The 72,089-nt window shown below is 36.5% G+C and overlaps 8 protein-coding genes across 8 annotated transcripts; 4 read left to right on the top strand and 4 right to left on the bottom strand.

Annotated features, from left to right (window-relative positions):
* Positions 1-428: 428 nt before the first annotated feature.
* LOC144451251 (cytochrome P450 2U1-like) lies at positions 429-5,251 on the bottom strand. The gene is made up of 3 exons (XM_078142052.1): positions 4,903-5,251; positions 3,407-4,384; positions 429-613 (listed from the first exon to the last, which is right to left on the bottom strand). The coding sequence occupies exons 1-3, from the start codon at positions 5,249-5,251 to the stop codon at positions 429-431; spliced, it is 1,512 nt and encodes a 503-aa protein (XP_077998178.1).
* A 3,025-nt stretch (positions 5,252-8,276) lies between these two features.
* LOC144451250 (cytochrome P450 2U1-like) lies at positions 8,277-9,714 on the bottom strand. The gene is made up of 2 exons (XM_078142051.1): positions 8,808-9,714; positions 8,277-8,461 (listed from the first exon to the last, which is right to left on the bottom strand). The coding sequence occupies exons 1-2, from the start codon at positions 9,712-9,714 to the stop codon at positions 8,277-8,279; spliced, it is 1,092 nt and encodes a 363-aa protein (XP_077998177.1).
* Positions 9,715-13,826: 4,112 nt separating this feature from the next.
* On the bottom strand, positions 13,827-18,664 carry LOC144451249 (cytochrome P450 2U1-like). The gene is made up of 3 exons (XM_078142050.1): positions 18,316-18,664; positions 16,806-17,786; positions 13,827-14,011 (listed from the first exon to the last, which is right to left on the bottom strand). Exons 1-3 carry the CDS (start codon positions 18,662-18,664, stop codon positions 13,827-13,829), a joined length of 1,515 nt encoding a protein of 504 aa, XP_077998176.1.
* A 7,268-nt stretch (positions 18,665-25,932) lies between these two features.
* Positions 25,933-28,340, bottom strand: LOC144451248 (cytochrome P450 2U1-like). The gene is made up of 3 exons (XM_078142049.1): positions 28,026-28,340; positions 26,472-27,453; positions 25,933-26,117 (listed from the first exon to the last, which is right to left on the bottom strand). The coding sequence occupies exons 1-3, from the start codon at positions 28,338-28,340 to the stop codon at positions 25,933-25,935; spliced, it is 1,482 nt and encodes a 493-aa protein (XP_077998175.1).
* A 3,073-nt stretch (positions 28,341-31,413) lies between these two features.
* LOC144451247 (cytochrome P450 2U1-like) lies at positions 31,414-36,110 on the top strand. Its single transcript, XM_078142047.1, has 3 exons — positions 31,414-31,762; positions 33,513-34,490; positions 35,926-36,110. Exons 1-3 carry the CDS (start codon positions 31,414-31,416, stop codon positions 36,108-36,110), a joined length of 1,512 nt encoding a protein of 503 aa, XP_077998173.1.
* Positions 36,111-41,693: 5,583 nt separating this feature from the next.
* LOC144451246 (cytochrome P450 2F3-like) lies at positions 41,694-46,199 on the top strand. The gene is made up of 3 exons (XM_078142046.1): positions 41,694-42,042; positions 45,429-45,625; positions 46,068-46,199. Exons 1-3 carry the CDS (start codon positions 41,694-41,696, stop codon positions 46,197-46,199), a joined length of 678 nt encoding a protein of 225 aa, XP_077998172.1.
* On the top strand, positions 46,149-47,618 carry LOC144451105 (vitamin D 25-hydroxylase-like). The gene is made up of 2 exons (XM_078141878.1): positions 46,149-46,406; positions 47,287-47,618. The coding sequence occupies exons 1-2, from the start codon at positions 46,220-46,222 to the stop codon at positions 47,463-47,465; spliced, it is 366 nt and encodes a 121-aa protein (XP_077998004.1). The 5' UTR covers positions 46,149-46,219; the 3' UTR covers positions 47,466-47,618.
* Positions 47,619-49,736: 2,118 nt separating this feature from the next.
* On the top strand, positions 49,737-56,514 carry LOC144451245 (cytochrome P450 2U1-like). Its single transcript, XM_078142045.1, has 3 exons — positions 49,737-50,085; positions 53,481-54,455; positions 56,336-56,514. The coding sequence occupies exons 1-3, from the start codon at positions 49,737-49,739 to the stop codon at positions 56,512-56,514; spliced, it is 1,503 nt and encodes a 500-aa protein (XP_077998171.1).
* The last annotated feature ends 15,575 nt before the right edge of the window (positions 56,515-72,089 follow it).

The raw sequence follows: 72,089 nt of genomic DNA, 5'->3' as shown, positions 1-72,089 counted from the left end.
TTGATCAATGATCTTCAGTCTCATGTCAAATATAAACAAAGGACAAAAACAAATTATTGAATAAGACTGCTTAACGCTATAGGTAAAAAATAAAAGTACAGATTTAGATCTTGTGTATATTATATATAAGTATAGAAAACACTCTTAATTAATTAATTTCAAAACTATTCATTTTTACCAGTTCAAATTAAAATCATGCATTGGAATTACTAGCTACAGCAATACTATGGTGTCATCCACACACACACACACACACACACACACACACACACACACACACACACACACACACACACATACACTTCCTAACTAAACAGCGAATAATTGGATTCGATTGGATAAATCAGTAAAGCACAAGTCTAGTCATAGTAACAAAATAAGATTGATATACTATGCTACTGACAATTACAAACACACATAGTGGTATTCTATGGTTTGTCACGGTTCTGGATAATCACGTTGAATGGTTGTGGCATATTAACGAGTCCAAGGGTTCCTTCCGTAGATGGGTTATCCCCTTCTGGTAGCTTGAACTCGAATCGTTGGAGTAATGACGTCAGAAATAAGAAGATCTCAACTTTAGCAAGTTGTATTCCTGCACACTCACGATTACCTGAGGATGACAAAAATAGGGCACATTGTTAAGCGCTTTGAGTACAGAGTGGAAAAGCGCTATATAAAAACGAATTTTAATATTGTTATAAATAGAATTAGAAACTGAATAATTTTTATTGTAGATACGATTTAACACACAAAGTGATGAAATGTTGTATCTTTATTTCAATTGAGTCATAGACATAGACCCAAGCAACACTTTTTCATGACTATTTTAGCTCCGCTGTCAGCGAAAGCTGAAAGCGTAGCTTTAGGTATAGGTGGGTATTGAGGTATAGAGAGTAGAGGGAATCATAGGTGTCCGTCAAACTTTTATATTTTCATTATTTTCTCCGGAAGTGACAGTCAGTATTCTTAGGTATTTGGTGTGCATGTTCCCTGGGGGGAGGCTATTCAGATTTGTTCATGCCAAGTTGATCTGTGCCATTTTTTTATGATTTTTTTTCATAAAATGTCATTTTCATCAACTCCTTGAAAACCTCTTATTAGATTGCTTTGATATCTGGCGTGTTGATGCGCAGGGGGTAGCTTACTCAGATTTGTTAATTTCAAGTCAGCACATCCTCATTTTTATTTTTTATGATTTTTTTTTTTGTAATTTGAAAAAAAAATGAATATGTTAATGAGCATAATGACCGACGCCATATTGGAAATCAGTCGACGAGACTTTAAGTACACTGCCACTTTTCAAAAGACACTATTGACGTCAAACAAGCAATGTAATATGTGCTAAAGTCATAATTCTACGCATTGGGCGCCCAAATGACAAGCGTTTGTTCGAAACAGGGTTGTAAACTTCAAATCCAATTCTGCACCCTTCTACATAATCAGCCAGTCCGCAACATCCTCATTTGCATACTCTATCCTGATTCGACCAGAAGCTGAAGGTGACCTCATTCGACCGAGCGATTTTCCACAGCAAGTATCTTGAGTATCAACACAGGACGTTCTTGGTACTCAGTAAAATCACACTTCAGACCCACTATAAAAGTGTGATGTTTTCAGATAACATGTAACTTGTGGTTAATTCTATATTGTCGTGCAATTTGGAATGACAGTGAACCAGAATTCAGACAACTTGCGTAAGGAAGGGCATGCCAGGCATGCGGTTGAAGTTATGGCCGACAGTTCACATGTAAAGTTAAACGACATGAACGTGTCTTGCCTTTCCAAAATGCAAATATTTGGCAAGTAAAATAATTAAAATAATTACAACTTTAATTTGGCTTCAGACTTTGCATTATGTTTTGCGTATCTTTCCCCGTTTTACATGTAAATCCGAAAAGGTTCTCTCTCATCATGTCATCAGTGTCAGTGATCATACCGCGCGGGGTAGTCCTCGGGTGCACGAGTCTGTATTACTGACTTGACTCTAAACACCGGAGGGGAGGGACAATTGTCAGAATTGAGTCCCGAATTCCTCCGTATGCAAGCAGGACTACGCGCGGGGCTGCTTTGAGTACGAGCGAAGTGAGGCATGTTGAGGTATTTTGTTGAGAATTATAAATATTGCGAAATGTCAAGTACAAGGTTTAAATACAATGGAATGATGAAAAAAATGGCAGAGTCTGCTGACAGGCGCCGGTCACAAGAAACACTGTGAATTAAAATATCAGACGATGTGTGTATTAATCGCCGACAATCCACCCGTATGCACGAGGGACTAACCCGGAAGCAAGTCGTTGTCAGCCATACGTTACAGTGGTAACATCGTCCGAGAAATCGCTGCGTTCAGAGTGTCATTATTCACAGAATTGTTGTTTTCTAGTGAAAACCCGTCTTGAATTGTACAACTCTAACAAATGAAGACATGTCAAGTTATATTTTGAAAGTTATATCGCTAGTTTGAGACGATTTTCTCACGTACTATAGTACTATCGAGGCTTACTTGGAAGTAGTAGGACCTTACTCCAGTTCATCGGGAAGTTTAGCCAGTCCGATAATTCTTTCTGGTTTAGTTTACAACACTTTTGATCACGCAGATTTTGTTGTTGTGATGAAAAGAAATAAAAAAAAGATCATTTCAACCATTTCGTTGTGTTTTCTTTGTGAAAGGTAACCGAACATGAACAAGTGTTACCACTGTAACGTATGGCTGGGAATGACTCTCTTCCGGGTACTTGAGATTGTCGCCGTACGGAAACTAAGATGGCGATTAATACATTTCTTCCCTATATATATCTACCACAACTAGTACAAGTTGAATGTTGTTGACTTTGTAAATTTGTTAGAAAATTGAAATTCAAATTGCCTCAAAATTATTTTAGATCCCTAGTTTATTTCATTCATCATTAAAATTTTCCAGGGTTACAGCTGTAAGACACTGGAATTATTTATAGCCAACCTCAAAATCCTCTTTTTTTCTTTTTCTTGTGTGCATTTCCCAGTCATTTTTTTCTGAGATTTTGTGCAATTTTTCATAACAGTAGATTTTTGTTATAAAATGGTGACTATGGTATAAAAGTACAATACATTACCAACTTCTGTGTAAAATGTGTTTTATAGTGAGACATCATATGAAACCACTAACCACTTTATTGCATCGCTAAAACAAAACTGCATAGTGAAGAGCTGAAGACCTGAACCACTTCTACATGTCACCAAAATAAAAAATTAAATTAAAAAAAAAACAGCGGAGCTATTCTGACCGATAGGTCGCTTGTTTTAAAGATCACTTCAATTTACTGGGCCACTGTGCAAAGCTGTACACGTTATGTTTGAACTTTGAATATGTCCAGCTTTACAAATGAACATACTCGCTAACATTAGAAAATCGTTACAACATGCTTACCGATAGCAAATGGTATGACATTATGCGCCTTCGCCTTCACAATACTACCATTTTCATCAAGGAAGCGTCCGGGATCATACACCTCAGGATTTTCCCACTCTGTTGCATCCATATGCACACCCCAAAGATTAAGCAGAACTGTTGTATTCTTTGGAATAGAGTAGCCGTGAAGTGTGACAGATTCTGAAGTCATGTGTGACACAGGTATCGGCACGATCGTTGCAATCCGCAGAATTTCGAGGGTAGTAGCTTCAATGAATGGAAGTTTATATTTATCAACACATCTCGGTGCCTTTTCCATACCAATTCCATTTTTGATGTCCCGAATGCACTTCTCCTGGATTTCTGGATACTTTGCTAGATAGAGAATTGTCCACAATAACACATTTGTAGATGTATCAGTTCCACCGATGAACAACGTATACAACGTGACACGCATATGATCCAAATCAGTGAGGCAAGAAAGGGTTGGGTCTTGTTTCAATCTCTTTTGAATCTCTTTGGCTTTCAAAAGATAGTAATCTATTATACACTCGCCATCGGTTTGGTTTTGGATAATCATTTTTCGTTCCTCTATTTTCTCATCAAAATAGTCACGAGCTTTATGCCAATTCTTGATAAGACTGCGTTTAACCGGTAAAGGGAAATTCCAGAGAATGGGGATGAATGTTAATAAGTTCGACAGTACATCTTTCAGCACGGCGTCGTTCAGTTTAAGCAGTTCTTTGAAGCTATCATCATCATAATCAAATCTACGGCCAAACAACATAGCACATGTTACATTTGAGATGGCATTCGAGAACAAGTGACAAAGATCAACAGGCGTGTTTAGGTGGTTATTGAGTGTACCACCGAGAAAATCACATTCAGAGAGAATACGTTCTTCTGATATGGATTTTCCCATTCCAAATTCATGAAGACTTCTTATCATGAATTTACGGAGAACTTGCCAAATAGGTGATGGTGCATCCACGATACCTACAAGAGAAGAACAAAAGGAGAGTTTACATTTATTTCACACAAGAATGCGTTATTGTGAAGATTTATACCCCAACATGCAACTCTAACTAATTTGCAATCTAACGTCGATTTAAATGTTTTATTTTATCATACAAGGTGTAGCTCATTTACACTTTCAAGTGAGAACTGTCGACTCAAGGGAAATAAAGTGACGAATACGTTGAAAGCTGGTGGGTGGAAATACCGCTAAAGGGTTGGCATATAAAAACACCTCAGGGACATATATACATATGTAGGGTTGAAGCCAGAAGCCAGAATTCAACGACATAATTGGTGGCATTAGGTCATGTGTCTAATTATCATTTCCTTAAATTATCTCGGCAAATCAGATACAATTCTAATGACAAAATGGTGTATACTGTTATAGTAGACAGTGATGTGCCAGGTTAGGATGTGAAAAACATATACAGACATATAGAGTGGTACACACTGGAAGGGAAAAGACAAAGTTATCTTATTGTGGTTGTTATCCATACCTTTCTGTTTATATAGTTGTGCAAAAGTCGAATTCGTTGGTCTTTCTGAAAATTTGGAAGCCTGTTTGATAAGAGCATCTTTAATGGCCTCGTGACTGTTCAGCACCACCACCAATTCAGTCCCCAAACGAACGCTCATCACGTCTCCATAAACATGGCCCCATTTCAGAAACGTCTTGTGCGGTTGTCTACCCACAGAAAACAAAGATCCAATTATCGGCAGGCCAATTGGACCAGGGGGTAGATTGCTTGGGCGACGAAAAATCCACACGAATGTGACAAATGTCACTACGAAAACCAGAATGAACTCTATACTATTCAACAACGGAATGGATTCGACAGACGCCATGATTCCTTTGCACTAACGTACTCGTTCTGGCTTGATTTGTATATCCATCATTACTAAATGCACATGCGCATATAATCAATTCTACGAGGACATGCCAAAGGTCATTGTTTCTAATGACATGGTTGACAGTTCGGGCTGCTCTTAGCTGAACCTTGCCTTCAGGTACATAACTTACCTTCAGTTGGCATCCGATATTGGTTCATTGAACTTATTCATGTCTGATTATTATGTGGTGGTCGAAAGTTACCTGGATATCAGGAATACAAACAATATCACTATATTTTTAAATGGAAAGTATGCTGTGTATACTTTAAGTCATTGTTAAACAAAACCAGATTTAGAGAACATTAATTTGGCCTGGACTGATCAGTGAGTTGAGTCTGATATTTAACATATTGAGTTGATAACAATTGTCTGTATTTGTGATAATTACGTGTTACTTGGGGATATGGTCATACGAGTTTATAAACTTCTTGATATTGGGAATCATGAGGTCGTCCAGATGAAAATTAACATAACAGTCATGAATGAGATCAATTTTAAAAAGAAATTGGTGTCTGATAATGCAGGAAACTGCTGAAGTTCGATTAAACCTGAAGATCAGAGTCAATCAAAATGTAAATGTCTCAAAAGGAAGTTTAAACCTGGCAATATGGTGGTTGACATTTGAATGTAGTCTCTATGTATTAATGTTTTTGAGTTATTGGTAAATGGTGATTGTTTACTGCAATTATACTGCCACTGAGTGAAAACAGATATAAACTCAGAGAATAATGCATGTGGATATTTATTCGATTCTGCATTATCTATGCACATGATCTAAAAGACATTAGCCACATATGATTGCTATAAAGTGTGTGCAATATGTATTAAAGTAATAGCTTAATTTGATGTTCTACCTTGTAAGACAAGGTAAAGGTCACTCATGCAAGAAAGCTTGCATGTGATTATATGGGGTTAGACACTTGAATAGAGTCTATGTATTAAAATCTCTGAGTTATACAAATATGGCTGTCATTCATTTAAAATACACGTGCTTGTGTATAGGTAATGTGTAAAAACTACAATGTGTTTGTGATAGGCAGGAATTGGCTTGAATTTGATAATTGACCCTGATGGTCAAGATTATGATCAAGCTAACGAGAGATAGCTTGCATCTGCTAATATGGGGGTAGACATGTGAATGGAGTCTCTATGTATTAATTTTAGAGTTATACAGTAAATATTGATTTTTAACGACAAATGTGGCCGCCATTCAGTCAAATTTTCATATCTATGAAAAAAATAAATTGGTGTGAATATGTCACATATGATCTGTTACCTTTGTGTCAGGTTTGAAGGGAAAATTTTGCATGTCTGGGATATGACGTGTATTACAGACGGATGGGCAGATGCATATGCATGCACGAATGTATGAATGGAGCCCCATTGCCATATCACCTCCTTCATGGGGAATGACAATGGTATTTCATAGTTAAATATTACCCTAGTCTTGGCTCCATCACTTTTGCTGTTGCTTTTCTTTCAGTCTATATCTTGTCTCGGCACTAAAATGTGGCTGGGCACATTAGAAGGGAGGGTTGTTGTGAGGAAGAGTGTGGGGAACGGTGGATAGAGAGAAAGTGAGGAGTCACTCCAGTTGTGGCTAAATTCAGAATACTTTATTTCACAGGATAAGTAATGTTAAAAGCTCAGAGTAAAGGAAGCTTAGTGGGTTGTAACTAATATTGGTACATGGGATATATGATCGTGTTGATAGATATATACAACATCAGTTTATGTAAGCGATGATATTACTGACATTTATTAGATTCACGAGAATATTCTTGGTTGAAATGACCTCTGATGTCTCCGACACATGCGCATAGTTAAATAAAAGATATCACATACTTTAAAGATCAAGGATACCCTTGACTGACCTTTTACGGATAGAGGTGCTCTTAATTGACCTTTAACCCAAGTGATATACATTACCTTCAGTCGATTTTGTCATGTGTTGCTTCAATGTACAGTACGTAACACTGATTACTAGTACAATACGATGGCCTCAAGGTGACCTTATTCCTGTGTCAAGACATAAAAAGGGCTGTAGACAAAGGTGTGGTAATAACACACGGCAATTGCAATTGAGACGAAAATGTTTTAAGCATAATATTAAGTTACTCAATACGTGTCTTTGTATGCACAGGTACATACTAAGGTAGTATTGTGTATTGAAGGAGCCAGTACCATATAGATGGCACTCAGACGTACGAACATTTTGTAACCAAATGACGATAGGTTATTGACTGGGTCTCTAGTTTCATTTTAACATTTAATGCAAATGGTTTATTGTATCTAAGTAGCTACGTGTTATATGTGAGGCTATAAAGTCAACAAAGCTTTGTAAAGACACGCTATTGTATGAAAATGAAATATTGTTATAGCATTAGAAGTCGCCATCTCTCATATCGTTCATAATGATATTACACAAATTCTATGTTATGTACTTATAGTCTCTATGTTTGATACATATTAACTGTTGAAATGAAAATATCATTTTAAAGTAAGCAAATGGATATGTAAGATGTCTTCACATTACTTGTAAATACCACCATATCATTGATCAATGATCTTCAGTCTCATGTCAAATATAAACAAAGGACAAAAACAAATTATTGAATAAGACTGCTTAACGCTATAGGTAAAAAATAAAAGTACAGATTTAGATCTTGTGTATATTATATATAAGTATAGAAAACACTCTTAATTAATTAATTTCAAAACTATTCATTTTTACCAGTTCAAATTAAAATCATGCATTGGAATTACTAGCTACAGCAATACTATGGTGTCATCCACACACACACACACACACACACACACACACACACACACACACACACACACACACACACACTTCCTAACTAAACAGCGAATAATTGGATTCGATTGGATAAATCAGTAAAGCACAAGTCTAGTCATAGTAACAAAATAAGATTGATATACTATGCTACTGACAATTACAAACACACATAGTGGTATTCTATGGTTTGTCACGGTTCTGGATAATCACGTTGAATGGTTGTGGCATATTAACGAGTCCAAGGGTTCCTTCCATAGATGGGTTATCCCCTTCTGGTAGCTTGAACTCGAATCGTTGGAGTAATGACGTCAGAAATAAGAAGATCTCAACTTTAGCAAGTTGTATTCCTGCACACTCACGATTACCTGAGGATGACAAAAATAGGGCACATTGTTAAGCGCTTTGAGTACAGAGTGGAAAAGCGCTATATAAAAACGAATTTTAATATTGTTATAAATAGAATTAGAAACTGAATAATTTTTATTGTAGATACGATTTAACACACAAAGTGATGAAATGTTGTATCTTTATTTCAATTGAGTCATAGACATAGACCCAAAGCAACACTTTTTCATGACTTTTTTTTAAAGATCACTTCAATTTACTGGGCCACTGTGCAAAGCTGTACACGTTATGTTTGAACTTTGAATATGTCCAGCTTTACAAATGAACATACTCGCTAACATTAGAAAATCGTTACAACATGCTTACCGATAGCAAATGGTATGACATTATGCGCCTTCGCCTTCACAATACTACCATTTTCATCAAGGAAGCGTCCGGGATCATACACCTCAGGATTTTCCCACTCTGCTGCATCCATATGCACACCCCAAAGATTAAGCAGAACTCTTGTATTCTTTGGAATAGAGTAGCCGTGAAGTGTGACAGATTCTGAAGTCATGTGTGACACAGGTATCGGCACGATCGTTGCAATCCGCAGAATTTCGAGGGTAGTAGCTTCAATGAATGGAAGTTTATATTTATCAACATATCTCGGTGCCTTTTCCATACCAATTCCATTTTTGATGTCCCGAATGCACTTCTCCTGGATTTCTGGATACTTTGCTAGATAGAGAATTGTCCACAATAACACATTTGTAGATGTATCAGTTCCACCGATGAACAACGTATACAACGTGACACGCATATGATCCAAATCAGTGAGGCAAGAAAGGGTTGGGTCTTGTTTCAATCTCTTTTGAATCTCTTTGGCTTTCAAAAGATAGTAATCTATTATACACTCGCCATCGGTTTGGTTTTGGATAATCATTTTTCGTTCCTCTATTTTCTCATCAAAATAGTCACGAGCTTTATGCCAATTCTTGATAAGACTGCGTTTAACCGGTAAAGGGAAATTCCAGAGAATGGGGATGAATGTTAATAAGTTCGATGACAGTACATCTTTCAGCACGGCGTCGTTCAGTTTAAGCAGTTCTTTGAAGCTATCATCATCATAATCAAATCTACGGCCAAACAACATAGCACATGTTACATTTGAGATGGCATTCGAGAACAAGTGACAAAGATCAACAGGCGTGTTTAGGTGGTTATTGAGTGTACCACCGAGAAAATCACATTCATCGAGAATACGTTCTTCTGATATGGATTTTCCCATTCCAAATTCATGAAGACTTCTTATCATGAATTTACGGAGAACTTGCCAAATAGGTGATGGTGCATCCACGATACCTACAAGAGAAGAACAAAAGGAGAGTTTACATTTATTTCACACAAGAATGCGTTATTGTGAAGATTTATACCCCAACATGCAACTCTAACTAATTTACAATCTAACGTCGATTTAAATGTTTTATTTTATCATACAAGGTGTAGCTCATTTACACTTTCAAGTGAGAACTGTCGACTCAAGGGAAATAAAGTGACGAATACGTTGAAAGCTGGTGGGTGGAAATACCGCTAAAGGGTTGGCATATAAAAACACCTCAGGGACATATATACATATGTAGGGTTGATAAAAGTCTAACTAAGCCAGAATTCAACGACATAATTGGTGGCATTAGGTCATGTGTCTAATTATCATTTCCTTAAATTATCTCGGCAAATCAGATACAATTCTAATGACAAAATGGTGTATACTGTTATAGTAGACAGTGATGTGCCAGGTTAGGATGTGAAAAACATATACAGACATATAGAGTGGTACACACTGGAAGGGAAAAGACAAAGTTATCTTATTGTGGTTGTTATCCATACCTTTCTGTTTATATAGTTGCGCAAAAGTCGAATTCGTTGGTCTTTCTGAAAATTTGGAAGCCTGTTTGACAAGAGCATCTTTAATGGCCTCGTGACTGTTCAGCACCACCACCAATTCTGTCCCCAATCGAACACTCATCACGTCTCCATAAACATGGCCCCATTTCAGAAACGTCTTGTGCGGTTGTCTACCCACAGAAAACAAAGATCCAATTATCGGCAGGCCAATTGGACCAGGGGGTAGATTGCTTGGGCGACGAAAAATCCACACGAATGTGACAAATGTCACTAAGAAAACCAGAATGAACTCTATACTATTCAACAACGGAATGGATTCGACAGACGCCATGATTCCTTTGCACTAACGTACTCGTTCTGGCTTGATTTGTATATCCATCATTACTAAATGCACATGCGCATATAATCAATTCTACGAGGACATTCCAAAGGTCATTGTTTCTAATGACATGGTTGACAGTTCGGGCTGCTCTTAGCTGAACCTTGCCTTCAGGTTCATAACTTACCTTCAGTTGGCATCCGATATTGGTTCATTGAACTTATTCATGTCTGATTATTATGTGGTGGTCGAAAGCTACCTGGATATCAGGAATACAAACAATATCACTATATTTTTAAATGGAAAGTATGCTGTGTATACTTTAAGTCATTGTTAAACAAAACCAGATTTAGAGAACATTAATTTGGCCTGGACTGATCAGTGAGTTGAGTCTGATATTTAACATATTGAGTTGATAACAATTGTCTGTATTTGTGATAATTACGTGTTACTTGGGGATATGGTCATACGAGTTTATAAACTTCTTGATATTGGGAATCATGAGGTCGTCCAGATGAAAATTAACATAACAGTCATGAATGAGATCAATTTTAAAAAGAAATTGGTGTCTGATAATGCAGGAAACTGCTGAAGTTCGATTAAACCTGAAGATCAGAGTCAATCAAAATTTAAATGTCTCAAAAGGAAGTTTAAACCTGGCAATATGGTGGTTGACATTTGAATGTAGTCTCTATGTATTAATGTTTTTGAGTTATTGGTAAATGGTGATTGTTTACTGCAATTATACTGCCACTGAGTGAAAACAGATATAAACACAGAGAATAATGCATGTGGATATTTATTTAATTCTGCATTATCTATGCACATGATCTAAAAGACATTAGCCACATATGATTGCTATAAAGTGTGTGCAATATGTATTAAAGTAATAGCTTAATTTGATGTTCTACCTTGTAAGACAAGGTAAAGGTCACTCATGCAAGAAAGCTTGCATGTGAATATATGGGGTTAGACACTTGAATAGAGTCTATGTATTAAAATCTTTGAGTTATACAAATATGGCTGTCATTCAGTAAAAATACACGTGCTTGTGTATAGGTAATGTGTAAAAACTACAATGTGTTTGTGATAGGCAGGAATTGGCTTGAATTTGATAATTGACCCTGATGGTCAAGATTAATGATCAAGCTAACGATAGATAGCTTGCATCTGCTAATATGGGGGTAGACACGTGAATGGAGTCTCTATGTATTAATTTTGGAGTTATACAGTAAATACTGATTTTAACTACAAATATGGCCGCCATTCAGTCAAAATTTCATATATATCAAAAAATAAATTGTGTGAATATGTCGCATATGATCTGTTACCTCTGTGTCAGGTTTGAAAGAAATATGTTGCATGTCTTGGATATGACGTGTATTACAGACGGATGGGCACATGCATATGCATGCACGAATGTATGTATGGAGCCCCATTGCCATATCACCTCCTTCATGGGGAATGACAATGGTATTTCATAGTTAAATATTACCCTAGTCTTGGCTCCATCACTTTTGCTGTTGCTTTTCTTTCAGTCTATATCTTGTTATTCCGGATTACACGTAATATACATCTATGCATACATATGCATGTGCCTAATAGCTTTTTGAGTGTGGTTTTAGTCAGTCCGATTAATCTTTCCCAAATCCGCCAACCATGGGTTCGTTTGGGATGAACATCCATTCTACACGATGATTAATCATGTAGTCTTCAATTTCGCGGGATTTCAACCTGGTCTCGGCACTAAAATGTGGCTAGGCACATTAGAAGGGCAGGTTGTTCTGAGGCAGAGTGTGGGGAACGGTGGATAGAGAGAAAGTGAGGAGTCACTCCAGTTGTGGCTAAATTCAGAATACTTTATTTCACAAGATAAGTAGTGTTAAAAGCTCAGAGTGAAAGAAGTGGGTTGTAACTGATATTGGTACATGGGATATATGATCGTGTTGATAGATATATACAACATCTATTTATGTAAGCGATGATATTACTGACATTTATTAGATTCACGAGAATATTCTTGGTTGAAATGACCTCTGATGTCTCCGACACATGCGCATAGTTAAATAAAAGATATCACATACTTTAAAGATCAAGGATACCCTTGACTGACCTTTTACGGATAGAGGTGCTCTTAATTGACCTTTAACCCAAGTGATATACATTACCTTCAGTCGATTTTGCCATGTGTTGCTTCAATGCACAGTACGTACCACTGATTACTAGTACAATACGATGGCCTCAAGGTGACCTTATTCCTGTGTCAAGACATAAAAAGGGCTGTAGACAAAGGTATGGTAGTAACACACGACAATTGCAATTGAGACGAAAATGTTTTAAGCATAATATTAAGTTACTCAATACGTGTCTTTGTACGCACAGGTACATACTAAGGTTGTATTGTGTATTGAAGGAGCAAGTACCATATAGATGGCACTTAGACGTACGGACATTTTGTAACCAAATGACGATAGGTTTATTGACTGGGTCTCTAGTTCCATTTTAACATTTAATGCAAATGGTTTATTGTATCTAAGTAGCTACGTGTTATATATGAGGCTATAAAGTCAACAAAGCTTTGTAAAGACACGCTATTGTATGAAAATGAAATATTGTTATAGCATTAGAAGTCGCCATCTCTCATATCGTTCATAAGGATATTACACAAATTCTATGTTATGTCCTTATAGTTTCTATTTCTGATGCACATTAACTGTTGAAATGAAAATATCATTTTAGAGTAAGCAAATGGATAAGTAAGATGTCTTTACATTACTTGTAAATACCGCCATATCATTGATCAATGATCTTCAGTCTCATGTCAAATATAAACAAAGGACAAAAACAAATTATTGAATAAGACTGCTTAACGCTATAGGTAAAAAATAAAAGTACAGATTTAGATCTTGTGTCTATTATATATAAGTATAGAAAACACTCTTAATTAATTAATTTCAAAACTATTCATTTTTACCAGTTCAAATTAAAATCATGCATTGGAATTACTAGCTACAGCAATACTATGGTGTCATCCACACACACACACACACTTCCTAACTAAACAGCGAATAATTGGATTCGATTGGATAAATCAGTAAAGCACAAGTCTAGTCATAGTAACAAAATAAGATTGATATACTATGCTACTGACAATTACAAACACACATAGTGGTATTCTATGGTTTGTCACGGTTCTGGATAATCACGTTGAATGGTTGTGGCATATTAACGAGTCCAAGGGTTCCTTCCGTAGATGGGTTATCCCCTTCTGGTAGCTTAAACTCGAATCGTTGGAGTAATGACGTCAGAAATAAGAAGATCTCAACTTTAGCAAGTTGTATTCCTGCACACTCACGATTACCTGAGGATGACAAAAATAGGGCACATTGTTAAGCGCTTTGAGTACAGAGTGGAAAAGCGCTATATAAAAACGAATTTTAATATTGTTATAAATAGAATTAGAAACTGAATAATTTTTATTGTAGATACGATTTAACACACAAAGTGATGAAATGTTGTATCTTTATTTCAATTGAGTCATAGACATAGACCCAAGCAACACTTTTTCATGACTTTTTTAGCTCCGCTGTCAGCGAAAGCTGAAAGCGTAGCTTTAGGTATAGGTGGGTATTGAGGTATAGAGAGTAGAGGGAATCATAGGTGTCCGTCAAACTTTTATATTTTCATTATTTTCTCCGGAAGTGACAGTCAGTATTCTTAGGTATTTGGTGTGCATGTTCCCTGGGGGGAGGCTATTCAGATTTGTTCATGCCAAGTTGATCTGTGCCATTTTTTTATGATTTTTTTTCATAAAATGTCATTTTCATCAACTCCTTGAAAACCTCTTATTAGATTGCTTTGATATCTGGCGTGTTGATGCGCAGGGGGTAGCTTACTCAGATTTGTTAATTTCAAGTCAGCACATCCTCATTTTTATTTTTTATGATTTTTTTTTTGTAATTTGAAAAAAAAATGAATATGTTAATGAGCATAATGACCGACGCCATATTGGAAATCAGTCGACGAGACTTTAAGTACACTGCCACTTTTCAAAAGACACTATTGACGTCAAACAAGCAATGTAATATGTGCTAAAGTCATAATTCTACGCATTGGGCGCCCAAATGACAAGCGTTTGTTCGAAACAGGGTTGTAAACTTCAAATCCAATTCTGCACCCTTCTACATAATCAGCCAGTCCGCAACATCCTCATTTGCATACTCTATCCTGATTCGACCAGAAGCTGAAGGTGACCTCATTCGACCGAGCGATTTTCCACAGCAAGTATCTTGAGTATCAACACAGGACGTTCTTGGTACTCAGTAAAATCACACTTCAGACCCACTATAAAAGTGTGATGTTTTCAGATAACATGTAACTTGTGGTTAATTCTATATTGTCGTGCAATTTGGAATGACAGTGAACCAGAATTCAGACAACTTGCGTAAGGAAGGGCATGCCAGGCATGCGGTTGAAGTTATGGCCGACAGTTCACATGTAAAGTTAAACGACATGAACGTGTCTTGCCTTTCCAAAATGCAAATATTTGGCAAGTAAAAATAATTAAAATAATTACAACTTTAATTTGGCTTCAGACTTTGCATTATGTTTTGCGTATCTTTCCCCGTTTTACATGTAAATCCGAAAAGGTTCTCTCTCATCATGTCATCAGTGTCAGTGATCATACCGCGCGGGGTAGTCCTCGGGTGCACGAGTCTGTATTACTGACTTGACTCTAAACACCGGAGGGGAGGGACAATTGTCAGAATCGAGTCCCGAATTCCTCCGTATGCAAGCAGGACTACGCGCGGGGCTGCTTTGAGTACGAGCGAAGTGAGGCATGTTGAGGTATTTTGTTGAGAATTATAAATATTGCGAAATGTCAAGTACAAGGTTTAAATACAATGGAATGATGAAAAAAATGGCAGAGTCTGCTGACAGGCGCCGGTCACAAGAAACACTGTGAATTAAAATATCAGACGATGTGTGTATTAATAGCCGACAATCCACCCGTATGCACGAGGGACTAACCCGGAAGCAAGTCGTTGTCAGCCATACGTTACAGTGGTAACATCGTCCGAGAAATCGCTGCGTTCAGAGTGTCATTATTCACAGAATTGTTGTTTTCTAGTGAAAACCCGTCTTGAATTGTACAACTCTAACAAATGAAGACATGTCAAGTTATATTTTGAAAGTTATATCGCTAGTTTGAGACGATTTTCTCACGTACTATAGTACTATCGAGGCTTACTTGGAAGTAGTAGGACCTTACTCCAGTTCATCGGGAAGTTTAGCCAGTCCGATAATTCTTTCTGGTTTAGTTTACAACACTTTTGATCACGCAGATTTTGTTGTTGTGATGAAAAGAAATAAAAAAAAGATCATTTCAACCATTTCGTTGTGTTTTCTTTGTGAAAGGTAACCGAACATGAACAAGTGTTACCACTGTAACGTATGGCTGGGAATGACTCTCTTCCGGGTACTTGAGATTGTCGCCGTACGGAAACTAAGATGGCGATTAATACATTTCTTCCCTATATATATCTACCACAACTAGTACAAGTTGAATGTTGTTGACTTTGTAAATTTGTTAGAAAATTGAAATTCAAATTGCCTCAAAATTATTTTAGATCCCTAGTTTATTTCATTCATCATTAAAATTTTCCAGGGTTACAGCTGTAAGACACTGGAATTATTTATAGCCAACCTCAAAATCCTCTTTTTTTCTTTTTCTTGTGTGCATTTCCCAGTCATTTTTTTCTGAGATTTTGTGCAATTTTTCATAACAGTAGATTTTTGTTATAAAATGGTGACTATGGTATAAAAGTACAATACATTACCAACTTCTGTGTAAAATGTGTTTTATAGTGAGACATCATATGAAACCACTAACCACTTTATTGCATCGCTAAAACAAAACTGCATAGTGAAGAGCTGAAGACCTGAACCACTTCTACATGTCACCAAAATAAAAAAATAAATTAAAAAAAAAAACAGCGGAGCTATTCTGACCGATAGGTCGCTTGTTTTAAAGATCACTTCAATTTACTGGGCCACTGTGCAAAGCTGTACACGTTATGTTTGAACTTTGAATATGTCCAGCTTTACAAATGAACATACTCGCTAACATTAGAAAATCGTTACAACATGCTTACCGATAGCAAATGGTATGACATTATGCGCCTTCGCCTTCACAATACTACCATTTTCATCAAGGAAGCGTCCGGGATCATACACCTCAGGATTTTCCCACTTTGTTGCATCCATATGCACACCCCAAAGATTAAGCAGAACTGTTGTATTCTTTGGAATAGAGTAGCCGTGAAGTGTGACAGATTCTGAAGTCATGTGTGACACAGGTATCGGCACGATCGTTGCAATCCGCAGAATTTCGAGGGTAGTAGCTTCAATGAATGGAAGTTTATATTTATCAACATATCTCGGTGCCTTTTCCATACCAATTCCATTTTTGATGTCCCGAATGCACTTCTCCTGGATTTCTGGATACTTTGCTAGATAGAGAATTGTCCACAATAACACATTTGTAGATGTATCAGTTCCACCGATGAACAACGTATACAACGTGACACGCATATGATCCAAATCAGTGAGGCAAGAAAGGGTTGGGTCTTGTTTCAATCTCTTTTGAATCTCTTTGGCTTTCAAAAGATAGTAATCTATTATACACTCGCCATCGGTTTGGTTTTGGATAATCATTTTTCGTTCCTCTATTTTCTCATCAAAATAGTCACGAGCTTTATGCCAATTCTTGATAAGACTGCGTTTAACCGGTAAAGGGAAATTCCAGAGAATGGGGATGAATGTTAATAAGTTCGATGACAGTACATCTTTCAGCACGGCGTCGTTCAGTTTAAGCAGTTCTTTGAAGCTATCATCATCATCATCAAATCTACGGCCAAACAACATAGCACATGTTACATTTGAGATGGCATTCGAGAACAAGTGACAAAGATCAACAGGCGTGTTTAGGTGGTTATTGAGTGTACCACCGAGAAAATCACATTCATCGAGAATACGTTCTTCTGATATGGATTTTCCCATTCCAAATTCATGAAGACTTCTTATCATGAATTTACGGAGAACTTGCCAAGTAGGTGATGGTGCATCCACGATACCTACAAGAGAAGAACAAAAGGAGAGTTTACATTAATTATTTCACACAAGAATGCGTTATTGTGAAGATTTATACCCCAACATGCAACTCTAACTAATTTGCAATCTAACGTCGATATAAATGTTTTATTTTATCATACAAGGTGTAGCTCATTTACACTTTCAAGTGAGAACTGTCGACTCAAGGGAAATAAAGTGACGAATACGTTGAAAGCTGGTGGGTGGAAATACCGCTAAAGGGTTGGCATATAAAAACACCTCAGGGACATATATACATATGTAGGGTTAATAAAAGTCTAACTAAGCCAGGAATTCAACGACATAATTGGTGGCATTAGGTCATGTGTCTAATTATCATTTCCTTAAATTATCTCGGCAAATCAGATACAATTCTAATGACAAAATGGTGTATACTGTTATAGTAGACAGTGATGTGCCAGGTTAGGATGTGAAAAACATATACAGACATATAGAGTGGTACACACTGGAAGGGAAAAGACAAAGTTATCTTATTGTGGTTGTTATCCATACCTTTCTGTTTATATAGTTGTGCAAAAGTCGAATTCGTTGGTCTTTCTGAAAATTTGGAAGCCTGTTTGACAAGAGCATCTTTAATGGCCTCGTGACTGTTCAGCACCACCACCAATTCTGTCCCCAATCGAACACTCATCACGTCTCCATAAACATGGCCCCATTTCAGAAACGTCTTGTGCGGTTGTCTACCCACAGAAAACAAAGATCCAATTATCGGCAGGCCAATTGGACCAGGGGGTAGATTGCTTGGGCGACGAAAAATCCACACGAATGTGACAAATGTCACTAAGAAAACCAGAATGAACTGTATACTATTCAACAACGGAATGGATTCGACAGACGCCATGATTCCTTTGCACTAACGTACTCGTTCTGGCTTGATTTGTATATCCATCATTACTAAATGCACATGCGCATATAATCAATTCTACGAGGACATTCCAAAGGTCATTGTTTCTAATGACATAGTTGACAGTTCGGGCTGCTCTTAGCTGAACCTTGCCTTCAGGTTCATAACTTACCTTCAGTTGGCATCCGATATTGGTTCATTGAACTTATTCATGTCTGATTATTATGTGGTGGTCGAAAGTTACCTGGATATCAGGAATACAAACAATATCACTATATTTTTAAATGGAAAGTATGCTGTGTATACTTTAAGTCATTGTTAAACAAAACCAGATTTAGAGAACATTAATTTGGCCTGGACTGATCAGTGAGTTGAGTCTGATATTTAACATATTGAGTTGATAACAATTGTCTGTATTTGTGATAATTACGTGTTACTTGGGGATATGGTCATACGAGTTTATAAACTTCTTGATATTGGGAATCATGAGGTCGTCCAGATGAAAATTAACATAACAGTCATGAATGAGATCAATTTAAAAAAGAAATTGGTGTCTGATAATGCAGGAAACTGCTGAAGTTCGAATAAACCTGAAGATCAGAGTCAATCAAAATGTAAATGTCTCAAAAGGAAGTTTAAACCTGGCAATATGGTGGTTGACATTTGAATGTAGTCTCTATGTATTAATGTTTTTGAGTTATTGGTAAATGGTGATTGTTTACTGCAATTATGACTGCCACTGAGTGAAAACAGATATAAGCACAGAGAATAATGCATGTGGATATTTATTTAATTCTGCATTATCTATGCACATGATCTAAAAGACATTAGCCACATATGATTGCTATAAAGTGTGTGCAATATGTATTAAAGTAATAGCTTAATTTGATGTTCTACCTTGTAGGTCAAGGTAAAGGTCAATGCTCACTTATGCAAGAAAGCTTGCATGTGAATATATGGGGTTAGACACTTGAATAGAGTCTATGTATTAAAATCTCTGAGTTATACAAATATGGCTGTCATTCATTTAAAATACACGTGCTTGTGTATAGGTAATGTGTAAAAACTACAATGTGTTTGTGATAGGCAGGAATTGGCTTGAATTTGATAATTGACCCTGATGGTCAAGATTATGATCAAGCTAACGAGAGATAGCTTGCATCTGCTAATATGGGGGTAGACATGTGAATGGAGTCTCTATGTATTAATTTTGGAGTTATACAGTAAATACTGATTTTAACTATAAATGTGGCCGCCATTCAGTCAAAATTTCATATATATCAAAAAATAAATTGGTGTGAATATGTCGCATATGATCTGTTACCTTTGTGTCAGGTTTGAAAGTAATATGTTGCATGTCTGGGAAATGACGTGTATTACAGAGGATGGGCACATGCATATGCATGCACGAATGTATGGATGGAGCCCCATTGCCATATCACCTCCTTCACGGTGAATGACAATGGTATTTCATAGTTAAATATTACCCTAGTCTTGGGTCCATCACTTTTGCTGTTGCTTTTCTTTCAGCCTCTTTCTTGTTATTCCGGATTACACGTAATATACATCTGTGCATGCATATGCATGTGCCTAACACCTTTTTGAGTGTGGTGTTAGTCAGTCCGATTAATCTTTTCCAAATCCGCCCAACCACGGGGCTCATTTGGGATGAACATCCATTTTAAACAATGATTCATTCAGGTCTGGACACTAAAATGTGGCTAGGCACATTAGAAGGGCAGGTTGTTGTGAGGCAGAGTGTGGGGAACAGTGGATAGAGAGAGAGAGGAGTCACTCCAGTTGTGGCTAAAATCAGAATATTTTATTTCACAGGATAAGTAGTGTTAAAAGCTCAGAGTAAAGGAAGTGGGTTGTAACTCATACTGATACAAGGGATATATGATCGTGTTGATAGATATATACAAGATCTGTTTATGTAAGCGATGATATTACTGACATTTATGATATTTACGAGAATATTCTTGGTTGAAATGACCTCTGATGTCTCCGACACATGCGCATAGTTAAATAAAAGATATCACATACTTTAAAGATCAAGGATACCCTTGACTGACCTTTTATGGATAGAGGTACTCTTAGTTGACCTTTAACCCAAGTGATATACATTACCTTCAGTCGATTTTGTCATGTGTTTCTTCACTGCACCAGTACATGCCAGTGATTACAAGTACGATACGATGGCATCAAGTTGACCTTTATTCCTGTGTCAAGACAGAACCAGATTTAAACTGAATGACTTCCGTAAGGATTTCTGCAAGAAATTTAGCTCTATATCTGTTGCGGCATTGTTGACCATTGATTGTGATACCGAAAAGATGATTGTCGGTCAGAAGTGAAAGGAGTTTCGTTTCTTTTTCCAATAAAGATTTTCAAAGGTGTAAAACTTTTTCAGCTTCGGAATCCTGGAATGCATTGACAGCAGACACTCTCCGTAATGCATGACACAAACTCAAGTTGAACATCCCTGATGAAGCAGTTACAGAACCGATCGTAACAACTAGTGGTGAAACGGTATCAGATGACGTCGACAACGAAATCATGCTGGTGTGATTGACCAGATTGCTCCCACTGACAGACAGGAAATTTCAGACTGGCTTATACTACGAATTAAGCAGACCCCGGATACCAAACTTTTGATGATGAAGAGATATTACACGATGCTAAGATTGACACTGAAATTGATAGTGAAATTGAAGATAAAGAAAACGATGTCCCGTGTGAACCGGTATCATCGCATGGCGAAGCGGCAGCTATGCTATTTCTCGGTGTTTGTTATGGCTAGAGTCGCAGCCTGATTGTGAACCTACCCAGTTGTTTGCTCCGTAGTTTACACAGAAAAGCAGCAGACAGCCGTGCAATGAAACAGAAACCCCTTACTTCGTTTTTCTGAACTTTATTTTTTTCTCATCGCGTGGCTAAATTGCGGACACATCGTTTGTACACATTGATACAATTTGATTACATTTACATGTCAGTGAACACTATTTATAGATTTATATTATAAATGAAGAGAAAACTAATTTCATGCTAATAAGTACGCCTCAACGTCAAATAACTTTGCAAGGTAGTATCTCTGTCAATAACACACAAATAGAGCGAGTTTCCTCAACCAGTTATCTTGGTGTAAGTATTGATTCTTCACTTTCTTGGAATTGTCATATTAACAACATACTAAAAGTTGTAACCCCAAAGATCGGAATCATTTCAAAAATTAGACATTTTGTTCCCAAGTCAATACTAATTACCATTTACAACACATTCATTTTACCACACTTAACATATTGCATAGAAATCTGGGGCAACACTTACTTAACTATTCTGGATCCACTTTTCCGTCTTCAAAAGAAACTCGTTCGTCTTATAACTTTCTCTGACTTCCATGCTCACTCCGCACCACTATTCCGAAAACTTGACATTCTTAACATCTTTCAACTATGTGAATTCTACTCCTGTATATTTGCATTTGACCTGATGAATAACCACTACCCCCACGATATAGAGACATACTTCCAGTATCCCGTAACAACATATTCAACACGTCAAGCATATCAGGGTAATTTCCGCATACCACTAACCCGTTTAAGAATTACTCAACACAACTTCCAATACGCCATAACTAAGCACTGGACTCATTACCACCATCCCTCAAATGTATAAATTCAAGAAAATCATTCAAAGAGGAACTAAGAAATCACATCGTATCTAAGACCTAAGGGCTTGTTTGTTTTGTATGTAACTTAGTGTATATATTTCTTACAGAAAACTTGTTTTCAGATGTTTTTATTTTATTTTATTTTCTGTTTTGTAGTTTATATGTTGTGTGTCTGGGCCACTGGATTAAGACTAGTTCCACTGAACTATTTCAATGGCCCTCACCAGGGAGGGTGACCATGCAATACTAAATTATATTTTTTGTCATGTACACTTTCCCAGTCTAAGTTCTGTCATCCTTTTTTGGTGAAAAATAAAATGAATAACAATCTGTGAACCCAATGTAAGAGTATATAAACTATGAAACCAATGTTTATTTGTTTTCGTACACCTGTATGTAATTGTATTATCGTATTGTAGAGTTTGAGTTAGACTTATTGAATCAATTGTACTTCTTTGATTTCACTATTTAGCTAGGAAGCGTGTTGGGAGGAGTTGTGGGGGTGTTGAGACTGTAATGCTACTTTTTTGCAATTCCAATTTGTGCAGTGTGGTTAGATTCTAGATTTTACACCTAAAGACATTTTGATTGTGTAATTCACGAACTAAATATAAACATTGCATTGTCATAACTAAGCTGGTACATAATCGACACATGATCAAAATCTGTACCTCCTTTATTACTAATAACGTTAAGTAGACTTATTCAATCATTTATTCCTCGTTTTTGTCTATTTTCACAATTTCATTTTAAATGAAACTGGATATCCTTTGAACATATGGTAGTATAAAATAAAGGTAATATAAAGACCGAAATAATTACGTATATTAACCAGTGGCATACATGTACTGGTGCAGTGAAGCAACACAGGACAAAATCGACTCAAGGCAATGTATATCACAAGGTTAAAGGTCAACCAAGTGTACCCTCGATTTACAGAAGGTCAACTAAGAGTATCATTGATCTATAATCTATGCCATGACTTCCTGTTTTAAATTTTTGACTGCGCATCACTAGTACCACAGACATGTAAAAATGGCCTCTTTGTGGGTTAGTACGAGGAAACATGGTGTCTGTCTAATCCATTCGGCTGCTGACTAGTACACACTTTATTCTGGTCTTCGTGGCGACATTTTTTACGTTCGTGTGGATATTTCGTCATATCTACTCGCCTGTCCACGTTGGATCTTTGTTTATGTGAAACAGACAAGTCTCCATAGAAGACACGGATCCCTCAAATACTTTATTTCTGTGTGCCTAACATGAAATGTATAAAGAGATATTTTGGAATAATCATTCCTACACATCATAAACCTACACAATCCAGATTATTCCAGATAATAGGTCTCCAATACCTTTAGTGACCTGAGGGCTATTACAGTGTGTTCTGTCCGCCCATCCCTACTTCCACCAATATGTGCATCTGTCCATTCGTCCCACATTGCTGGATTAAAAATCAGCATGTATTACCACATGTAAGCAGTAGAGACCGAGATATACAAATCATAACTGTTAATATTGAAGTAACAGCTGATTTCATCTTTGGTGTCAGACTTATCTACGTTTATCAGTCTACTCCTTGAAAAGAAGAATTAATGAACCCTCAGTAATTATAAGGAGGCACTTTAGAAAAAGACTTAATATCAAGAGGTCATTTTACAAAACAATAAGATCAGTGACATTGTCATGTTGATGCCATGAATAACTCCGGAAAATCTATAGTTTCTCGAATAGTTTCTCGAATTTTCTACTAACATAACGAGAAGGTGTCCCCCCTCCCTCTATCCACATTTCTATATATACATGTGTCACGTGAAAGTCGACCATGTAGTGTTTGATGCATGGTAGTAAAGAATAACTAGTTGTGTATCGGGTTAGGGTTAAGATAGGGTTAGGATTATCTTCAATTGCCGTTACATTTTCTCTATGACCCATTAAATACACACATGCAATTTCCATTTCTTAAGAGTATTTCCTGCAACAACGTACATATACATTTTCTATAACTTTGAAAGATTCCAGATTAACATTGATGCTGAAGTTGAAGTTGGTAACATTTCAATCATTCAACCAACAAATGAGCAGCTCTTTACGAGTCACAGATCGAGCAATGTAGACAGGCTAACGGCTACAGGAAAAGGCTACAAGTGTATATTACATTTAAATATAAATAAAAGTATTAAAATAGAAAAGTGAAAATTTATTGACCGACGCTCGCGCGAACGTGCACACGTACGTACAGACAGACACACACACACACAGTACACACACACACACACACACACACACACACACACACCTATATATGTTGTGTACTGGAATATCAGGGTCGTCAAACTTTTTCATACAAATAGTATTTGATAAGCCTTCTACTTTACTCATGTTAAATCAGTCTAATAATATGAATATTTATTTCGCATTTATATACATATACGAACAAATAAAGCAAGACAAAACGTATAATAATGATTACATGGATCCGTGTATGGAATAAAAAAAATACAACCGAAAACGTGTCAAGAATAAACATATCTTAGGAAATGGAAAAGTTTTCTGTTAATCTAAATGCCTTATAAAATATATGCAAGTTGTCTTAGATGATGAGGATTTTTACTTGCCATTAATTGATAAAAATTGTCTAGCGACGGTTGAGACCAAATAGTGCATGGGGATATTGCTGAGGAGTATACAAATCACAAATAAACAGAAAATGATACTCGTATGAAACTGCTTAATGACAAATGTGAGATTATTTGAAAATGTTTATTATATTCTATATACGCTTTATTTTGAACGCTAAGTTCTAGATCTGGAATAGGTACTTGATTTACAGAGAGGTCAGAGGTCAAAGATCTCTTCAGACTAGGTATATTACGCGAATTCTGTTTTCCAAAAAGTCAAGTCAAAAACTTAGATCACTCAGTCCCTGCTGGTTACACGTGATGCTATATTGTTAATACAACAAGGTTTTGTAGGTTATCCCATGTTAATAACATGAGACGATCCTTTGATATAATTTAGTACTAAATATCAGAACTCTATATGTACATAACGTTATCAAAAAAGTACAAATGTTAATAGTGTGTCAACCAGAAATCAGCAGAATGATTTACTTTTTAACAGCCAATTTCAAAAACTGTTCATGAAATCCAAAGGTTTTCCGTTTAAAAAACCAGTATTGCAAACTAAAACAAACTATATTAAATAGGGTTACCACCCCGCCAACATATTCCCAATAAACAGCATGTAATATAACTTCCTTGTATAGATCAAATAAGTATATTTCAATGAGCATGTCCTTGGGATACAATGTCTCCAATACATCTTTGCATCGAAAACCCTACTACAACAACAACAACAACAACAACAACAACAACAACAACAACAACAACAACAACAAAATAAAATGGTTATATATTGATATATGTATACATATCAACACTGAGTTCAAAGTTGTGCATTCTTACATTGGGTTGGGTGAAGAACCCTTTTAACATAGTCTTGTGGTAGTCTATTTTTAAAGCACCTCTTCGATAGTTGTTTTAATATTCCATGCTTAGATCTGACAATTATACACCCACATAGTTGTATCTTATGATTTTCCACGTGTCTGGATAATTACATTGAATGGCTGTGGCATATGAACGATTCCAAGGGTTCCTTCCATAGATGGGTTATCTCCTTCAGGTAGCTTGAACTCGAATCGTTGGAGTAATGACGTCAGAAATAAAAAGATCTCAACGTTAGCAAGTTGCATCCCTACACACTCACGAGGACCTGATGATGATAACAGGTGGTGAAACGGAATTAGGAACGCTACTTGAGCTATTCAAATACACTAACTTGAATGATTCAGCAACGAATGCTATGTTTTTAAAAGTTTTAAATTTCAGTACAATAAAGTCATTTTGGATAAATTGGAAAACAAAAAGCGTACGTTTCGATCCGCCTACTACGGACCTTTATCACGCAAAGTCTACTTAGCAATGATTCCTTTCATTGTTGAAATCTGCTTTGTTTAAAGCCTCACTGTATTCATAATACTGTCTAGAAATGAAATAAAAAAAAAAAATTTAAATCATTAAAAGCATAAGTAATTCTACCATTAGAAATATATTAGAACATACTTACCAATCGAAAATGGCATTATTCTGTTCCTCTTAATCTTCACAATGTTGCCACTTTCGTCAAGAAAGCGTTCAGGATCAAATATCTCTGGATTTTCCCATTCCATTTTATCCATATGTACGGCCCAAAGATTAGCAAAGATCATTGTATTCTTTGGGATAGAGTAGCCATGAAGTGTGACAGATTCTGATGTCATGTGTGGAGCCCCTAAAGGCACTATCGATGCAACACGCTGTATTTCCAATGTAGTTGCTTCAATGAATGGAAGTTTTGATTTATCAGCATAGGTTGGTGTCTTATCCATACCGATTCCATTCTCAATGTCCTTCATGCACTTCGCCTGAATGTCTGGATACTTAGACAGATAGAGAATAGACCATAGTAACGCATTTGATGATGTGTCAGTTCCGGCAATGAACAATTGGAACAACGTGTGACGTAGATGGTCAGGATCACTTAAGCAAGAAAGGGATGGATCTAGAGTCTTTCTCTCCTCATACTCTTTGGCTTTCAAAAGATAATAATCTATCATACACTTTCCATCGGTTTGGTTATGGATAATGTTTTTTCGTTCCTTTATTTTCAGGTCAAAGTAGTCACAACCCTTTTGCCGATTCTTGATGAGACTGCGCTTAATTGGTAGAGGGAAATGCCAGAGAATGGGGATGAATGTTAATAATGCTGAAGAAAGTATATCATTCAGCAGGGTTCTGTTTAGTTCAAGCAGTACTTTGAAGTTTTCGTCGTCATAATCAAATCTATGACCAAACAACATTGCACACAGTACGTTCGATATTGCATTCGTGAACAAGTGGCGAAGATCAATCGATTTGTTTAGGTGGTTATTTAGTCGTTTGCCAAGAAAGTTGAACTCATCAAGAATACGCTCTTCTAGTAAGGCTTTTCCCATTCCAAACTCGTGAAGACTTCTTATCGTGTTTTTTTCGGAGAGCTTGCCAAATAGGTGATGGTGCAGAATCGAGACCTACAAGGGATAAAGTATGGATGTGTTCCATGAAATCTTGACATGAAAATTGTCAATCTTGCACTTAGTGTTTAAGGAAATAGTGTGAAGTTTCAATGACTGTTTGATAAAATACTAAAGGAATGACTTTTACCAACATAGAGGGAAATGTTGAGTTTAACTTGATTTTGCCTATCTATATAAGAGGGTTTATAATCTACGAAGTCGAAAGGAAAGACCAGTCAGACCTTGCATCTAGTTAATTTCCAATAAAAAGAAATATTCATTAGATATATGTCAGATTGGGAGACAAATATAAGTCAAAGCCAGACATCTTAGGTATATTTATTGCATTAGGTACCATTTGACTACCTACACAGCTCTGGTACTACTCTGGTGATTAGGTGATATATGTTAGCCCTACTCTATATTTAGACTGACAGGAATGTGTTAAAGACAAGATTTCCAAATCGCAGCTGGTTTTTTAGAGGCAAAATATTTATACACCTAAAGTGGAAAGGAACATTGATCATGTAGTGTTTGTTGTATATACCTTTTTGCTTAAATAATAAAGAAGGCGTCGAATTCTTTGCTTTGGAAGAGAACGCGGCAGCCTGTTTAACAAAAGCATCTTTAATGGCCTCATGACTATTCAGCACCACGACCAATTCTGTGCCCAGTCGAACACTCATCACGTCTCCATACACCTGACTCCATTCCAGAAACGTCTTGTATGGTTTTCTGCCAAGAGTAAACAAAGATCCAATGATAGGCAGGCCAATTGGACCAGGGGGTAGATTTCTTGGACGACGAAATATCCACACGAATATTAGCGTAGAAAATGTTACCGAAAAGACCAGAATAAACTGTGTACTATTCAACAACAGCATTGGTTCGACAGACGCCATGTTTGACTTCTCAGTAACCCCAAAGAATTGTGTCACTTACCACCAATCCATCATATAAGCTATAAGTTAAGACATGCGCATAAGCACACACATCACAATACCTGTTACAATGAAACCATCCAAAGTACATGGTGACTGTCTTTGGTACATGTTAGGTCAGCTATAGTCAGCTATGTTTGACATTTCACTAAGCCATAACGATTGTGTCACTAGTTGAATATAATTACATTAAGACATTATATTATACAAGCCGCCATACATACATACATACATACATAAATACATACATACATACATACATACATACATACATACATACATACATACATACATACATTACATTACATACATACATACATACATACATACATACATACATACATACATACGTCATACATACATACATACATACATACATACATACATACATACATACATACATACATACATACATACCTGCCAGCCTGCCTGCCTGCACGCACGCACGCACGCAGGCAGGCAGGCAGGCAGGCAGACCGACCGACCGACAGACAGACAGACAGACAGACAGACAGACAGACAGACAGGCAGGCGTACATGCACACACACACATACATACATACATATACATACATATACATACATACATACATACATACATACATACATACATACATACACATACATACATACATACATACATACATACATACATACATACATACACATACATACACATACATACATACATACATACATACATACATACATACATACATACATACATACATACATACAATGCCTGTTACAATGAGACCATCTAAAATACTTGGTAACTATCTCAAACGGAAATAAAACCTGGTTATTGATATAATTATCTTCATTTTGTAGATGTTAAGAGTTAATTACTATATATTCGTCTCTATTCCACTATCACCTACAAAATGGAACCTCACTTAATACTCTTTGTACAATGGGAGAGGTATTTGTTTGCACATGAAAAAATACAAGTTGGGGAAAAAGGTTTAATTTGTCTGTATTTGTAAGATTGTGTACTTTTCTTCATTACCTGATTGTGACATATCACTACTTCTATTTTTAGACATTGACCTAGACATTTAAATTTTGAACCTATACTAACAGAAGCAGGACACCATCCAAGGTCACCTTGAGGACATGCACCAATTACAGACAAACATGGCGTCTATCGACTCACTCTTGCAGTTGAATAGTGTGCAACTCTTTGTGACATTCATACTGACATTAGTCATTTTGGTTTTATTTTTTGTATTTATACATACATACATACATACATACATACATACATACATACATACATACATGCATGCATGCATGCATGCATGCATGCATACATATATACATACATACATACATACCATACATACATACATACATACATACATACATACATACATACAGTTCTACAACCGATATATTTCGGAGACTGGGCTCCTCTCCATTGGTGGTTCTCCAGTTTTGTGAAAGAAATCTGTTACAGTTTAAATACTAAAGGCAGCAGCTATTGTAATGCAAATAGTGCTCTTGTCCTGCAATGTGGTATAAATATTAAGTTCAGCCCGCTGTTGAGTACTGGCGACTACTGGTTGCTATGTTACTATTTTCTACTGATACCTTTGATAAGTCCATCTAGATTTTTTATCCCCATTCATTGATTCACGTTTTTGACGGTAGGTTTAATCTAGTGTGTACAAGTTTTTGAATTCGCTACCTATCATCAACTACGTGAACTGTGGATTCATGATGGGCGAATGGTTAGAGTGGCCGGCTTGGAATCTGCAGGTTGCAGATTCGAGCCCCATCGCCGTTTTTTTTTCTGAGTGGCTAAAGTCCTTGGGCAAGATTTGGACCACGACTGTGCCTTAGTCAACCCAGCTGTATAATTGGGGACCTGATAGGAGAGAGGTTGCAATGTGAATGCTTACTTTAATATTATATATATATATATATATATATATATATATATATATATATATATATATATATATATATATATATATATATATATATATATATATATATATATATATATATATATATATATATATATATATATATGTCACTGTGTCTGCAAAGCTCTAATACTACTTTGATGACTAGGTGGTATGTATTATCCTTTCGCTACATTTCAGGCGAACATGAGCATGTTGAAGCTTTGATTTAATTTGATTTGGAGGATAATATACAAACGTACTTCAAAAAACATTTATTTCAAATGTCGATGGGAATTACGGAGGTAGTATTTGGCAAAATAAATATACATTTTAAATGTAAAGGACTTTGTTCATGTAGTGTTGGTTATAATGATGCAGTAGTTCAAATTTTTGGTTTCGAAGAGAATGTGGCAGCCTGTTTGACAAGAGCATCATTAATGACCTCACGACTGTTCAGCACCACTACCAATGTTGTGCCCAACTGAACACTCATGACGTCTCCATAAATCTGACCCCATTTCAGAGACGTCTTGTATGGTTTTTGCCAAGAGAAAACAAAGATCCAATGATAGGCAGACCACTTGGACCAGGTAGTACATTACTTGGAAAACTCCACATGAATGTAAAAAATGTCGATAAAAAGACCAGAATAAACTGTATACTATTCAACAACAACCTTGACATACACCATGTTTGACTTCTCACTAACCCACAAGCACTGTGTTTCCAGTTGAATCAATCGAGGACAAAGACGTTAATATATGTTATTTTACTAGCCCGTCAATACGACACGCACGTACGCACATGCAAATTGAAATACACTGCCTGCTGAAATGAGATCATCCAACGTACTTGTTGACCATCTCAAATCATTTTTTGTTTGAGAAATGATACCTGGCTATTGATTGAATTCATATTTACATTTCATAGATGTTAACAGATAATTACTGTCTATTCATTATTAAGAGGCGTCTTATCCATTCTCACCTTTCAAATAGGTATGGACAATGACATCTCACCAGCTGATTTGGTTAAACCTTAGTCCCCTTGTACCAATGACTTTGGCATTTAAATTTTGAACTTATCCTAACAAAAGCAGGTGACCATGAGGACGTGCAAACATGGCGTCTGTCGACTCAGTATTGCAAGTGGATAGCGTGCTACTGTTTGTGATTTTGATACTGACATTTGTCACTTTGGTGTTATTTTGTCGCCGTCCAACCAACTTACCCCCTGGTCCGTATGGTTTGCCAATTGTTGGTGCTTTGTTTGCCCTTGACAGAAAGCCATACAAGACATTTACGAAATGGGGCAAGGTTCATGGAGAAGTGATCAGTGTCCGGCTAGGGACAGAATTGGTCGTGGTGTTAAATAGCCGTGAGGCCATGAAAGATGCTCTTGTCAAACAGTCTGCGAAGTTTTCATCACGACCTTCAAATTCAACTACTGCACTACTACTTAATCACAAAGGTAATCATATTCATTCCAGGATTTATGCATAATAATCCATAAAGTAAATTTCAAAACCATTACTTGATACAATATACAAGAAAACAATAACGAAATGTTGTTTACCTTTCGTAAGGGAAAGCTAGAATAGGGTGATATCTGTTTATGTGGGAGTCTATCTGTTTTTGTTGTCGTTTTCTCACTCAATTCAAATGAAATTTGCTCTGAAATTATGTTGACTAATAGAGAGGTTAACATTGGGGATCGGAACGTAATACCACATATGTTAACGCTGGTCGGATAGCTATTGGACAACGGGTCTGTGAAGAAATTGTCAAGAGTGTATGTATAGCGATCGTGGTGTAGGACGAATATGAACATGCAAGTCTGAAGTTTACAGATGTCAAGAATATAAAATTGCTTAAAGAGAGTAGCATGGGCATGATAATCAGAGGATATTATGAGACGAACAATTTTCTTTCGTAGACGGAAAAGTGGGTCGAGAGCAGTTGGATGAGTGATTCTCCAGATTTCAACACAATAACTAAGGTGGGGGGGGAGAATTAGACTATTATAGAGAATGAGGACAGATTTAGGAACATAGTGACGAATGCGTGAAATTATGCCAACATTTGGACTGATTGTGTTCCTCACTTTTTCAATGTGACTTCCAAGTAAGGGAGGGGTCGATTGCTACGCCTAGGTAAGTGGCTGACAGCACTCCCCCTCTACGGGTGTATTGCCAATACAAAGACGTCCTTCCAAGTGGGTGGATTTTTTGGGCGTTTTTATGACGCCTTTGTGCTTTTTCTCGATATTAATTGTAAGCTTGTTCGCATTGCACCAGAACTTTGTCAAGTGGTTTACTTAGAAGGGAAAGGTTAATATTTGTGGATGTCATGTATTTGAAAAGATTAGTATGGTCATCAAATAGTCGAAAGTTGAAAGCATCAGTAGATTTGTTAATATCGTTAATATAGATCAAGAAAAGAATATGTCTAAAGATATAGCCTTGGGGCACGCCACAGTTTATCTGTCTTGGGTTCGAAGTGGAACTGTCGATATCCACAACCTATTGACGCTTTTCCAGATAGCTTTGGAATCAACAGAGAGGTACACCTCTGATTCCATAGTAAGAAAGCTTTTTGAGTAGAATTTAGTGGTCAATTGTGTCAAAAGCCTTAAGTTTGTAAGGTCAATAAAGATACTAAACGAAGGGTATGTTCCTGTGACAATGTGACAATTGAGGATGAATTTCACTTTCTGCTTGTATGTCCTTTGTACATAACGAGCTTAGAAAAAATATATTCCCCAATTCTACCACTACCAATCAAATATTGATAAATTTGTACAGTTATTGAACACAAATAAGACAGAAATTACCCGTAATGTCAGTAAATTTTTCCATTTACAGTGTATACGGCTACAAAAATACGTGATGACACCCTGTTCACAGTTTGCGATATTAAGAGTAATATAAGCTATTGTCCCTAACTATGTTTTTGTATTTTAAAAAAAAGTTCCAATTGCTGCTTCAAAGCTACTATTGTCACATTAATGTACATGACATTTGAAATGCGTAATGCAAGAATTCAGTTCTGCAACATATATTTTAATTCCAAACGTCATTGTTAATGTTAGTCAGTTGTTATGTCTTGATACTAAATATTCCTTCTGTACAGCAATTACAATTAATAATGATAACAACGCAGAGACTAGATCCCACATATAACATTCTTTCAAAATAAGCTTTGTCATTCTCTTCTTTTAGGTATCTCCGATTCACCATCACCAGTTTGGCAAGCCATCCGCAAATATTCGCTAAGAGGTCTTCATGAGCATGGAATGGGGAAATCTGTATCTGAAGAACTCATTCTCGACGGATGTGAATTTCTCATCCAAAGACTATCAGAGAACCTCAACAAACCGACTGATATTCGACATGTGTGTGTGAATGCTGTTTCTACAGTCATCTGTACTATGGTATTTGGCCGTAGGTTTGAGAACGATGGCAGAGACTTCAAACGATTGCTCGAATTAAATAACGCTCTGATTAACGATCTCCTTGCTTCAAACCTTCTTACCTTCATCCCCATACTCTGGTATTTTCCTTTGCCGATTAAACACCGAATAGCTGACAAATGGAACAAAATCCGAGACTATATTGATACTATTATGGAAACACATGATAAGAGGGTACAACAGAAAAGTGATGGCGAGTGTATTGCAGATTATTTCCTTTTGAAATCGAAGGAATACAAAGAAACGACATCCCATCAAGACCTATCGCTTTCCTTTCTCGAAGACCCTGACCAGATTGCTATTATCTGCTGGGGGTTGTTAGCTGCTGGAACAGATACAACATCACATACGTTGCTATGGTCCATCCTCTACCTTACGTTGTATCCAGACATTCAGGCAAAATGCATTGAGGACATTGAAAACGGCATCGGTTTTGAAAGGCCACCAACCTTCGCTGACAGATCAAAACTTCCTTATATCGAAGCAACAACCCTTGAAGTCCAAAGAATTGCATCATTAGTTCCAATGGGTGTCCCGCACATGACGTCAGAATCGGTCATTCTGCGAGGCTACTCGATTCCCGCCAATACTATGGTTATGACCAATATTTGGGGTGTCCATATGAATGAAACGGAATTTGACAATCCCGAATTATTCAACCCAGGGCGATTCCTTGATGAAAGCAGAAACGTTGTGAACAGGGGTCTGATCGTTCCCTTTTCTCTCGGTAACTACATTTTAACACATTCCATGTCATTCGAAATTTATCCACATCATTAAAGCGGGTTTGAACTGTTTTGTCAGATTCTACATATCTTGTAAACATACATACATACATACATACATACATACATACATACATACATACATACATACATACATACATACATATGCAGGCAGGCACGCAGTCAGGAAGACATACATACATACATACATACATACATACATACATACATACATACATACATACATACATACATACATACATACATAGACAGACAGACAGACAGACAGACAGACATATGCAGCCAGGCAGTCAGGAAGACATACATACATACATACATACATACATACATACATACATACATACATACATACATACATACATACATACATACAGACTGACAGACAAAGACAGACAGACAGACAGACAGACACACAGACAGACACACAGACAGACACACACACACATACAGAAAGACAGACAGACAGACAGACAGACAGACAGACAGACAGACAGACAGGCAGGCAGGCAGGCAGGCATACATACATACATACATACATACATACATACATACATACATACATACATACATGCATACATATGCAGACAGACAGGCAGATAGATAGACACACAGACAGACAGACAGACAAACAAACAAACAGACAGACAGACAGACAGACAGACAGACAGGCAGGCAGGCAGGCATACATACATACATACATACATACATACATACATACAGACAGACAGACAGACAGACAGACAGACAGACAGACAGACAGACAGACAGACAGACAGACATACATACATACATACATACATACATACATACATACATACATACATACAGACAGACAGACATATGCAGGCAGGCAGTCAGGAAGACATACAGACATGCATACATATGCAGGCAGACAGACAGACAGACAGACAGACAGACAGACAGACAGACCGACCGACCGACCGACCGACCGACCGACCGACCGACCGACCGACCGACCGACCGACAGACAGACAGACAGACAGACAGACAGACAGACAGACAGACAGACAGACAGACAGACAGACAGACAGACAGACAGACAGACAGACAGACACGCACACACGCACGCAGGCAGGCAGGCAGGCATATGTACGTACGTACGTACGTACAAACATACATACATACATACATACATACATACATACATACATACATACATACATATATTATGTTATTATTTGTGACATGCCTTCATATCATTCAGTCTGGTCTTCAAATTCTGTCCGATGCTTCTTTCCTCCATGTTTAGTGCAATTGCTCAAAATAGGTTTTGTTCATGAAGTGTTGTTGAAGTAATATGAACAAAATTAATTTAAGAAATATCGGAAATCCAAATTTAGTTTTTTACATTTCGTCTTTTTATAATAATCACATTTGTATATCTACTGTCTATAGGTGCCCGTGATTGCCCTGGTTCATCTCTTGCAAAGGTGGAACTTTTCCTCTTCTTGACCAAACTGCTTCAACGATTCGAGTTTACACTTCCTGAAGGTGACATTCCGTTAACAGAGGGAACTCTAGGGATCGTCAATATGCCACCACCATTCAGAGTCAATGTTCGTGAACACAATAAACAATAGAAAGAAGGAACGTATGTTATACTCCTTTCTGATTCTACCCCATTGTTTCAACTGTGCTCTCAATTTCATTTAGGGGACACTATTTCAGTTAACAGGACACTTTTTAAGCAAACAAAGAAAGTGTTTGTGTACTGTTAATCCATGGAAGGAACTGTCCTCTAACACTTCAAACTCTTGAAAGAAACTATCCTCAGCTCGTTAATCATTTCTATAACACTTTACAAAATGATAAGTGCAGAATTAGGCACAGCACATGTTGGTTGCATTATAACAGTTAACAAGTTGTGGACAGTGTACCTCTCGTTCTGTACCTATCTATCCAAAGACATGCTCTATAACCACTTCACTACAAAGTGACTTGTGCAGAAAGCAGGTTTCCATATAGAATTTGATCATTGACATGAAAATGCGTAGGCGCACCAGGATTATTAACAGAGATATGTTTGGGTATAAACGGAAATACTGTTGGAATTTTAACTGTAACTTTGTTACAGTACCAGTCTTTATCATATTAATGGATTTCACACTGAACTGTTGGGGATTATTTGACCGAGATATGTGGGATGGGATTTCTATGGTGAATTTTGTAATTAATATGATAATGGTAAGATAAAATGGTTGACTCTCTGGTGGAAAAATTAAAGACTCGTCGAATTCGAAGTATAAGATCATACGTTCATTAAGGACAAGTCCTCGGCCATCAAATGAAAACAATCAGACACTTTTGGGTAAAGCGCCATTATTTTGTCCGTGGCGCAGCTTTACCCAATAGTTACCGATTATTTTCCGGTATTTATACAGGTCATTGGCCTCTGACTTGACCTATAACTATTAGATATTATTTACTGTTACATAAATTGCTCTACTCACTATAAATGGCATTGTATTAGTGATTGGGAATATATAATACTGTTCCTCCTGCAGCAGATATCTGTCATTAAAGATGTCACGAACCAATATTTGAATATTTACTATTTCGGCAATTTCGTCCCCTTGCCTAAAATATATTAAACTCACTTCTATAACTGAGCTATCACACACATAGTTGTAACCCTGGCTTTTATCTGTTGACGGACAAGAAAACTTGGCATTGGCATACTGTGATCATTTGAGTGTAGCAATAAGATAAGGTAGAATTTCGCGGACCATCTGCTTTTAATTAAGTTAATTATCTCTGAATGACTTCATCGTTTACTTACATCTAATCAGCTAGAAGATATCATGGCATCATTGTTTAATAATAGAAATCTAAACACTTTCTTAAAGTAAGAGTTTGGAATATAAAGGTCAGAGTAAAATTGCTCCAGGACTGTTGTTATGTTCGCTGCCCGTACGTCCATAAAGGAGAAGCAAAAAATATGGGGAGGAGCTGAGGATCAAGACAGATTGATAGCGCAGTGCTAACACTTTCAATTACTGAATTGCGAGTTATAACCTTTGTAAATAATTTGATCTACCAGACTGATGGACATATTTAGTCACTGACCGCCAAATTTCTTTGTACAGCCAATATGGCCGCCATACCTAATGACTGATCAAATTCCCATATGGTTAATTGACTTTGAAGTATCCAGTATGTTAATGGTATATACTAAGTTAGTATTACCTGTTAGCTTAAACATAATGGCTAGTAATTGTATAGTATAATTTCTACCCTCATTTTCTTATCGATACTTTCATTATCATAAAAAATTTAACATATTGAACACAATGTTGATTAGTGTGCTCACATTTTGTTACTTTTTTCATAATATTAGACTTAAATGTTGTTAGAGTTCCTTGAGGGATGAAAACGAACCACGCTTATGCATTAGCTAAGCATTAATGTGTTGCATTAAAACACGAATATTGGGCCAGGCATGACTTCGATATGCCTTGATATTCAATGCTAGCATTTTCCTGTTTGTGATCTGCCGTACTTGATAGTTTATCTTACGTAAGGGAATATTATACATTAATTTTTGGGATAAAAAGTCTGCATTCAAATTTGAGTGTACACCAATGATATTTATCCTGACGTGATGTGTGCTTATGAAATGTTAAATATCAGACTGCGGTTTCTTAACATACAAAAATTCAGTAACATTGTATTAATCAACTGTACCGGAGTAGATATTGTATAATAACTGTTTCTGTTTGACTAAATTAGAATGTAAGCTAGCTGTGAGCCAGATATTGTATTGATATTGTTTATGTGATGAAACGAAAGCCAGGTTTGCTTATGCCCACCTTTGAGTAGTAATTACAAAGTACATGTGTGATGAGTTTTCCATTGTTCATTTTTTTCAAGAATTCAATAATATCGATAAATGTGAATGACAGGTATATTTGTGTACATATTATTAAGATCGACCGATCGTCATGTGAATGTAATAATAATTGAAAGATGCTTATTGAATATACTCTATTTAAATTGACAACGACAGTCGAGTCACAGCACTGTTCATGTTCGTGAATTACTCATAGTGTTTTCCTTTCTCGTGTCATATGCCTGGTATTGATTCAGATGAGTTGATTTCACTATCTTATATCCCCTATACCCCTTAACCAGCCAAATTGACGAAATCTACCATATTGATTTCTGTTTAAAATTTTGTTTTGCAATTATATCTATATTAGTTTAATTGTAGTCTGGGTATGTTAATTAGTCACATTAATAACGAATTTATCAAAGATTTGTAATATTAATACTCTGTTATTTCGATTTTTGTATTTTAAGGATTATATTTTTGTGAACAATTTCATGAATATTGACGTCATACTCAACTTATCATATGAATTTTATATCTTATGCATGCCTATTAATAATATATATTAATCATTTATTTTACTTTTGAATTCAATTTATTGTTATCCTTATATTACATTTAGTATGGAATTCACATGTTATTTTATTCGATATTTATACTTTGTATCTTTTATTTTCGTTTTTATGCCATCAATATTTTAATATTCATTGTGCTATTAATCAATATATATTTTAATGAAATATTATTTTGCGGTGTTGGGGACAAAGCAATTTTGAGATGTGGGACTTTGTTACAAGGCTAATTCTTATTACATATACTTAATTTAAAGTTTGATAGACACTCCAGTCATTTAGTCACAGTTACTTTTATTAGGACAACAAATCGTACCATGTCCTCTATTATTATAACAATACATTATATTTTCGAATTTTGTGTGAAAAAACATGTTTACTTAGGCTAACTATTCACAATGTTTAAGTTTCGTTGGAGACAAACTTACTAGGGTATCGTAAACCTTTAACATATGTTACGATTTCATTATTCATTATTATTGGATTTTAATTTTATTATTTAATTTTAGTAATTTTCACGGACCTGCACACTTTGCCCAACTAAAAGGTCAGGTGCGGGAATTATGGACTACTTTCTTTCCCGGCCCATTGCTATGCGCGTTGCTATGTGTGTTGCAAAACTTGTTGGCATCCTGTATGTGTACGTGTACACTATCATGCAGGAAGCCGCCGATATTCAATAGTGACTCCACGAAATTCCTCCCAAAATCTTAAACAATATTCTATTTAGCGATTGTGGCGAAGTTACATACAATATTGGTAAGGAAGCTTTGGATTCGATCGACGATGTACATATAGTGAAACTGAAGACAGACGGTCTGCTCCATACGATTAAGAACAGCTATAAACTGTATCAAACGCCTAGAACAAGATGCATGTGTCCTGTTATTGGTTATTAGAGACGGACGAAAAATAGTCTGCGACTGAAGTATAGTGTTTCCAATTGGTAATTTTTGACGATTTTAGTGTTACAAACAATGTTACAAATGATGTTTTTTATTACATTTTTGTTGCAGGTCAATCATGGCGTGCACGCATGGCAAGTAATCAACTGCATACAGCGTCCATTTTCCCAAAACATCTGTTGCATGGTCAAATTATAATCAATTTTATTAAATGCCAAATCTTATTAACAGTAATTTTGTGTTGCATGTTTTCCAATTTTTTGTGCGTTTTGTGTGATTCGTGCGACTCCAATAATGCCTGTACGTGAACATGGTGCGAGGAGCTCCAGATTATATGAACATACCGAAATCAATCTGCCAGGCCATACACATGTGATGGCGCCATGGCATACGTCCATATTTACAACGAACGGCGATTTATTTTCAGTATTATAATCTTACTGTCTCTAAAAAAATTCAATTTATTGATTGCAAACGTATTTTAGAACTTCAAGAGGTATATGATAAAACCTGTACGGCCGGCTATGGGTTTGGCGGACCTCTGGCGTACGACTTCCGGGCCCTTCTAATGTTGGGTCCGTCCGCTGCACAAACTTAGTCTGCAAAACCCATATTCGATTACATTATTATTTAAGAATGGCTTGGGTTAGGATGAAGGTTAGAATTATCTTCCATTTCCTTCATACTCACTGAACTGTCAGACCGTGTGTATCGACTTTATGTCTGATAGAATAAACTAGAATAGAATAGAACTGTTCATTATATGTAATGTTTTGTTTAGCAGGGACATGTTTGCTATTACTTCACGCCTAAGCCCAAATTAGAAGGTACAGTTATAGGAATTAGGTTATGTGATCTAATGTACCATTTGAATATCTAGGTATCTCTGGTACTATGTTGATGAGCAGATGGATTCTATTGTTTCTTAACGTGTTTCAGACAGAGTTGTGTCTTAAATAATGTGGGATTTTCAAAACGCAGCTAGTATTTGCAGTGTCAAACTATATACACTTAAAGTGTAAAGGGACAGTGATCATGTAGAGTTTGTTATTCATACCTTTCTTGTTTATATAATAGTGCCAGTTAAACAAGAGCATCTTTAATGACGTCGCAACTGTTCAGCACCACGACCAATTCCGTGCCCAATCAAACACTCATCACGTCTCAATACACCTGACCCACATTCTAGAAACGTCGAATCTTGTATTGTATTGTTGTGTGATCAGAGAAAGCAAAGATCCAATGATAGGCAGGTCAATTAGACTAGGCTGTAAATTGCTTGGACAATAACAAATCCACATAAATGTGAAAAATATCACCAAGAAAATCATAATAAACTGTGCACTATCAAACAGTAGAACTGATTCGAGAGACGCCATGTTTGAAAGTTCACTAATCCATAACGATTGTGTCACACGTTGAATACAATTACGATAAGCAATTGTATTATACAAGCCGCCATACATACATACATACATACATACATACATATAATTACTATCTTTTCGTCTCTATTCCAATCTCACCTTTCAAAATGTTATGGAAAATGAACTCTCACCAGTTGATTTGGTTGGACTCAATCCTTTTTCTACAATGGGGGGGGGGGGGTTGTTTATACATGAAGAAATACAAGTTTGGAAAAAACAGAATTAAGTTCAAATTCAGAAAGCTTTAACTGTGTAAATTTTTAATTTAAGTGTATTTGTAAGGCTGTGTACTATTCTATATCACCTGATTGTGACATATCACTACTTCTATTTTTAGACATTTACCTAGATATTTAAATTTTGAACCTATACTAACAGAAGCAGGACACCATCCAAGGGTCACCTTGAGGACTTGCACTTACAAACAAACATGGCGTCTATCGACTCACTCTTTCAGTTGACTAGTGTACAACTCTTTGTGACATTCATACTGACATTAGTCATTTTGGTTTTATTTTTTCGCCGCCCAACCAACTTACCCCCTGGTCCGTATGGTTTGCCAATTGTTGGTGCCTTATTTGCCCTTGACAGAAAGCCATACAAGACGTTTAAGAAATGGAGCAAGGTACATGGAGAAGTGATCAGTGTCCGGCTAGGGACAGAATTGGTCGTGGTGTTGAACAGTCGTGAGGCTATGAAAGATGCTCTTGTCAAACAGTCTGCGAAGTTTTCATCAAGACCTTCAAATTCAACTACTGCACTACTATTTAATCACAAAGGTAATGATATTCATTCCAAGTAAATTTCAACACCTTACTTGATACAATATACAAGAAAACAATAACGAAATGTTTTACCTTTCCTAAGAGAAAGTTATAGAAAGGCGAAGTCTGTTTGTGTGGGTGTCTGTCTACCTGTCACATCGTTTTCTCAAAAACGGCATTTAGTTACACATTTTTAGGGTAATGGCTAGAATTGAATAGATTTCGGTACTCATAAAATCAACAGTGATGAGTTATTTGCATAAGTAACGCCTTTCGGTAATTCGAAAATATCTTGATAGTTCACGCTTTACATAATTTCGAATTTACATTCAAGTTGATGATAACGCAGCGTTCGAATTGAACGGATCTTTTGGGTGTAACGTTTAATTTTATTGTAGAACAGTAGAACTGATTTGAAAGACGCCATGTTTGACATTTCGCTAACCCATAACGATTGTAACAATAGTTGAATACAAATACGATAAACCATTATATTGTACAAACCGTCATTAAGACACATACATACATACATACATACATACATACATACATACATACATACATACATACATACACAACAAACAAACAAACATGCTATGCCTGTTACAATGAGACCATCCAAAATACTTGGTGACCGTCTCAAAAGAGTTTATATCTGAGAAATAATATCTGGTTATTGGTTTAATTATTATCCACATTTTGTAGATGTTAAATGATAATTACTATGTATTCCTCTCTATTCCATTATCACCTTTCGAAATGTTATGAAAATGGAATCTCACCAACTGATTTGGTTGGACCTTAATCCCCTTTGTACAATGGATGGGGAGGTATTTGTTTGTACATGAAAAAATACAAGTTTGGAAAAAAACAGGATTAAGTTCAAATTTAGAAAACTTTAACTGTTTAAATATTTAATTTGTGTGTATTTCTAAGGCTGTGTACTTCTTTTCATTACCTGATAGTGACATACAACGACATATTTTATATAATTTGGCGCACACATTGATGAAAGTAAAATGCACTTGTCTTACATAATTTAATTTAATGATTCGTTTGCATAATTTGTTGTGGTTGGGGGAATTAGGCATTTTCTTTGTAATGATAATGTAAACTTCTAATTTCATATAATTTGGTACATTCATTGATGATAATTAATCACATGTGGCCTTTAACTCTTGTTGGTTTAGATTTTAATTTTAATGAGTCATTTGCATAATTAATTACTTTAAGCAATATATCTGAAGTATGTCAGCTTACCATTCTATATAATAGGTATATACCATGTGAATAACAAAGTTCATTTGGTAATGTACAAGTTTTATTCTATTGAATCATTAGCATATACCTCTTTCACAATCAATACTTTATTTCCACTTTTGCCCTCTTATGACTTCATATATTGCTCCCTGTTTGTTAGCTTCACTGTCAGCGATAGTTGAGTGGAGCATAAGGGTTAGCTTGGTCTTCTGTTATCACTGGCCGTCGTCTCCTTTCTCTATTTTCCATCAACATTTTCCTATTTTCTTCTTCTGCTGTACAACTGAGCCTCGGAATCCTTTGATAATTTCGGTAAATTTCCCCTGAGGAGAGTTTATTTAGATTTGTTCATGCCAAGTTGATGTGAGCTGTTTTCTAGTTTTAGCACAGCTTTTGTTATTTTGGCTATCAGATTCTCATAATTTCTAATAACAATCGATTTTGTGCATATAGCATAGACATAGTAATGTTGACAATTGCGAATGTTTAAAAAAAGTAAAGTAGTACCATTTGTGTTGAGTACATTTAAACTTCCATTAGCTGCAACTGGGATGGTTTTGTATGAAATAAGGAAAAGTATTTACTAACAATTAGTAATTTCTCTATTTTAAAAACAAAACAATTTAATTGTTAATCTGTAACAATGACTGTTGCTTGTAGGTAGTGTAGTGGTAAGTTAAAATTTTGAGCGAAAGCTTGTCTTTCAGTCTGTCCCACGTTAAAACTGTACTGATAGAAACTAAAGTATTATTTTCAATCAGACAATCACAATATTGTTAATTTGAAAATACCAATAATCACACTTATTACATATGTACCATTGTGTACGTCGATGTGATAAATTGAGATAAATGAGATAAATTGAGTTAAAATAGATCCTCAAGGAAAAACAACTCCTGATGAAAATAAGCAAATAAATGCATTTGTTTTAATGCACATATGCGTCTTTCCTGTTGTTGCAGTTTGCAGTCAATCAATGCCCACAGTTATCCGGAATGTTTTTAAACACACAGATTAGCGGTGGATCTTTCAATTTAATGTCGATAGAAACAGCTCTCTCTCTCTCTCCCTCTCTCTCTCTCTCTCTCTCGCTCGCTCGCTCTCTCTCTCTCTCTCTCTCTCTCTCTCTCTCTCTCTCTCTCTCTCTCTCTCTCTCTCTCTCTCTCTCTCTCTCTCTCTCTCTCTCTCTCTCTCTCTCTCTCTCAGTTCGTCAGTATTTACATTGTAAAAGCCGCAGATAATCCGTCATCTTCTCCGATTCTGATGAAGATTAACTTTTAGAATATTGTACATTTCGAACGTTTTTGCTGAAGTACTGCTATATAGGACACTATAAATACCACGCTGTTGAATTTAATCCTGTTTCTACTACTAAAATAATCATGTATACATTTCTTCTGATCAGTTTTGAATGAATCACAGCGGAGCTAACCAGCGAGAGCAGGTCAGCACGTAATTTGCATATGAATACTTATTGTTGTTGTTGTTGACAACAAATCATCGCACATAACTCACGTCCCTGAACTCTGCCTGACCTGATACATATTAATGCCAGTATGTTGTTCACCCTTCCCTACCTGCAGTTCATTGCGTTTTTGGTGTACATATGTAATAATAACAGAACCCCATGGTCTCGCAATGGAAGGTAGGGCATGCAGAAGTTATTTTCACTCGTGATTCGGTTTATTCTGCTGTATATTCAATGGCAATCGCTAGTGAAAATACGCGGCAGAATAAACAGAATCACTAGTGAAAATAATCGTCTGTATGCCCCACCGTCCATTCCATTGGGGGGCCAAAAAATCAATTTGATTTGAGTTATCATGTATACAGCTACAAGTATACGTTCATCCATGTAATACAATAATGTCCACGGTTTATAACATTTTTTCAAAAAAAAGCTAATGTACATGACATGTAAGATGCCCATTGAAGACATATATTCAAATATCAAATGTCATTGTTATTGTTATTGTTATTCAGTTATTTAGAGATGGTTTTATCGATTTTAGAACATTTCGATACCAAACACCCATATGTTACAACACTAACAATAAATTTTTGAACAATGATAACACTGCAGAGACTAGATCCCACATAATATTCTTTCAATATAAAGCTTTGTCATTCTGTATTTTTAGGTCTCGCTGATGCATCATCACCAGTTTGGCAAGCCCTCCGCAAATATTCCTTGAGAGGTCTTCATGACCATGGAATGGGGAAGTCTGTATCAGAAGAATACATTCTCAATGAATGTGAATTTCTCATCAAAGGACTATCAGAGAACCTCAACAAACCGACTGATCTTCGACATCTGTGTGTGAATGCTGTTTCTAACGTAATGTGTACTATGCTGTTTGGCCAAAGATTTGAGTATGATGACAAAGACTTCAAACAACTCCTCAAATTAAATAGCGCTTTGATTAACGATCTCCTTGCTTCAAACTTGCTTACCTTCATCCCCATACTCTGGTATCTTCCTTTGCCGGTCAAGCATCGTCTAACCGATACATGGAACAAAGTTCGAGACTTTATTAATAATATTATAGACATGCACAATAAGAGGATGCAACATAAAAGTGATGGTGAGTGTATTTTAGATTCCTTACTTTTGAAAGTGAAGAACTACAAGGAAACGTCCTCCCATCAAGACCCATCACTTTCCTTCCTGGAAGACCCTGACCAGATTTCTATTACCTGTTGGGAGTTGTTTTCTGCTGGAACAGATACAACATCAAATGCGTTGCTATGGTCTATCCTTTACCTTATTTTGTATCCAGACATTCAGGCAAAATGTATTGAGGACATTGAAAACGGAATCGGTTTTGATATGGCACCAACTATGGCTGACAGATCAAAACTTCCTTATATCGAAGCAACAACCCTTGAAGTCCAAAGAATCATATCATTAGCACCGCTGGGTAATCCCCATATGACGTCAGAGTCTGCCATTCTGCGAGGCTACTCGATTCCCGCCAATACCATGGTTATGACCAACATCTGGGCTGTCCATATGAATGAAGCAGAATTTGACGATCCCGAATTATTCAACCCAGGGCGATTCCTTGATGAAAGCAGAAACGTTGTGAACAGGGATCTGATCATTCCTTTTTCGCTTGGTAACTACATTTAAACATGTTACATGTCTTTCCAAAAATGTCAATATCTAACATTGTTTTTTGTCACATACTATATCTTGCAGACATACATACATACATACATCCATACATACATACATACATACATACATACATACATACATACACACACACACACACATACATACATACATACATACATACACACACGCACGCACGAACGCACGCACACATACATACATACATACATACATACATACACACACACATACATACATACATACATGCACTCATGCATACATACGTATACATACATACATACATACATACATACATACATACATACATGCACACACACATACATACATACATACATACATACATGCATGCATGCATACATACATACATGCATACATACATACATACATACATACATACATACATACATACATACATACACACACACACATACATACATACATGCACACATGCATACATACATACATACATACATACATACACACACACATACATACATACATACATACATACATACATACATGCATGCATGCATGCATGCATGCATACATACATACATACATACATACATGTACATACATACATACATACATACATACATACATTACTGTGTTATCAGTTGCAATATACCTTCATGCCATTCACTCTGATCTTCTAATCATATATAATGCTTCTTTCCTCCATGTTTAGTTCAATTTCTCAAAATGATATTATGCTAATGACGTGTTGTTGACTCAATGACATGTAAACCTTACTTTCTATGAACAAATTTAATGTGATGTTCTTAAATCAAAAATCCAACTTTTGCTTTTTACATTTCGTTTGTTTATAATAATCATATTCGTATATCTACTGTCTATAGGTGCCCGTGATTGTCCTGGTTCATCTCTCGCAAAGATGAAACTTTTCCTTTTCCTGACTAAACTGCTTCAACGATTCGAGTTTTCTCTTCCTCACTGTGATATTCCATCAACTGAGGGAACTCTAGGGGTCGTCCATATGCCTCCACCATTCAGAGTCACTGTTCGTGAACACAATTAAATGAAGAAAGGGATATATATGGTATTAGCATCACTGTCACAGTAAATTGCTCAGTTAATCATACATGATAGAAAGTATTCTCATTGTATTAGTAATAAGAGTAAGAAGATCATTCTCTTTGACAAATGGAAAACACACGTCTTCCTGCAGCATACATTGTCATTAAAACAAATTATTCATTTAACATAAAGGTTACATATAACGTAATCATGAACATGAATTATTGTATCATTATGCAAATTTATATGAATAATATGCGAGAACTTTATAAAAGTTTGTTTAGCAATTGTATCTATGTATTAGTTTGATTGTAGGTTTGGTATGCTAATTAGTTACATTAGTAATGGTTTTATCAATGATTTATAATATTATTACTCAATTATTTCGATTGTTATATTTTAAGGATTGTATTTTGTTTAACCATTTCATGAATATTGATGCCATACTCAACTTATCATATGAATGTTATATCTTACGCATGCCTATTAATGATTATATACTAATCATTTATTTTAAGTTTTGAATTCAATTTCCTTATATTACATTTAGTATGGAATTCACATTTTACAATTTTTTATATATTTTATTCGATATTTATACTTTTTAAATTTTATTTTCGTTTTTATGCCAAGGACATTTTAATATTCAATTTCCTATTAATCAATATATATTTTAATGAAATATTCTTTTTAATGCCGTGTTGGGGACAAAAAAAATGTTGAGGTGTGGGACTTTGTTACAAGGCTAATTCTTATTACATATACTTCATTTAAAGTTTGATAGACACTCCAGTCACTTAGTCACAAATGCTTTTAGTAGGACAACAAACCATAGAACTTCCTGTATTATTATAAAAATACATTATATTTTCAAATTTTGAGTGAAAAACATGTTTACTTAGGCTAATTATTCACAATGTTTAAGTTTCGTTGGAGACAAACTTACTAGGGTATCGTAAACTTTTGACATATGTTATGATTTCATTATTCATTTTTCTTGGATTTTAATTTTATTACCTGCACGCTTTGCCCCAAAAAGGGTCAGGTGCGGGAATTATGGACTACCTTTTATTAAATTATTCCCAAAATCTTAAACAATATTCTATTTAGTGATTGTGGCGAAGTTACATACAATATTTGTGAGGAAGCTTTGGATTCGATCTACGATATACAAATATTGAAGCTGACAACAGACGGTACGATTATAGACATCTGTAAGCTAACTGTATCAAACGCCTAGAACAAGATGAAGTGTCCGTTTATTGGTTATTAGAGTCGGACGAAAAATAGTCAACGACTCAAGTATAGTGTTTCTAATTTGTAATTTTTGACGATTTTAGTGTTACAAACAATGTTACAAATGATGTTTTTGATTACATTTTTGTTGCTGGTCGATCGTGGCATGCATACATGGTTTGAAAGTAAACTTTGAGGCAAATGTAACAAGAGCATCTTTAATGGCCTCGCGACTGTTCAGCACCACCACAAATTCTGTCCCCAATCGAACACTCATCATGTCTCCAGACACCTGACCCCATTCTAGAAACGTCAACTCTTGTATTGTATTGTTGTGTGATCAGAGAAAGCAAAGATCCAATGATAAGCAGGCCAATTGGACCAGGCAGTAGATTGCTTGGACAACCACAAATCCGCACAAAATGAAAATGTCACCAAGAAAATCATAATAAACTGTGTACTATTAAAAAGTAGAACTGATTCGAAAGAATGTTTGACATTTTACTAAGCCATAACGATTGTGTCACTAGTTGAATACAATTACGATAAGCCATTATATTAGGCAAGCCACCATTAAGACACGCATACATAGAAACAAACAAACATACACACACATACATACATACATACATACATACACACACACACACATACATACATACATACATACATACATACATACATACATACATACTATCTTTTCGTCTCTTTTCCATTCTCACCTATCAAAATGTTATGAAAGTGGAATCTCACCAGCTGGGTTAGGCCTTAATCCTCTTTGTACAATGGAGGGGGGGGGGTATTTGTTTGTACAAATACAAGTTTGGAAAAAACAGGATTAAGTTCAAATTTAGAAAGCTTTAACTGTTTAAATTTTTAATTTGTCCATATTTGTAAGATTGTGTACTTACCTGATTGTGACATATCACTACTTCTATTTTTAGACATTGACCTAGACATTTAAATTTTGAACCTCTACTAACAGAAGCAAGACACCATCCAAGGTCACCTTGAGGACTTGCACTTACAAACAAACATGGCGTCTATCGACTCACTCTTGCAGTTGACTAGTGTACAGCTCTTTGTGACATTCATACTGACATTAGTCATCTTGGTTTTATTTTTTCGCCGCCCAACCAACTTACCCCCTGGTCCGTATGGTTTGCCAATTGTTGGTGCCTTGTTTGCCCTTGACAGAAAGCCATACAAGACGTTTAAGAAATGGAGCAAGGTCCATGGAGAAGTGATTAGTGTCCGGCTAGGGACAGAATTGGTCGTGGTGTTAAACAGTCGCGGTGCCATAAAAGATGCTCTTGTCAAACAGTCTGCGAAGTTTTCATCAAAACCTTCAAATTCAACTACAGCACGACTATTTAATCACAAAGGTAATCATATTCATTCCCTTACTTCATACAATATACAAGGAACGGCGAAATGTTTTTACCTTTCCTAAGGTCATCACACTTATTACATATGTACCATTGTGTGCGTAAGGCCATATCTGTTATGTGGGTGTATGTCTACATACATACATACATACATACATACATACATACATACATACATACATACATACATACATGCATGCATGCATGCATGCATGCATGCATGCATATATACATGCAATGCCTGTTACAATGAGACCATCCAAAATACTTGATGACCCTCTCAAACGCGTTTATGTCTGAGAAATAATACCTGGTTATTAATTTAATTATCATCCACATTTTGTAGATGTTAAATGATAATTACTATGTATTCCTCTCTATTCCATTCTCACCTTTTGAAATGTTAAGAAAATGGAATCTCACCAGCTGATTTCGTGGGACCTTGATCCTCTTTGTACAATAGAGGGGGTATTTGTTTGTACATGAAATATTACAAGTTTGGAAAAAAACAGGATTAAGTTCAAATTCAGAATGCTTTAACTGTTTAAATATTTAATATGCGTGTATTTGTAAGGCTGTGTACTTCTTTTCATTACCTGATAGTGACATACAACGACATATTTCATATAATTTGGCGCACACATTGATGAAAGTAAAATGCACTTGTCTTACATAATTTAATTTAATGATTCGTTTGCATAATTTGTTGTGGTTGGGGGAATTAGGCATTTTCTTTGTAATGATAATGTAAACTTCTAATTTCATATAATTTGGTACATTCATTGATGATAATAAATCACATGTGGCCTTTAACTCTTGTTGGTTTAGATTTTAATTTTAATGAGTCATTTGCATAATTAATTACTTTCCATAATTAAGCAATATATCTGAAGTATGTCAGCTTGCAATTCTATATAATAGGTATATACCATGTCAATAACAAAGTTCATTTGTTATTGTACAAGTTTTATTCTATTGAATCATTTGCATATAGCTATTTCACAATCAATACTTTATTTCCACTGTTGCTTTGTTATGGTTAGATATACAGCTCCCTGATTGTTCGCTTCACTGTCAGCGATAGTTGAGTGGAGCAAAAGGGTTAGCTTGGTCTTCTATTATCATTGGTCGTCGTCTCTTGTCCTTTCTCTATTTTCCATCAACATTTTCCTATTTCCTTCTTCTGCTCTAAAACTGAGCCTCGGAATCCTTTGATAATTTGGGTGAATTTAACCTGGGGAGAGTTTATTTAGATTTGTTCATGCCAAGTTGATGTGAGCTGTTTTCTAGTTTTAGCACAGCTTTTGTTATTTTGGCTATCAGATTCTCATAATTTCTAATAACAATCGATTTTGTGCATATAGCATAGACATAGTAATGTTGACAATTGCGAATGTTTAAAAAAAGTAGTACCATTTGTGTTGAGTACATTTAAACTTCCATTAGTTGCAACTGGGATGGTTTTGTATGAAATAAGCAAAAGTATTTACTAACAATTAGTAAATTCTCTATTTTAAAAACAAAACAATGTAACTGTTAATCTGTAACAATGACTGTCGTTTGTAGGTAGTGTAGTGGTAAGTTAAGCGGAAGCTTGTTTTTCAGTCTGTCCCACGTTAAAACTGTACTGATGGAATATCCGTGAATAGTTTCATCAGGTTGGACAATATCTTGAGAAAAATAGTTATATTTCACAACCAAGGTAATTTTTCATACCAGAGAACGTTGACCTTTCGACTACCATCGGCAGCTATCTTCAGAACTGTTTGCCTCGTAGTGGTATCGGCGAAAGTAGACCAGTCCAGATGAGGGGGCTTACAACCTGAGTACCGTATGGACTGGTCTACTTTCGCCGATACCACTACGAGGCAAACAGTTCTGAAGATGGCTGCCGATGGTAGTCGAAACGTCAACGTTCTCTGGTATGAAAAATTACCTTGGTTGTGAAATATAACTATTTTTCTCAATGTACTGACGGAAACTAAAGTATTATTTTTCAATCAGACAATCACACTATTGTTAATTTGAAAATACCAATAATCACACTTATTACATATGTACCATTGTGTACGTACGTCGATGTACAGTAAAAATAAAACCGGTATTTTTATTGTTAGCTATGCAAAGGAGATAAATTGAGTTAAAATAGATCCTCAAGGAAAAACAACTCCTGATGAAAATAAGCAAATAAATGCATTTGTTTTAATGCACACACGCGTCTTTCCTGTTGTTACACAGTTTGCAGTCAATCAATTACCACAGTTATCCGGAATGTTTTTAAACACACAGATTAGCGATGGAGCTTTCAATTTCATGTCGACGGAAACAGCTCTCTCTCTCTCTCTCTCTCTCTCTCTCTCTCTCTCTCTCTCTCTCTCTCTCTCTCTCTCTCTCTCTCTCTCTCTCTCTCTCTCTCTCTCTCTCTCTCTCTCTCTCTCTCTCTCTCTCTCTCTCTCTCTCTCTCTCTCTCTCTCTCTCTCTCTCTCTCTCTCTCAGTTCTATTCAGTCTTTACATTGTAAAAGCCGCAGACAATCCGTCATCTTCTCTGATTCTGATTCTGATTAACTTTTATAATTTTGTACATTTCGAACGTTTTTGCTGAAGTACTGTTATATAGGACACTATGAATACCACGCTGTTGAATTTAATCTTGTTTCTACTACTAAAATAATCATGGATAAATTTCTTCTGATCAGTTTTGTGAATGAATCAGACAGAGCTAACCAGCGAGAGCAGGTCAACACGTAATTTGCATATGAATACTTATTGTTGTTGTTAACAACAAATCATCGCTCATAAATCACGTTCACGGCTTCGCAATGGAAAGTAGGGCATGCAGAAGTTATTTTCACTCGTGATTCGGTTTATTCTGCTGTATTTTCAACGACAATCGCTCAGGAAAATACGCGGCAGAATAAACCGAATCACTAGTGAAAATAATCGTCTGTATGCCCTACCGTCCATTCCATTGCATGGCCAAAAATCAATTTGATTTAAGTTATCGTGCTACAAGTATACGTTCATCCAGGTAATACAATAATGTCCACGGTTTATGATATTACGAGAAAGTTATTGTCCAGAACAACGTTTTTTAAAAAAAACCCACCTTTCGCGGTCAGTAGGTTCACCATTAATGCTCGCATTTTCTCGCTAATGTACATGAGATGCTCATTGAAAGACATATATTCAATATCAAACGTTATTGTTATTGTTATTATTTTTGTTACTCAGTAATTTAGAGTTGGTTTTATCGATTTAACAATGCATTTTGATACCAAACACACATATGTTACAACACTAACAATAAATCTTTGAACAACGATAACACTGCAGAGACTAGATCCCACATAATATTCTTTCAATATAAAGCTTTGTCATTCTCTACTTTTAGGTCTCCCTGAGGCACCATCTCCAGTTTGGCAAGCCTTCCGCAAATATTCCTTGAGAGGTCTTCATGACCATGGAATGGGGAAGTCTGTATCAGAAGAATACATTCTCAATGAATGTGAATTTCTCATCAAAGGACTATCAGAGAACCTCAACAAACCGACTGATCTTCGACATCTGTTTATGAATGCTGTTTCTAACGTAATGTGTATTATGCTCTTTGGCCATAGGTTTGAGTATGATGATAAAGAGTTCAAACGACTCCTCGAATTAAATCGCGCTCTGATTGACGATCTCCTTGCTTCAAACTTGCTTACCTTCATCCCTATACTCTGGTATTTTCCTTTGCCGATTAAACATCGCCTAGCCGACAAATGGAACAAAGTCCGAGACTTTATTCATAATATTGTAGAAGTGCACAATAAGAGGATACAAAATGAAAGTGATGGTGAGTGTATTTTAGATTCCTTCCTTTTGAAAGTGAAGAACTACAAGGCGTCCTCCCATCAAGACCCATCACTTTCCTTCCTGGAAGACCCTGACCACATTTATATTACCTGTTGGGATTTGTTTTCTGGTGGGACAGATGTAACATCAAATGCGTTGCTATGGTCTATCTTTTACCTTGTATTGTATCCAGACATTCAGGCAAAATGTATTGAGGACATTGAAAACGGAATCGGTTTTGATAGAGAACCAACCTTGGCTGATATATTAAAACTTCCTTACATCGAAGCAACCGCCCTTGAAGTCCAAAGAATCGCATCTTTAGCACCACTGGGTGTTCCCCATATGACGTCAGAACCGGTTATTCTGCGAGGTTACTCAATTCCAGCCAATACTATGGTTATGACCAATCTGTGGGCGGTCCATATGAATGAAGCGGAATTTGACGATCCCGAATTATTCAACCCAGGGCGTTTCCTTGATGAAAGCAGAAACGTTGTGAAAAAGGACCTGATCATTCCTTTTTCTCTCGGTAACTACATTTAAACATGTTCCATGTCATTCAAAATATCCATATGTAAGCAGGTTTAAATCTTTTGTCAAATACTACATATCTGACATTAAGCAGACATACACACACAATACATACATACATACATATACATACATACATACATACATACATACATACATACAGACAGACAGACAGACAGACAGACAGACATACGTACGTACGTACGTACATACATACATACATACATACATACACACACACACACGCATACATACATACATACATACATACATACATACATACATACATACATACATACATACATACATACATACATACATACATACTTCACTTATATTGCACTTTGGGGCAAAGGTGAACTTGAACATTTCGTAATGATAATCTTCATAGATAGTTTATAAAACAAGTTAATCTAAATTGTTCTACTCTTCAGTATGAACTTTTCAGAAGGGATTAATACACTTTCTATTACGGACACTACTTGTTATGGACACTACAAATCACCACATCTCATGAGATTCCAGTTTCTATTATACACTAGGTATGACCACCTAAAGTTTTCTAACATACCAGTGACTTTATGCAATATTAATGCCCATATATGTGCCAATTTTATGTGACATGACTCATTTAAAACTTACATTTACGGTAGCTTTTCAAAGCTTCGAAATATTACCTCAAAGGCTAGGAATAACCAAATAATTGCCGTATTAGTAACAAAAAAAAACAGCACTCGAGATCTGCCATTCGAAACCCCAAGACTCCCTCATACCAGAGGTCACTCATGCATTCAAACAACAGTCAAATGCACCAACCTTTTTACTGTCATAATGTTACTAATTTGAGATGATAGTCTTTTAAAGATGTGATGAAATGTTTGCCAAGATACTAGTAGTCTAAAATTGCCTTAAACCCTAAATCTCCCTACCAATGACATTACCATTAGATGTGTTGACCTTTACTATAATGATCCCATTTAACCTTTTAAGAATATATTTCAACCCTATATAATCTATAAAGAAATGTTTCTATTACTTTATGATGCTGTCTTGTAAGGCTTGGAGGTTATTTCTTGAAATGGTTTGAATAGCCTAAACTTGGTTTTAAGAGTAACCCAGGGCTTCTAGGAGGAGACCCCCTAGGTCCCCACATGAGGTGTAACATATCCCAGTCTCAAGCTCTTCCCCCTACCTCTTACTGTCAGGATGCTATTAAACTTTATTTCAAAAATATTTCAACCCTATGTCGTTGCTTTTTACATGTTGGTGCTGCCTTTTAAAGCTTTTAAAGCTTGAAAGGGTCTGAATACCTTTAAGACAAGAATTCCTCAAGGGCTTCTAGGGGGGCCCACAAGAGATGTACATGTTCCCTTCTCAAGCTTTCCCCCTACCTTTCACTGTCAAGATGCTACTTAAAATCCTTTTTGAATAGATTTACCCTGTGTAGTCAATAATTATAGCGCTATCCGGGATCTTATAAAGTATTTGCGAGACAGTCAAGCAGTCCACACTGAGTCAAGATCAAAAAATACATGTCATGTGAATATTATTTAGGGGGGGGGGGGTCATCACGTTTTAGAATTAAATGATAGGGGGTCAGCCTGTCTTTGGTCTTATAGATAGGGGGTCAGTGACTTTTTGTCGGCCCAATCGAGGAAAAAATCGACCCCCCTCCCCCAGGCTGGAAACACTGACCGGTCTCTTATTTCAATTTCTCAAATTGACATTATGCTAATGACGAGATGTTGACTCAATGTCATGTAAACCTTACTCTCTATGAACAAATCTAATGTGTCGTTCTCATATCGAAAATCCAACTTTTGCTTTTTACATTTCGTTTGTTTATAATAATAACATTTATATATCTACTGTCTATAGGTGCCCGTGATTGTATTGGTTCATCTCTTGCAAAGATGGAACTTTTCCTTTTCCTGACTAAAATGCTTCAACGATTCGAGTTTGCTCTTCCTGAAGGAGTTGTTCAGCCAACTGAGGGAACTCTAGGAATGGTCCACATGCCACCACCATTCAGAGTCACTGTTCGTGAACGCAATTAAATGTAGAAAGGGATGTATATGGTATTAGTATCACTGTTACAGTAAATTGCCCAGGTTATTATATATGATAGAGAGTATTCTCATTGCATTAGTAATAAGAGTAAGAAGATCATTCTCTTTGACAAATGGAAAACATACTTCTTCCTGCAGCATACATTGTCATTAAAACAAATTATTCATTTAACATAAAGTAACATATAACGTAATCATAAACATGAATTATTGTATCATTATGCAAATTTATATGAATGATATGCGAGAACTTTATAAAAGTTTGTTTAGCAATTATATCTATGCATTAGTTTAATTGTAGGTTTGGTATGCTAATTGGTTACATTAGTAATGATTTTATCAATGATTTCTAATATAATTACTCAATTAGTTCGATTGTTATATTTTAAGGATTGTATTTTGTTTAACCATTTCATGAATATTGATGTCATACTCAACTTATCATATGAATGTTATATCTTATGCATGCCTATTAATAATATATATTAATCATTTATTAAACTTTTGGATTAAATTTATTGTTATCCTTATATCACATTTAGTTTGGAATTCACATTTTACGATTTTTTATACATTTTTATTAGATATTTAGACTTTGTATCTTGTATTTTCGTTATTATGCCATTGATATTTTAATATTCATATATATCGATAGACACTCCAGTCACTTAGTCACAAATGCTTTTATTACGATAACAAACCGTAGCATTTCATGTATTATTTTAACAATACATAATATTTTCGAATTTTGAGTGAAAAACATGTTGATTTAGGGTTATTATATTCACAATGATTAATGTTTTGTTGGAGGCAAACTTACTAGGGTATCGTAGAATTAAGATTTGATTATTCATTTTTGTAATCATTGTTGGGATTTTAAAAAACATTAGAAACTGAGATACGTAAAATTCTTAGAATCGAGCATGCCCAATAATCGCTAAGGAAGAAGTAGAAATCGGGCTGGAGTGGATCGAGATGAACAAACTTGATTTAGGGTGAAACTGACGAAAACTGTTAAAACATCGGTCGACCATTGTAAGCCCGACTTCTGAGATGTAACCTGTTGATGTTGCAAAACTTGTTTGGCATCCTGTACGTGTACGTGTACGCTATCATGGAGGAAGCCGCCGATATTCAACAGTGGCTCCATGAAATTATTCCTAAAATCTTAAACAATATTCTATTTAGCGATTGTGGCGAAGTTACATACAATATTTGTGAGGAAGCTTTGGATTCGATCGACGATGTACATATAGTGAAACGGAAGACAGATGGTCCGCTCCATACGATTATGAACAATGTTACAAACAATGTTTTTGATTACATTTTTGTTGCTGGTCGATTGTGGCATGCATGCCTTTCATTATGGCAGATACTCAACTGCATACAACGTCATCTTTTTCCAAAACATCAAATTATCATAATTAATTTTTATCAAATGCTAATTCATATCAACAGTAATTTTGTGTGGTATGTTTCCATTTTTTGTGCGTTTGTCTGTTTCGTGCGACTCCAATAATGCTTGTACGTGCACATGGTGCAAGGAGCTCCAGATTATATGAACATACCGAAATCAACCCGCCATGGCATACGTCCACATTTACAAAAAACGGTGATTTACTTTCAGTATAATAATCTTACTCTCTCTAAAAAAATCAAATTATTGATTACAAATGTATTTTAGAGGTATATGATAAAACCTTTACGGCCCGATATGGGTTTTGCGGACCTCATTTGTACGACTTTCGGGCCCACCTAATGTTGGGCCCGTCCGCTGCACAAACTTAGTCTGCAAAACCCATATCCGATTAGATTATTATTTAAGAATGGCTATTTGTGAATATGGCTAGGGTTAGGATGAAGGTTAGGGTTATCTTCCATGACCTTTATATTCACTGAACTGTCAGACCGTGTGTATCGAATTTACTGATTTCTAATATAATAAAGTAGAATAGAATAGAATAGAATAGAATAGAATAGAATAGAATAGAATAGAATAGAACTATTCATTTTATGTAATGTTTTGTTTAGCAGTGACATACTAGTATATTGTAGTACTTCACCCCTAAGCCCAAATTGGAAGGTACAGTTATCGAAATTAGGTTACGTGATCTAATGTACTATCTGACTATATAGGTAGCTCTGGTACTATGTTGATGAGCAGATGGAACCTATTAAGCAACGTGTTTCAAACACACTAGTATCTTAAAGGTGGAATTTTCAAAACGCAGCTAGTATTTGCAAAATATATACACTTAAAGTGATCATGTAGTGTTTGTTATTCATACCTTTTTTTGCTTATATAATACACGTAGTGCAGTAGGTGTATTCGCTGGTTTGAAAGTAAACTTTGAAGCAAGTTTAACAAGAGCATCTTTAATGGCGTCGCGACTGTTCAGAACCACCACCAATTCAGTGCCCAATCGAGTGTCGTGTAGAGGCTATTGAAAAACCTACCTCAGGTAGGATTTAGGAAAGTTTGAAGTCCGTCTAGATGCAAACGCGTCCTAACCCCCTGACCTCGATCCCATTGTAATTTGTAGCACTGCAACATGTCAGTTTTCTTCTGACTTTATTCTGTTTCTTCCATAGATAATTATGATTCAGTGTGTCATTTACGAAAAATCGGAAAAAAAGTATCAAAATAACGTGAACTTTATACACCACAATATATATTTTGAGGAGTGGGTCAGGACGGGGTCAGGAGGGACACAGCAACATCTACGCCATAACTTTCTTACGTGTAGACACAAACCTATCCTACCTGAGGTTGGACTCGGTACCGCCTGGGGTAGGACGACCTATGTCTAGATGGGGCTAGTGTCAGTTGATGACTTGATCACTCACACAGTCGTGCCCGCGAAGCCGTTGCGAAATGTGTGGACGTGTACAGTGTTATGAATTTACGATCGTAACTAAATAGTATCGTTTGGGTATGGATATTTTTGTCAACATTTCCGTGTTTTGAAAATTCCTCAGTGTTGTGGCCATACGCGATATCCCTAACTTCAACAACAAAGATCGCGATCGGCCACCATTTTATAACATGTTTGTTTATGTATGTATGTATGTATGTATGTATGTATGTATGTATGTATGTATGTATGTATGTATATATGTATGTATGTATGTACGTACGTACGTACGTATGTATGTATGTATGTATGTATGTATGTATGTATGTGTGTGTGTATGTATGTATATATGTATGTATGTATGTATGTATGTATGTATGTATGTATGTATGTATGTATGTATGTATACGTATGTATTCATTTATGATTAATTGAAAACATCACTTTAACAGTCCCATTCTACAGTTAATTGCGTTCACTTTCAAAACTGGTAAATACACACATTATTTTACATACATCCTTGGGTGGTACACAGTATGAATCTGATATGCAGACTTACTTTAATTTGTATTTGTAATATATTGAAATTAAGTAAATTGAAAATATCAATGATTAATAAAACTTTGAAAAACAAATCGTGCAAGTTGTGTACTATGTATCCATCTCCTCAGTGTCAATACTGATTGGCATGTGATCTCTAGTATCTGATATTGTATTTTCCGTCCAAATCTCATATTGTTTGAGCCTATGTGATCCTGTTTTATGGGCAGTATTTTGCATCGTACTGGTGAAGATAGTGGTTGCTCTCTGACTAGACATGCGAATACTGCATATCGAAATTTCGTAACTACTAAAATAAATAAACAAATTCATCGACCTAGCTCGATGGTAATATCGAAAGACACGTAGACTGAAAAATTTGCCGTTGCGGGCGCTCAAGTAATCGTTTTTTTTTTTGAGATCGCGATTCTCGAGAACTTCAGTGTTTGTTCCATTCGCTGAAAAATGCGGGAAATGTATTTTACGGCCGCATTAAATAAGCTTAGTAGATCTTGGTAGAATCACTAATTACTCACGAGTGTTGTATCAGGTAGCCTTCTTATGTAACTTGTCAATCAAATCCCATCGGTTCATAGGTAACATCGTTAACCACAGACAGCTGAGTAAACATATTATTATATTCACGTGACAAGTTCGAATTCCAAAACTTACATTTTACAATAATGCCACAGAAGTTAGTTTCTGTAGCTAAAAAGTCCATTTCGAATGAAAATATTCCAATATACAGACGAGAATGCTATGTCAAGTTGGCCTAAGTCTGAACATTTTCGTTGAGGGAAAGGACAGTTCATTTCTGAGATGTTTTAATACCAAATATCTATGCATGGTATCAAACGGAGTTATCAGACTATAACTGCATATCCTACATACCTAGGTATAAGCGCTATTGGCAGTCCCAATAATTCGGACTTGAGAATTGACGAGCACTTTTAAACTGATAGTGATTTGTTCGAGGTCAATGAACGATTAATGATATTTAAGTATTTGATATTTAAGTGATTGTTGAATGCGTTAGTCCAATAAGAGATCAAATTTGAAGGGAACACGTCACTAGCGAGCAAACAATTGCACAGGATGGGTCACCGTAGTTACTACCAGAACAAAACAGAACATCAAACCTATAAAATGTTTGTTTAGCATTTGATAAAGCAATAATCCCGATTTTTGTTTTGTTTCGAGTAGAACAGAAAATGCAGACGAGAAAAGCAAAAAACGAAAAGACAAAATTCTGTGCACGTACGGGATCATGATCATGATGATTACAATTTGTCTGAGGTGAGGGGATGAAAGGTCAGACAGACAGACAGACAGACAGACAGACAGACAGATAGACAGACAGACAGACACACATACACATACACACATTCATACAGACAGACAGACAGACAGACAGACAGACAGACAGACAGACAGACAGACAGACAGACAGACAGACAGACAGACAGACAGACAGACAGACAGACACAGTCAATCAGTCAGTCGGTCGGTCGGTCGGTCGGTCGGTCGGTCGGTCGGTCGGTCGGTCGGTCGGTCGGTCAGTCAGTCAGTCAGTCAGTCAGTCAGTCAGTCAGTCAGTCAGTCAGTCAGTCAGTCAGTCAGTCAGTCAGTCAGTCAGTCAGTCAGAGAGACAGACAACTGGCAGACAGAAGTACATTTTGATATAATATATATATATCCACACATAAATACCGATACTACACATGCTACGAGATTCAGAGCACACCTTCATACATTTGTCGACTGTAATTGTACCCAAACTGAAGACAGTGTGTACATAAATGGATACAAACTTTGACTTCATTTACAATTGAATCATTTATCAACAACAAAAGTTCCAACACTTATACCAACTTCAAGCTCTATCAACACAATTAATTCCACACTTTGTTTTTACCTTAACTACCGAATAGACTGTGGTGTTGATATCGGATTAGTGGAGATAACAACTGATAAAACTGCGACGTATCTTGTAAGAGGGAACACGATCAAACCAACAAATTGGGTGATTGACCGACCGTCTTAGACAGATAAACACCTTGTGTTGGGAGTCAAGGTGCATCATAAGACGTTCAACCTGAGCTGTGAAAACTTGAAGAAGCTGATAGTACGTCTTGATTTCTTCTAACAAACTGAAGTAGCAACGTCGATTCGACAACGTTGACATGTAAGTTTTTTTTTTTTGAAAGTTTAATTTTTCGTTTCGTTTTCTTTTCTGGTAACATATTGGTTCTCCGTGCAGACGTTTGTGATTGTACTTTGTACGTTGTAACACGAGGGGGAGTGATAATACCGATTTAGCCATATGCGTTTAGATATACCGTGTCGATGAGTACTGGTCGGCCTCTCTCTCTCCGAGTGTTGGCTGATAGGGTTGCACGATACGTTGTATTTGACAGACTTTAGTATGTCGTATCATAAATTCTGCACAATTCAGTTTTACGGTCATTTTCATAAGACATCGCCGAAACTGGGTACATCACGTATATTTGCACCTTTTTAAAAATGGTAGAGCGTAGATCAGGACAATTTCATTCTCACAAAAAGCAGAGCTGTTAATATTTCTTCCGCTTCACTGCGAAACAACGAAGGGCGATGCGTCTTGGACGGTGTCATAAAAAAAGAGGCTGTGGTTTACGACGAAGAATAATTCTGGGGACATGCCGACTCATGATCAGAAAAACGAGTAAAATAAAGTGAATTTGTAGGTATCATAAATGTCCATCCAGACTTCAATATCTTCAGTAATAGCAACGTGTTAAACTTATTCGTTTTTTGTTTGCGATGAGTAGGCGTGTCCCACATTGTACGTGTTTCAAGTCTTGAAATTGGCTGTACAAGTGCCCTTAGCCTCCTTACTCGGAAATACATGCACAGGTGACAGACGCGTAGACGACCTTATATATGTGGCTCTGTGGTATAATATTGAGGCGTAAACATGTACAACTTCAATAAAGAAATATTACTCTGTCTGAGATACGCTGTAGCATGTTCGTGTGTCTGTCTGTATATACATTAATGTACTAGGTCAATATACATGTACTTTAAGCCTGCGCTAGCTTCTCTCACTGCTTGAATCTATTGGCTAATTAGTGCATATGGTACTTAATAGGCGTACACATTAACATCTATCATCATCATCATATATGTTGGAAGTTGTTGTCGGAAAAATGATCGCACCAATTGTATGCAAATTTGATCAGACTTGTTGGGAATGACCAAGGAAAAATAACCGAAGGGACAGCTGAACCTTTAATGCCTTGCATAGTAGCATCGTTTTGAATTAAAAACTAAAGTTCGTTTACCGCACGAAAAGGTCGAAAAGACAAAAATATTAAAGTTGCTACTTTCCCCCTCTAAATATACATCAACGTCAACATTATTATATTAGAACAATTTCTGAATATTAGATACAGTGTTTGTAATGAGTTTTGGTATGTTGATTCATTGGCGGCTGCACCTGACACATTTTTGTACTCGGGCTGTTTACGTCAGTGGTACCTAATTACTCTGTATTGTTGTTAGATCAGCTGTGAAATCCGATTAGACCTGTATTTTGTCAGACCAGTATCTCCATCCGAAGATGTCGATAGGAGATTATGAGTTTATCTTTGTGGTTATGAAAGACTATATCATGATATTACTGTACGCGAAAGGTCACACAGCCCACTCAAGTGGTTTAGTCATTATCGTTCGTCTGTTGGCCTCCGAGTTGTTTTACTATCTGCTCTCGAAAATGTGATATCGGTAAGATTAAGGTAGAAAGAATACAACCACTTTTCCTGAAAAAAATATATAAAAAAGAAATGTGGCGTTTGCCAGCTTGTTTTGTAGGAAATCAATAGCCCGTTGCTTTCCCATATCGTCAACATAGCATTTAAAGTTGGCGGCTAAATTGTATTCTAGGGTTGGATAATTATACAGTATAATTTTGATCTCTTCACAAATAACCATGGTGAATCCTGATTATTTTCTTCACTTTAACAACCATGGTGAATCCTGATTACTAGTATTTTCTTCACTTTTACAAAATACTTTATCGACCAAGTGAGATTTTTAATTTTATTTCCAAAGCGCACACTGTGTTAATCCAAAACCCACACAAAGGAAAGCTGTGATACCCTTTCAATTAAAACAAATTTGAAATGCTCTCATGTTATTTTCAAAATCCACAGGGCCGTTTACCGTATGACAAAATTGAAAATGCAACAAGTAAGCTTACAATATTTTTTTCGGAGTTTTCATTTATGTAAACCATCATCAAAGATGGCCAAACTTCCATTTCTGTCGCGCACCTATACTTTCTTACCCAAAACCGTTCTCGCTCTCCAAAGTAATTATGCTGCATCCGCACGCGCGTTCTATCGTTGCCGTAAACAGCACTCACGCTGGTTGGTTTTACCATAGAGCTTTCGTTTAGGGTCTATGGTTTTTACGCCGGGAATTTACCGTCGACGATGTAACTCCCATCTGTTTTGTCGAGCTACAATCAAAATCCTTATCATTTATCCCCTTAATCCCTTTATCTGGTCAATTAACAAAATATGTTGATTTACGTTTGATCAAATATGTAACTTTACCCAAGATAACACTAGTTTGTTTTCGTGTACATATAATCAACTCGAACAAATGTAAAAGATTCTGTGGAAGACAACAAGGACAACAAGTCCTTGTTTTTATTCTGCCTTGCCACAGGGACACGTGATCTTGCTTGTATAAGTGGTTTTATCTTTACACGTGAAAACCAATATGTTGCCAACCACTTTATTGAAAAAGAATATACAGTAGACATATAAGCTTACACCTATAGCTGGAACTTTATACATATAGTATGGTATATACCAGACAACTTCCGGTAATTGTTATCAATAATATTTCCACCAGATCCTCTTGGCGTTTTCACAAGAATAATATCCATATGAATATTTCAATCACTAAAACAGTTTGTGTATTTTTGAAACATGATGTTACTATGGTCGATATCGTGTAAATCGTTGCAAATACAAAACTAATTTCGAAGTAATTTAAACTTCAACAGTAGTTATTTTTATTTATTTATTTATTTATTTATTTATCTATTTATTTATTCATTTATTTAGTTATCTATTTATTTACTCATTTTATTAATTTAAGCTTCTACAATAAAAACATCGAATTTATGTAAGCTTTGTTACATGAAAGAGGGTTCCTGGAGCTTTTGAAAAATAAAAAGAAGTGTGGCGTTTGCCAGCTTGGAGATCAATCTGTTGCTTTCCCATAGTGTCAACATAGCATTTCAAGTTGGCGGCAATATTGTATTCCAAAACGGGTTAATTATACAGTATAATATTGACCTCTTCACAAATTAGCATAGTGAACCCTAATTATTTTCTTGATCTTAACAAAGATTGTGTTAAATTATTGTCGACCAAGTGACATGAAAAGTTGAGGATTTTTATTTCCGAGGCGCATACTATGTTACACCAAAACCCATACAAAGGACATTTAGGCCTTTGCAGACTGCAAACAGGAAATTGAGAATACAGCGCCTTCGCTCAAATTGGGGGTATCATCACCTCATAGTACTGTTTTTTAAGAGCTTTGTTCCTTGTATTCTGTAGAATTAGTGTAAATCAGGGATGTTTTTTACATTGTTCAGACATCGAGGAAAGCAGCAGTGCTCTATGATTAACTGAGTAACCTATACAATGTATACCCCAAGGTAGACACAGACAGGAAGTAGATCGCCATCATGGCAAATTTTTCAAAAGGCCTGTTATACCCTTTCAATTTAAAACATTTGATATTTTCCATACAGCAAAATAGTCAAATGCTCTCACGTTATTTTCAAAATCGACAGAGACGTTTACAGTGTGACAAAATTGAAAATACATCACGTAAGCTTACAATATTTTTTCGGTTTTCATTCATGTAAAACCATCATCAGAGATGGCCAACGTTGCCGTAAAAAGGACTCAAGTTGGCTGGTTTTATGACGACGATGTAGCTCCCATCTGTCTTTTGATAAACTTTTTTGGTGTTGTCGCGCTTCAATCTAAATCCTTATCATTTATCCCCCTTAATCCCTTTATCTGGTCCATTAACAAAATATATTGATTTACGTTTGATCAAATATGTACCTTTACCCAAGATAACACCAGTTTGTTTTCGTGTACATATAATCAACTCGAACAAATGTAAAAGATTCTGTGGACGAAAACAAGAACAGCAAGTCCTTGTTTTTATTCTGCTTTGCAACAGGGACACGTGATCTTGCTTGTATGAGTGGTTTTATTATTCCACAGGGACTCGTAATCTTTCTAGCATGAGTAGTATTATCCTTACACGTTAAAACCAACATGTTGCCAGCAACTTCTCAATTGAAATATGGAGTGTATAGTATGATATACCTGAAAACTTATGTTAAATAACCCTCTTGGCATTTTCGTAAGAATTATATCCACATCCGTATTTCAATCGCTCAAACAATTTGTGCATTTTTTTAAACACGATGTTTTCATGGTCGATATCATGTAAATCTTTGCAACTAATTTAAGCTTCAACAGTAGTTATTTTTATTCATTTATTTGTTTACTTATTTATTTATTTATTATTTATTTACTTACTTACTTACTTATTTATTTATTTATTTATTCATTCATTAATTCATTCATTCACATAGTTCGATCACTTTTGTTTACCTAGTTACTTTAGAATCACTTCTAGTTGGTACAATAATGGATGCATCTTTTGAATTGTTTTGCAATTACTGAGTTACAAACATGGACGACTTGATCTAAGTTGCTTCACGTTTTTTTCCTGTAGTAATACACACAAAAAATGTTCTGTCATTAATGAGAACTCACAAAGAAACATTTATCGTCTACTCAGGGATGTTAGCACTTTTAAAACACATTTAAAGCATTTGTATGTTAAACCTTAGGCCGCTGTAAAAGATACATCGTGCGCACCGCTCAGCCTTGTCTTGCTGGAAGACCCCTCAGGCTATTCTGCTCACTGCGAAGGTGACCGAAGGTCACCAGTGAGGGCGATATCCCGAATTAGATGAAAGTCCGAGGTCTAGCATCTAGACTACGCTCAGCACTGGTTTGCCTTGATAGGTACAGGCCTGGGATTATCTCATTTAAACTTAAACGACTGTTGTTTATCATTCTTTCTTAAACTCATGTTGGTCCGTTTCTTGATTTTTAAATTGTTCAATAATTTACAAATTATATGGAATCAACATTGTCAACATTGTTCATTCCAATTCTCAATTAATATATCTCACATGGGGTGAAACCATTCTATACTAGCCTTATTAAAGTGATACAAGCTGAATTTATGATCATTTTTCATATGTGACAATACTGACATAAACCTCGAGGAGATTATTCTAGTATAATATTAATGTCGATACATGATTTCTACACTATTACTATTGTCTTCTGGTATTGATGGAACAGTTGATTACACAGCAGAAATTTCTTCGACATGTTTAATACATATTATAATAAATTACATAATTGAGTCGTTTTAAGGCTATATCTTAGGTTTTAGTTCAGTGTCAAGTACAAGTGTTGGTTAAATATAATTCAGTAAGTAGAATACAACAGGTATCTTTTAATCTGAAGCAAGCATTACCCCCCTCCAAAAAAAATGTATAAGCTCAGTTTGTGTCCCTTTAAAACAGAATCTATTTCGCACATGATATACTTTTGCGTAATTATATGTGATTGTGTAACATGAAAACAATATGCGGAACACAGTGCTCACCCATCCATATATACATATAGAGTCATTACAATGATTGCTAACCAAATACCACAACTATAAAATAAAGCTACCACTATTTGTTATCTAAATACAAACAAGTATCTGCTTTAGCTAGTTGGGGATATTTTATCAAATAATCACCACGTTTTCCATTTTCATCTCTCTCATTTCAGAATCTGTCATCATGAAGTTCCAGTGTGATTACCTGGCTGTAGTCCTGGTATTCTTTACTGCTCTTGTCAATGGACTGACCAATGATGAGCTGACAAAGTTTAAAACTACCGGCATTGAAGAATCAAACACGGGTTTAGTTGGATGGGTGTCCGTGGCAACTGAGAGTTATCTTCATATCTTCACAAGTAATGGTGTTCCTGACCACGAGACTGGCATCTTTCCTTCTCCGGGTACGAATCCAAACAGTATTCGAGAGCAAGACTTTCAAATTTCTGTACCAATAAAGCCAGTAGTAGCTGATGTACCTGCGTGTTTACCAGTGGGACCAATCGGTATTGCTATTAATGGAGTTCCTATATTCAATCTATATAATGCTAAGGGGGAAGATGCTACTGAGGTAGAAGTTTTTGACGTTTGTGATGGTCACCCTGATCCAGGAGGTCGATACCATTACCACCAACAACCAAGTTGTTTGATCAGTCGAAGCAATGATACATCTGAATTGATTGGTGTTGCTCTTGATGGTTTTCCTATATATGGACAGACTGATGAGCTGGGAAGAACTCTAACCTCTGCTGATCTGGATGTATGTAATGGTCGATATGTCAATGGAAGATATCAATATCACGTCATTGACCACTATCCCCACTTTCTTGGGTGCTTCAAAGGAATATCACGGGAATACAACAGAAGAAATCGGTGTCACTATAGCTGTAACAAGGAAGGAACTGATAAAGATTCTGATACGAGTTTCTGTGACACAATCAAAGATGATGAAAACCCATCAGGTGGACGAAGGCCACCTCCACAACGTATTCCACATGGGCAAACACCTGCACGCCGTTTGCCAACTCATCGAATGCCTCCACGACAATTTCCAGACAGACAAATGCCTCCTAGCCAGTTACCTGACAGACGGACATTGCCTGGCCAATCACCAGATAGCCGTATACCACCACACTATTCTCCAGATCGCAGAATTTCTCCTGACCAGATACAAAATGTCAATAACCCAGGAGATAGATTGCCTTCCCATCATTTTCCAGGTGGCCGTTCTCCTCGCAATGAGTCTCAAAATGAACAATTGGTACCTGGTCAGTTTCCGGATGGTCGTATGCCTCCAAATCAGTCTCCAGACAGTCGCATCCCTTATGGTACATTTCCAAATAATCATATGCCACCACGCCATCTTCCCAGTGGTCGTATTCCTCCTAACCAGTCTCCAGATGGTCGTACATTCCCTGGCCCATCAACAGATGGCCGTATACCCCCTCAATACTTTCCAGATCGTAGAATTTCTCCTGACCAGGCACAATCTGGCAGTGCTACAGTTGATCGATTGCCGTCGAATTATTTTCCAGGTGGCCGTCCTCCTCACAATGAGTCTCAAAATGAACAATTGGTACCTGGTCAGTTTCCAGATGGGTATATGCCTCCCAATCAGTCTCCAGACAGTCGCATCCCTTATGGTACATTTCCAAATAATCGCATGCCACCACGCCATCTTCCTGATGGTCGCATACCTCCTAACCAGTCTCCAGACAGTCGTACGTTCCCTGGCCCATCAACAGATGGCCGTATACCACCTCGCTACTTTCCAGGTCGTAGAATTTCTCCTGACCAGGCACCAGATGGTAGCGTAATAACTTCTGACAATGCCCCAGGTGATAGATTTCCCTCTCATCATTTTCCAGGCAGTCGTCCCCTTCGCAATGAGTCTCATGATAGCATACTGCAGTTGCCAGATGGTCGCATGCCTCCCAATCAGTCTCCAGATGGTCGCATTCCTCCCGGTTTGCTTCCAAATGAGTATCCAGCCGGTGACATGATTCCAAACCAGTATCTAGATGGTGGCATGATTCCTAACCAATTTCCAGGTGGTAATTCCTTTTCAGATGGTCGTATTTCTCCTCACCAATTTCAAGGTGGCCATAGTGGAGTACCTCCTGCCCTGTTTGATTATAGTGTCATGTCTCCAGGGCAGACTCCTGATGATGTGCCCCTTGTTCAGTCTCCAGATGGTTACAGGCCTCCTACATATATTCCTGATAGCCGTATACCTACCCGTCAGTTTCCAGATCGTGGTGTACCTCTTAACCAGTTTGTAGATGGCAGCAGGTATCCTAGTTTTCCAAGTGGAAGCTTACCACAGCAAGGCGTTATGCCTGATGGTACTTATCAGGGTATTTGGATGCCAAATGGAGTATGCCAGTGTGGTCCAACACCACCTTATAACCCCACAAACAGTCTTTATTCTTCCAATAGTCAAGTACCCAGTGGTACCGACAATAAACCAATACCTGATGTTTTCATTTCAATTGGTCAACCGACACAGCAAAATAATGGTTTTGAAGAAAATGATGACTTACAAAATAGACAAGCCTATGGTGGTGATGTTGCCCTTGGTGGTGATGTTGAAGAAGGTCAACGACGCTATGGCGATACATCAGGTATTCATGAACCCAATGCTGACTCCAGACTGGGTCAGGGACCCAGAAAAATTTTTGAGGAAATTCAACTGCCTATTGATGGCCCACGAAATCGTTGGAGTCCTGGTAGGAACTTCCGACGAGATCAACAGACACCAGGAAGCAATTTTGGAGAAGGTCAACAGTTTGTTGGTGGTTTACTAGGTCATCAAGTGCCTGGTGGTGACATGAGACGGGGTTATAGACCTAGAAACAACTTTGAGGAAGGTCAACAGCCTATTGCAGGCCTGCCGCGTCGTTGGATTCCTGGTGTTAACTTCCAAGGGGGTCAGGGTCCCAGAAATAATTTTGAGGATGGTCAACAGCCTAGTGTAGGCTCACCCCACCCTTTGAGGCCTGATGGTAATTTCGCACAGGGACAGGCCCGCCAAACACCCAACAGTAATTTCGAAGAAGGTCAACAATTTGCTAGCAGTTTGTCTGGTCGTCAAGTACCAGGTGGTAATGCCCGACAGGACCAGACATATAGAAGTAATATGGGAGAGGGCCAGCAACTAATGCCAGGGGGTGGTTTCCGACAGGGCCAGGCACCCAGAAGCAGTTTTGGAAGTCAGCAGCCTTTTGATGGTCCATCAAGTCGTCAAGGGCCTAGGGGTAACTTCCAACAGGGTGATATACCAAACAGTGAATTAGCAGGAAGTGGAATACAGACTGGCAATCCACCACATCATCAAGGACCCGATGTAGACTTCAAACAAGGTTACGTTCCAAGTAGTGGGAGCACAGAGAGCGATATTCCAAGTGATAGCTCACCAAAAGACCAGGAAGCCGATGGCCATGGGCCAAATTATCAAGTAGATTCTTCCAATGAACAAGAAGACATAATGGACGAATTTCGACCTCCTCCCCATGGACCCCATGGTCCGAGTCAAATCGTTGAAATCAATGACCAAGGCAGTGAAGATGACCAACAAACCGATAGTGACTCTCGGATGAAACGATCAATACTTCGTGAACTGCTGTACAAGGAATGGTAGCGATGTATGGAGGGTATACCAATCTGAAGGGCAACACATCTAGCGACTCTTTGCCATACAACAATTTGTATTTTACTAAAATGTATATCTGTAAAACCCCTCAATCTTAACTGAAACTGTAGATTTTATATTCTTATATTGCACTTATTTATGTTGTAGTTGTTGTTAAGGTGACCATATGGATGAGGATTTGGTATTTATTTTGGATTTTTTTTTATATATCAACTTCATTATGGCTACCTACCTGGAAAAAATCAAACATTGAGTAAGTCTGTCTTTGTAACGTTGCTTTAAAAACATTGCAAAAAGCTTTTTAAAATGTTTTTTTTTTAAAGTTTGTTATTGTACATACAATATCAAAGATTTGACACTTTTTGCAATTTATTGAGTTACAAAACAAGGACTTGGCATATATTGTTTCACATTGGTTTTTCAAGTAGGAAGCCATGACAAAATTGTTTTAAGGGTTAAAAATGCAAAGTAAATATAATTATCAAATCCTCATCCATGTGGCCACGTTAATGCATGTGATTGTCGAGTGGTCAAACCTAGTAAGCGTCTCACAAATTTCAAAGTTTATTGACGAAGGAGCATAAGTAAATTGTCCGTACCTCTTCCATGACTGTTTATATCTGGATAGTATGCCATTATACACCATGAACGATGTTTCGTGTAAAAGTTTGGAGTACTGGTAAATTTAAATTTAATGGAAAACATTATCAAAATCGTCAAAATTATCGTGCATTGTTTGTATC

The sequence above is a fragment of the Glandiceps talaboti genome, chromosome 21, assembly GCF_964340395.1.
Source record: "Glandiceps talaboti chromosome 21, keGlaTala1.1, whole genome shotgun sequence".
NCBI lineage: Eukaryota > Metazoa > Hemichordata > Enteropneusta > Spengelidae > Glandiceps > Glandiceps talaboti.
This window is presented reverse-complemented; position numbering and strand designations above follow the sequence as displayed.

Coding starts and splice junctions, on each gene's coding strand:
- LOC144451251 (XM_078142052.1), bottom strand. CDS start 5,251: ATGGCGTCTGTCGAATCCATTCCGTTGTTGAATAGTATAGAGTTCATT. Junction 4,385..4,902: donor ACAACTATATAAACAGAAAG/GTATGGATAACA, acceptor CTTCTCTTGTAG/GTATCGTGGATGCACCATCA. Junction 614..3,406: donor TGTCATACCATTTGCTATCG/GTAAGCATGTTG, acceptor TGTCATCCTCAG/GTAATCGTGAGTGTGCAGGA.
- LOC144451250 (XM_078142051.1), bottom strand. CDS start 9,714: ATGGGAAAATCCATATCAGAAGAACGTATTCTCGATGAATGTGATTTT. Junction 8,462..8,807: donor TGTCATACCATTTGCTATCG/GTAAGCATGTTG, acceptor TGTCATCCTCAG/GTAATCGTGAGTGTGCAGGA.
- LOC144451249 (XM_078142050.1), bottom strand. CDS start 18,664: ATGGCGTCTGTCGAATCCATTCCGTTGTTGAATAGTATACAGTTCATT. Junction 17,787..18,315: donor ACAACTATATAAACAGAAAG/GTATGGATAACA, acceptor CTTCTCTTGTAG/GTATCGTGGATGCACCATCA. Junction 14,012..16,805: donor TGTCATACCATTTGCTATCG/GTAAGCATGTTG, acceptor TGTCATCCTCAG/GTAATCGTGAGTGTGCAGGA.
- LOC144451248 (XM_078142049.1), bottom strand. CDS start 28,340: ATGGCGTCTGTCGAACCAATGCTGTTGTTGAATAGTACACAGTTTATT. Junction 27,454..28,025: donor CTGCCGCGTTCTCTTCCAAA/GCAAAGAATTCG, acceptor TATCCCTTGTAG/GTCTCGATTCTGCACCATCA. Junction 26,118..26,471: donor AATAATGCCATTTTCGATTG/GTAAGTATGTTC, acceptor TATCATCATCAG/GTCCTCGTGAGTGTGTAGGG.
- LOC144451247 (XM_078142047.1), top strand. CDS start 31,414: ATGGCGTCTGTCGACTCAGTATTGCAAGTGGATAGCGTGCTACTGTTT. Junction 31,763..33,512: donor ACTACTACTTAATCACAAAG/GTAATCATATTC, acceptor CTCTTCTTTTAG/GTATCTCCGATTCACCATCA. Junction 34,491..35,925: donor GATCGTTCCCTTTTCTCTCG/GTAACTACATTT, acceptor TACTGTCTATAG/GTGCCCGTGATTGCCCTGGT.
- LOC144451246 (XM_078142046.1), top strand. CDS start 41,694: ATGGCGTCTATCGACTCACTCTTTCAGTTGACTAGTGTACAACTCTTT. Junction 42,043..45,428: donor ACTACTATTTAATCACAAAG/GTAATGATATTC, acceptor CTGTATTTTTAG/GTCTCGCTGATGCATCATCA. Junction 45,626..46,067: donor GTGTGAATGCTGTTTCTAAC/GTAATGTGTACT, acceptor TTTTGTATCCAG/ACATTCAGGCAAAATGTATT.
- LOC144451105 (XM_078141878.1), top strand. CDS start 46,220: ATGACGTCAGAGTCTGCCATTCTGCGAGGCTACTCGATTCCCGCCAAT. Junction 46,407..47,286: donor GATCATTCCTTTTTCGCTTG/GTAACTACATTT, acceptor TACTGTCTATAG/GTGCCCGTGATTGTCCTGGT.
- LOC144451245 (XM_078142045.1), top strand. CDS start 49,737: ATGGCGTCTATCGACTCACTCTTGCAGTTGACTAGTGTACAGCTCTTT. Junction 50,086..53,480: donor ACGACTATTTAATCACAAAG/GTAATCATATTC, acceptor CTCTACTTTTAG/GTCTCCCTGAGGCACCATCT. Junction 54,456..56,335: donor GATCATTCCTTTTTCTCTCG/GTAACTACATTT, acceptor TACTGTCTATAG/GTGCCCGTGATTGTATTGGT.